Raw genomic sequence first — 72,089 nt, forward strand, 5'->3', positions numbered from 1 at the left:
GCTCATGTAGCTTCCTCAAGAAGCTTCATTAAGAGGCTTCCTCAAGAAACTTCCTCGTGGTTTCTTTGAGAAGCTTTCTCAAGAGGCTTCTTTGAGAAGCAAGATCCTTATCTACCCACACCCTCTATTAACTAAATTAACCTCCTTAAAAATAATTACGGATCAAATAACACAACAAATATAATCAAACATCAAACATAATTACTAATAATATATATATATATATATATATATATATATATATATATATCAGGGTGTTACAACTCTCCCACCCTTTTAGAAATTTCGTCCTCGAAATTTACCTTACTCAAACAAGGATGGGTGAGCTTCTCGCATCTGACTTTCAAATTCCCACGTGGCATCTTCTCTTGATGCACCTCCCCAGATCACCTTGACCAACGAAATCTCTTTCCCTTTTAGGTGTTTTGTTCGCCTATCCTCGATCGTCAAAGGCAATGTTTCATATGTCAAATTCTTCTTCATTTGTACATTATCCAATTCAATCACATGGGATGGTTCATGGATATACTTACGGAGTTGAGACACATGAAAGACATTGTGAAGATTAGAAAGAGACAGGGGTAATGCAATTTGGTATGCCACAGGGCCAACTCTCTTAAGAATTTGGAAAGGACCAATAAAGTGAGGTGTGAGTTTTTGGGATTTCAATGCTCGACCAACCCCAGTCCACGGAGTGACTCTCAAGAATACATGATCACCAACCTCGAATTCCAGATCTTTCCTCCTCTTATCATGATAACTTTTCTACCTACTCTGAGCAGTTCTCATCCTTTCCTGATTAACTTAACTTTCTCAGTGGTTTGTTGTACCACTTCTGGTCCTAAGGTGAGGCCTTCTCCGGGCTCTAACCAACATAGGGGTGTCCAACACCTTCTACCATACAAAGCTTCATAGGGAGCCATGCCAATGGTAGAGTGAAAACTGTTATTATAAGTGAACTCTATCAATGGAAGAAAACTCTCCCAGCTTCCCTTCTGCTCTAAGACACACGCTCTTAAAAGGTCCTCCAATGACTGAATGGTCCGTTCAGTTTGGCCATCAGTCTGAGGATGGTAGGCTGAACTCAGTCTAAGCTTGGTTTCCAATGCTCTGTTCAAGCTCTCCCAAAATCTAGAGGTAAATCTAGGATCTCTATCTGATACTATGTTAGATGGCACACCATGTAATCTAACAATCTCACTTATATACAAGGTGGTCAACTTCTCCAAGGAAAATATGATATTGATGGGAATGAAGTGAGCAGACTTAGTCAATCTGTCAACAATAACTCAGATAGAATCTAAACCTCTAGGGGTTCTAGGTAGTCTTACCACAAAATCCATGGAAATACTATCCCACTTCCACTGGGGTATCTCTAAAGGTTGTAACTTCCCTGAAGGTCTCTGATGTTCTATCTTAGCCTTCTGACAAACTAGGCACGCATAGACAAACTCACTAACCTCTCTCTTTATGTTGGGCCACCAAAACATCATCTTTAAATCCTGACACGTCTTGGTAGCACCAGGATGGATGCTCAAATTACTCCTATGTCCTTCCTCTAAGATCATCTTCCTAAGTTCAGGCACATTGGGAACACAAATCCTATCTTGAAGTCTCAAAACTCCATCTGATCCAACCTTGAAACTATTGTCCCTTCCTGACTCTATAGCCTCTAACTGAGTCCTTAGAAAAGGATCAATCTTCTGACCTTTCTTGATATCACCTAGTAATTCACTAGTGATCCTAAAAGTTCCTAACCTCACACTATTTGGAGTAACCTCACAAGCAAGACTAATATCTCTAAACTGTTCCAGGAGATCCATCTCTCTAACCATCAAGACAGACATGTGTAGAGATTTCCTTAAGAAACTCTAACCATCTCCTTTGTCTCATGTTCAACTCCTTCTAACTAAACAAATATTTAAGGCTCTTATGATCACTAAACACCTCGAACTTAGAGCCAAACAGATAATGCCTCCAAATTTTAAGGGCAAAAACTACAGCAGCCAACTCTAGATCATGGGTGGGATAATTCCTCTCATGAGTCTTAAGCTGTCTAGAAGCATAGGCCACTACTTGGCCATTCTGCATCAACACTCCGCCTAAACCCATCTTTGATGCATCACAATACACCTCAAATGGTTCTCTCGGGTTAGGCAAAACTAGCACTGGAGCGGTTGTCAATCTTTCCTTAAGGGTTTGGAAACTATGCTCACACTGGGTATCCCACACAAAAGCTTAACCTTTGCGAGTCAGTTTAGTCAAAGGTAGAGCCAACTTAGAGCAACCTTCTATGAATCTCCGATAGTATCCTACTAAGCTCAGAAAACTCTTAATCTCAAAAACAGACTTAGGACTCTCCCACTCAAGAACAACTTCTATCTTAGATGGATCTACAGCTATACCCCCTTGAGATATCACATGTCCTTGGAAACTAACTTTCTCTAACCAAAAATCACACTTGGACAACTTAGCAAAGAGTTGTCGGTCCTTAAGAGTATGCAACACAATCCTCAAATGTTCTTCATGTTCCTCTCTAGTCTTGGAGTATACCAAAATATCATCTATAAATACTACCACAAAACTATTAAGGTAAGGGTGAAAAACTCTATTCATGTAGTCCATAAACACTCCTAGAGCATTAGTCACACCAAAGGGCATGACCAGATACTCATAGTGACGATAACGGGTCCTAAAAGCAGTCTTTGGTATATCCTCAGACTTCACTCGGATCTGATGATAACCCGACCTATGGTCTATCTTGCTAAACACACAAGCTCCTACCAGCTGGTCCATAAGGTCATCTATTCTAGGCAAAGGATACTTATTCTTAATCGTTACCTAATTCAACTGGAGGTAATCCACACACAACCTCATGTTTCCATCTTTCTTCTTCACTAGCAATACTAGGGCTCCCCACGGAGATACACTAGGCCTAACAAACTGTTTATCCAACAACTCATCTAACTGTTTCTTAAGCTCAGTTAACTCTATAGGAGACATCCTATAAGGAGCTATGGATATGGGTCCAGCACTAGGTACTAAGTCTATAGAAAACTTTATCTCTCTCAGGTGGTAGACTGAATATATCCTCAAGAAACACTTCAGGAAACTCTCTGACAACAGGGAGGTCACACATAGAAACCTTTGTCTCTATTTCCAGGCTAGACAAGATCATGTATACTTAAGCATCTTCCTTTAAAGATGTCACAACTTGGTAGAGATAAACATCATATCCTTACTCACTCCAAAATCATCAAACACCACACTTTTATCAAAACAGTTCAACAAGACATGGTTGGAAGATAACCAGTCCATACCAAGAATAACATCAATCTGACTCAAAGGAAAACAAATCAAATCAATTAAGAATATTCTACCAGAAATCTCCACAGGACAATTCAAACACACATCAGAAGTTAACACAGAACCAATAGTAGGGGTCTCTACTACTAGATCTTTATTTAGAGAAGACACAGAAAGCTTAAGTTTTTCTACACACAAACAGGATATAAAGGAATGGATGGCACCAGAATCAAACAACACAAGCAAAGGAATTCCATTTATGAAACATCTACCTTGGATTAGATCTTTGGATTTCGAAGCTTCAGCACTGTGACACCCTGGAAATCTCTACTCGAAATTTTTGAAAACGATGTATTTTGAATGATTATATATATATGTATTATTCAGTGTAGAGGCATATATGTTCTTGGTAGAAGTAGGAATAGTGGGGGCAAGATACACGGGTTAGGCTAATTAAGGAAGAGAAAGCCATAACTGGGAGGTTATGGGTTAATTCTTAATTAATTAGTCTAAAAAAAATCATCGTTTTGCGTGCGACTTAGAATTTAACGAAACCAACCTCTGAACCACGCTCGGGGTTTTATTCTGAGCGTTTTGATATATATATTGCTTACTTTCAAAAACTGGCCCCGACGAACACAAAGAAATGCGAGGAACTGGAACCAGAGAAACGGCATGCAAACCGAGGCAGGATTTTAACGTTTCAAAGGTCAGATTTTTCTCACTTTTTGTGGCTGAGTATGGGTCACAATCAAAAGAGAAAGTGGGCCCTTTTTGCTCCCCTCAAATGGAGACATGTGGCATAGTTTATAATAAAATAATAAGAAAGGAGGAAAAAGCCATTTTAAAATTAAAAAGCAACCCTCTCTCTCCTCACTCAGCCCCACATTTTTCAGAAGCCTTTTCCTCTCTCCCTCACGTTGCCATTCTTTCCTCCTTCATTCTCCATTGAAGCTCCAAACAAAGCTCCAACCTTTGGCCATCATTTCTGCTCCAAATCGCGAAAGGAGGGCATTTTTGGAGCCGTGAAGCGCATCTCTACGTGTGGGACTTCAAAATTTCAGGTTTGGGTAGACTTATTTCTCTCTTGATTTTCATGGGTATGGGGTTTTGGGAGATATGATGGGTAGTTTTGCTAGTTTTCTGCTTCATGATGATTATTTGTGAAGGAATTTGTTGAAAGCATGTTGAACTTGCCATGTTTGGATGAGTTAAGCTTACCCATTCAGTTTTAGGGTTTTTATGATGATGCTTGTGATGTTTATGTGCTGAAATTGCTTATGGAAAATTGTTAGAGATGAAGGGTGGAGTTAACCTAGGGTTAGAAGGTGAGAATATGTTGTTACGAGTGGAAAAAGAGTGAGGCTTTGAGAGTTGGAAGGTTAAATCTGGATTCTGTGGTAAATGGAGGTTAAAATGAGTTAATCCTAGCTTGAAATGCCATTTAGGACTTATGAGAAAGTTTAGGCTGAGCTAGAGAGAAAAACAAATGACCAAGTGAACAAAGAGCCATTTCTAGGGTAAAATTTGGGTGTTGAGGAGTCAAATTTTGATTCGGTGAAATTTTAAGCGTAAATTCAGTTTGAACAAGTTTAAATTGATGTTATAGACTTGTGTGAGGTGAGAGTTTGCTTCAAATTTACCTCATTCTTAATTTCACTTTTCAAACCTAGAAAATCCATTAAATTGAGGGGTTTTGGACACCTAGATCTTGTGTTGCTGTGGTTTGAAGCTTGACTTTGGTTTAGACATGATTGATACATGATTTAGGACTTGTAGGATTTGATTTGGGCAAGATTGGATGAGAGGAAGTGTGGTTTTCGAAATCTGCACTTTATGCAGAATTTTGCTGTGAAATTGTGCAGCAGAATTTTGCATAAGTGCAGAAAAATGCTATGTTTTGCTGGTTGTGGAAAGAGTAGTGCAGAATGAGTTCTGGATGTTTGCTAGTAGATCCCAACGGTCAAAATGTAGGTTTATGTACTAGAGACTTCCAGTAAAATTTTCGAGTCGATCCAACGGTTAACGAATTGGAACGAAGGAAATGTTACTGGGGTCTTTAAGTGAGAAAAGCTGTGATTTTGGTTGGTGTTTTGGGCAGAGTTTTCTGCCTTTGCCCTGTTTTGCTTGGCTGTGATAGTTTGTGCTGTTTGAATGTTGTATTACTTGGATTTTGGGGGAAGCTTGGGAGGATTGATGGGGACTCGGGGTTGAGAGAAACGAGGATATGGGCTACGTGGGAGTACGTGAGCTCAGTTGGAGGTGGGCAACAGGGGATGGTGGGTTTATGCGTGATTTGTGGATGTGGAAAACTTGTTGTGCACCATCGCCCGACCGCCACCTAGTACCACATGTGATGGGTATCCCATAATCCTACAAGCTTGAGATGAGGAAGTGTAGAAGGGTGAAACTTCCTGCTTTTATTCATTGACCACAGAGTGGTACCTGGAGATATGTCGCGGGGGTCAGGAGACCTTGGGGACGTCAGGTGGGGTGCTATTGCCCAAAACCAAGCTTGACCAATCCCGACCCAACCCGGGCATAGTCAGTCAGTGAGAACCTGTGATGTACCTAAACAGGCGAGCTCCTGGCAGTCAACAGATAAAAGGAACAAAGACCACAAAGCAAGGAGGCTTGTGGTGGCTGGCCAGCTGTGAATCTTGTGTGATATATGGGTTATGGCCTCTGGTAATCGATTACCAAGGGTGGGTAATCGATTACAAGGCTTAAAAATGAAGACAGGAGGCTAAGATGGTCTCTGGTAATCGATTACCAAGGGGGTGTAATCGATTACCAGGCTTGAAAACGAGGTCAGGAAGCCATGAGGGCTTCTGGTAATCGATTACCAAGGGGGTGTAATCGATTACCAGGCTTAGAATTGAAGGCAGCAGGTTGTAGAGGCCTCTGGTAATCGATTACCAGTCCGTGTAATCGATTACACAGAGGAATGGGTCACTGGTAATCGATTACCAGGTATGTGTAATCGATTACACAGTGCCTTTTTCAGGTTTTTATGTCCTGAAGCTGTGTAATTCGAGTTTGGCCTCTGGTAATCGATTACCAAGGCTGTGTAATCGATTACCAGAGATGAAAAGCCTAAAGATACCCCTTTTTACTTGCATGTAGTGGTTATGAGACGCATTGTGCGGCGGCATAGTTAGATTCTTGTGAAAGAGTCTACCCCTTTCTTTTCTTTCTTATAGATCGTGATGGCGGCACAGCAAATCCATGATCGAGTAGAGATGGAGTGCCTAGAGGGAGCTTGGGAGACCCTCGAAGGCAACACGAGGTGCCGATTTCGAGGCACGATTCGATTCACGGCTACTTCTTTGGTGCATCCAGATGAACCCGTGCGCACACTTCAGCGTACTGTGGAGTGGATACTACCCACGCCTACACCATACCGTCTAGTGGAGCCAGTCCAAGTGATTGAGGTAACGTCGTCCGAGGAAGACCCTGAGGAGGATCTTGAGGAGCTACCCCTCGAGCCTGCTGGGGATGCTCTTGACTTTCTCCCGAGGAAGTCATGTCGGCATCTGAGGCAGACTCTACGGAGGATAGTGGCCCGAGAGAGATGGCGACCAGTGGAGGCTCTTCATCATAGTGGACAGTTCCATGGACTAGTTTTATATACTTTTTGAGGGTGGGTGTATCTAGGACTGACTGTTAGGTTTACTCTTTTGTTTTTGTATGGGTAGACCTGTTGTATAGGAATTTGATGATTGTATACATGTGGCTGAAGCCACCACTGTGGACACCTTTGTTCTGGATGACACTATGTATTTTGTAAAACTCCCATATTTTGGACAGCTTTAAATGATGAATGTATTTATGATCAATCTTGTTATTTGAAAAGAAAGCATTAGCAACTTTATTTGTAAAAGAGTTTATCGACCGTATTTTATTCTTTTATTTTCACGTGACGACCTAAAGTAATGACTGGTACATTCTTCCTTTTGAAACAGCAAAAGAGTTTAGAGATTATGAGCGGAAAGAAAGAAATGACTCCGAATAGAGTTTTGAACTGGCCATTCAGGACTCTATAGTGAGGATTTTCCTTCTAAACCTAGTTATGGTGAAAAGAGAAAGAAATGAAAAAGAAAAAGAAGAAAAAAAAATTACCATGGTTTTTGTTATTTAAATCATTACTATCAAAGCAGTCATTAATTTAGGGACGCCACAAGCACCATTAAGGGTAAAGACTCTTCCCGTGGTCTTTGGATGTCTAGTTTAGTCATTTGGGCCTCCACCATTTTGCTCTTTCTTGGGTCGTGAACAATCTCTTTGAGTGTGTCCCTTTTGTCCACAATTAAAACATGTTACGCCTATATCAGGACAATTCGAGGAGATGTGCCCTGGCTTACCACATCTGTAACAAATGACATGAGTGGAGAAAGTATTGGGTTTGCTACCGCTACCACCTGCAAATCCCCTAGCAACAGTCCTCTGATTGTCATGGCGGTTACCATATTGCTTAGGAGGAGTCGAATATGGTTTTCCTCGATGTTGAGGCCCATTCTTTTTGTTCCTCATTGGACCTATACTTCTATAATAGGCCGCCCTGTCTCGGGAGTCTTCATCCCAAATCCGACACATATTAACCAAAAGTGGGTATTGACGAACACCTTGGTAATTCACAGCTTGCTTCACTTCAGGTCGTAAGCCATTCAGAAACTTTACATACTTGGAACTCTCACCATCTCTCCCTTGATAATGGGGAAAGTACCTCACCAGCTCCTCAAACTGCATATTCAGCCACAGTCATACTTCCTTGCTTAAGCTCCAAGAACTCCATCTCCTTCTTGCTCCTAACATCCTCGGGAAAGTATTTCTCCAAAAACACTCTCTTGAAGACATCCCAGATCACATCTTGACCTTCAGCATCTAGGCATTGGTGAGTATTCTCCCACCAATACTCGGCCTCTTCCACTAGAGTATATGCACCAAAAGCAACCTTTTGCCCCTTCGGACATGCCATAAATCGGAAAATTTTCTCAATTTCTCTTATCCAGTTCTGAGCACCATCAGGGTTGTATCCTCCATTAAAAGAAGGAGGGTTGTTTCGTTGGAAGTGATCCAACCCCTGGTACTCAACAGCTCCACCAACTTCTCCTCTATTTGGATTCCCTATAGCTTGAGCTAAGGCTTGAAGGGCATCAGCTATCGCACGGTCATTCCGTCCAGCCATCACTCCCTATACACACCAGGGAGTTAGACTTGGAAGGAATACACACAAACAAAGAACCACACAACAATCATAACCATCACAAATTCCTACTCAGTTACTCTTGAGAGTTGATGCCTCGAGACATTAGCACTCTCTTTCCATCATTTGTATTTTCTGATCGCTTGCCATATCATTCCTTTTCCCTTCACAAATTATACAGGTGGCCAGTCTAATAATCTGTGGCCCGACATTGAAATTCATGGTATAGCAGACATCAGGAAAACAAATTCAATATGACTACAACAATCAAATCTCTATAGCTAGTAGGAACACAACTAGTGAGTAAGTGTTAATAACAAACAATGAACATCAAACATCAGCAAACAAACAACATCAAGCATTCAACAAAACAACCAGAGAATGCACAAAAAAACATAGCAGACTCACAACTCACTGGCCGAAAGGTTCAACCTGCTCTGATACCACTAAATGTAACGACCCGCCTCGTCGCTACGATATCCACACTCTAATATACGCTAATTTCAATTATTAACAAAAGAACTCCCTTAATTTTGCTTATGAAAACCAAAGTAATTTTGTTACAACATGCATTCATCCAACAACACGCCATTACTTAAACGAATATACATAATTATATAGAAATAGTAACTCAGTACACGTCATACACATAAACGAAAATTAAATTTGTTCATAAGTATAATTGAAATCCAAGTTTTACAGATCATGGACAGTTGTCTTGTGAAACTGCAGACCAAATTTGGAGAAGATCCAACGGTTAACGAAGGTTGGGCTGCATTTTTACCGAGGCAGCTCATGTAGCTTCCTCAAGAAGCTTCATTAAGAGGCTTCCTCAAGAAGCTTCCTCGTGGCTTCTTTGAGAAGCTAGATCCTTATCTACCCATACCCTCTATTAACTAAATTAACCTCCTTGAAAATAATTACGGATCAAATAACACAACAAATATAATCAAACATCAAACATAATTACTAATAATATATTGATATATATATATATATATATATATATATATATATATATATATATATATATATAAGGGTGTTACACCTCGCGCTTAGCCCAGGAATGTTGCGCTTAGCAGATGCTTACTAAGCCAGCAGATTGGCTTAGCGAGAAGGTGAAAACAACATTTTCCAAAGCTTACCCAATTAAACACACAAAATGGAAATACTAAGTATTTATTACCTATCCTTAACAGAAAATACTTATAACATTACAAAATAACCATAAATTGGGAAAATTTGATACAATTTATACAAGTTTTATACACAAAAGTTAGTCGTTTTCACCGACTAACATTAAAGTCTCATGATTGTCACGTGCTGGTGCAACAATTGTTAGCCGTGGCCATACGAGACATTTTGCCTAACAAAGTCAGGTTATCCATAACTCACCTATGCTTTTTTCTTCAATGCCATATGTAGCAAAGTCCTTGATCCTGTCAAGTTTGATGACCTAAAAAATGAGGTCGCAATTATACTGTGTTAGTTGGAGATGTATTTTCCTCCTGCTTTCTTTGACATCATGGTTCACTTAATTGTTCACCTGGTCAGAGAAATCAAATGTTGTGGTCCTGTTTATCTGCGCTGGATGTACCCGGTTGAGCGAGACATGAAGATCTTAAAAGCGTATACGAAGAATCTACATTGTCCAGAAGCATCTATTGTTGAAAGGTATATTGCAGAAGAAGCCATTGAATTTTTTTCAGACTACATTGAAAAGGCAAAACCTGTTGGCCTTCCTAAGTCTCGCCATGATGACAGAGTGGGCGGTAAGGGTTCAAGAGGACTGCATGTTATCATTACAAATGTAGGAGATTTGTTAGAAGCTCACTTGTATGTGTTGAACAACAATAATGAAGTTTTGCCATACATACTTTAGCATGAAACTTTAGTCAAACAAAGTAATCCAAAAATGTCAAAGAACTAGGTGTTGAAAAAGCATAACAAGACTTTCTCTGATTGGTTTAAAGATACAATCTTTGTCGATGAAAATTCTTCAGAAACATTAAGAAAGCTAGCAGATGGGCCTAAAAGAAATGTTATAACTTGGAAAGGATATGACATAAACAAGTATTCCTTTTACACAAAAGAACAAGATGACAAAAGTATAATGCAAAACAGCGGGGTCACCCTAAGGGCTGAATTTGAACACATTGCAAGTCTGCATGATGACAATCCCTATGTAGCTTTTATCCCTTACTTTGGGTTCATTGATGAAATCTGGGAGCTTAACTATGTCAAATTTACTGTATGTGCTTTCAAATGTAAATGGGTTGGCAGCGACACCGATGTATGGACCGATGATGTAGGATTTACGTTGGTAGACCTAAAAAAACTAGGTTACCACAATGACCTTTTCATCATGGCAGAACAATCTAAACAAGTATTTTATGTGCAAGACCCTTGTGATGAAAGGTGGTGCATGGTTCTACATGGGAAAATAATTGGTGTTAATGTATAAGATGATGATTCATACATGGACACTTATGTTAGTCCATTATCCACACAAATCACCCCAAACATCGTCCATTATCCACATAAATCAAGTTTTTCTCTTTACAAGACCATGACTAACATAAGTGTCTCCGTCCACCCAGAAGCGGACACGCAAAGCGACATAGCTGCGATCCTTGGCCACTAGACCACCTAGGGTAGAGAGACCAGTGGTCAATGTCGATCCTGCTACTGGCAAGGCCGATGGTCCCCACAAGAGGAAATTAAGAACATATTTAGGGATTGTCGCGCGTGATAAGGTTGACGTGACATACGAGACCTAGAAGGAAGTCCCTGCTGCTCAGAAGGAATTGATATGGGAGGATATTCAAGTATTTTAGTTTTCTTCTTACATTTTTTTAATAGCCAAAATTGATAGTTTACTTACAATAAAACCTAATTTTTTATTTTTCAGGCAGAATTTCAAATCCCTGAAGCTTCTGACAATAGGACAAAGATGAAAATTCTTTAGACTATCGGCGAGAGATGGCGGCAGTTTAAATAGGACTTGACTAGGAAGTGGGCCCTTGCAGCCGACCAGGATGGTGTGGACGACACTGTCTATGAAAAATACGACATTAGCAAGGAGAAATGGGCCCAGTTTTGTCAGACACGCAGCGACCCTTCTTGGGAGGTATGTACTTTGTCATTTTAGTTGTTTTCCACAAAAGATTCAGTTGTTATAATTCATTGTAGTAATTTGTACCATTAATGTTTGATTTTTTTCAGGATGTGCAGAAAAAGGCACAGGCCATCCAGAAGCAAAACACTGCCCCCCACGTGTTGTCTCATGGGGGTTATGAATATTTAGAACAAAAGCTAATAGCTGAGAAGACCAAAAAGAAACTGGAGGAAGCTACCCAGTCTGGAACCACTGACGGCGTCATTGACCCTCCATCTCCCATCAGGTGCCACGTGAAGTGGAAGATGGCTCGCACCAAGAAAACTGGGCAGATGACGTCTGAGGCAGCAAAGGAAATCGCTGAGAAGATCCTAAGTCATTTTCAATTAAGAATTCTGACTATGTTTGTTTATTCTGTGAATTCCTAAGACAAATATATTTGTTCTGTACAGGATTCTTTGGAGGAGCAGGCGTCACAGGGATCATTCATCCCTCACGGACGTCAGGATGTCCTGATTGCCGCCATTGTGCGACCAGACCACCCTGGCCATGTTCATGCTGTTGGAGCTGTCACCATCAAGCAATATTTCGGATTGGCTCCACGAATATCCCGTAGCTCTTCCTTCCTTCTTCCTGAAGACCTACAGCAGCTGACCCAACAAATCAAGGACCAGCTAGAGGAGTCGATCACAGAAAAAGTGACTCAGCAGCTGATGGCATCTTTCAGCCAGATGTAGTCCCAATTTCAATCCCAGATGCAATCTCAGAGACTTGCACTGCCTCCAGAGCCTATGATTGGTCCCTCAGGTCCTCGTGTCAGCACAAAGGAGAGTTATGTTGATCCCTCAGGGAACGATCCTGAGACGGGTGACTCAGACAAGTGCAGGTTATACATCGAAGCAAATCCTCCCCGCCCAGTTGCCCTGGGAAGAGTTTATGAGGGATCAACAGTTCACAACATTCCTTTGTTGTCTAGCCAAGTGAAGGTTGGTGTTGAGGAGGTTAGAGATGCACAGGCTCTCGTTCCTGTATCCACTGATGAGGTTACCTTAGTGGGGCAGGCACTTAACACCTTCCTTGCTTGGCTGACACATCTCGTGAAGCCTTTATCAGAACAGGTATTTTACTTTGATTATATGCTTTTTTTTCAATTAATTTATTCAACGTAATTATTTAACTATGTTTGATCAGTAGGCAGCAGTTTCTCTAGCAAAACCTCCACAAAGGCTGGATCCTGAGGTCGATGATCAACTATATCTGATGACATTGACCATCCCAGATCTTGAAGCCTTTCCAGGTTAACTGGGATGCTACCGTGTTCGGGGTGTTTAATCCAGACTTCCCGCTGTACATAAAGCACGAAGATCTCTCTGAAATCACACACGGTGGTCAATGTCTCAGCATATCTGTCTTACAGTTGTGGATTCTGTAAGTCAATTTAGCTTACTGTTAATTACCTAACTTATTGCTTTAAATTCATACATAATTAACTTTGTCTTAACAACAACAAGCATCTGACTGAAACAAGTATGTGAGCGGGGAATTCTAATGTGTATGGATTCCTCGAGCCACAGTCTATTCAGAGATCTGGGCAATCGCAGTTTGACACTGAAAGTTACATCAAGAGTTGGATGCAGAGTTCAAAACGCGATGTCTACCTTGAAGCCTACTTAAATGGGTAAGTCAAACAAAACAACTAAATTTAAATAATGTATACTACTACAATAACTCATATCCGTCTCCACTACAGTGAACATTGGCAATTTAGCTTACTGTTAATTACCTAACTTATTGCTTTAAATTCATACATAATTAACTTTGTCTTAACAACAACAAGCATTTGACTGAAACAAGTATGCGAGCGAGGAATTCTGATGTGTATGGATTCCTTGAGCCACAGTCTATTCAGAGATCTGGGCAATCGCAGTTTGACACTGAAAGTTACATCAAGAGTTGGATGCAGAGTTCAAAATGCGATGTCTACCTTGGAGCCTACTTAAATGGGTAAGTCAAACAAAACAACTAAATTTAAATAATGTATACTACTACAATAACCCATATTCGTCTCCACTGCAGTGAACATTGGCAAATGGTGGTCATTCTGCCCAAGGAAAACCTTGTTGTCTGGTTTTGTTCCTTGCATAACAGGCCAGACAACTACCTTAAGGGAATAATTAACAAGTCAATGTTGTTTTCAATACATTTGCATTGGCATTACTCAACATTAACATCAATTATTAAATGTTCCTCGTATTCAACAGTGCTTTGAAAAGACTTGGTGATACTCCATAGCCTAAATCCAAGGTTGCTGCTAGGTGGATTGTCGTTAAGGTACGTGATTTAAATAAAACTTCTACTTATATATATTGCTTATGTGTGTGTACACTAATTGTAGTTAATGTTTAATTAATATCCAAATTTCATTATGTATTTAGTGTAATAGACAAAAAGGAAGCACTAAGTGTGGCTATTATGTCATGCACTGGATGTCCACCATCATCTTAGGAAGTTTCAGGAATAACTGGCAAGCGGTAATTGTTTATTTCAAACAAAGTTGATTTTCTTATAATTGGTATTACATTATTAATTTATCTTTTATTTAATCATGCAGTATTTTAACGAGGCTAGACCATTGGAGCTAGAGAGATTAAAAGCGCTTTGCATTCAGTGGGCACAACATTATCTCCAACTTAGAGATCAAACTTAGAATGTTAGCAAAATTAGGATGTTAGGCAATTCATTTTAGCTTACTTAATTAGTTTACACTACTTGGTTTACATTTTTGCAATTTGGTATGTCAATTGAACATTGAATGTTATTTATTGATAGTTCTTAATAAATCTTTTATTCATATTTATCAATTCATAGTTTACTGTAGCTTTCTACTAAAAACTGCTTGAAAGCAGAATGCAAATGATGTTTGCTGTGAATTGTGGTTTGAAATTTCTTTTTACAGGTTAAATTTTGGGTTTTTTGTAAGAACGGAAAGTGTATATAAAAAAAACTTAAAAACAACATCGGTTATTTACAAAAACTGATGTTAATATACACAAACAACATCGGTTTTTGAAAAAAGAAATTGATGTTAAAGTACATCTTAACATCGGTTCTTCCTAAAACTGTATGAGTTAACATCGGTTTTTGTATAAAAACTGATGTCAACATTCACCATTTATACACTTATTTTGGTGGTCTTAATATATAACATGGTTATTTAGATAACTGATGTTGGTAGTTTTATGTTAACATCGATTTTTAAAACCGATGTTAACCATAATACTTTCAACATCGATTAAAAACTGATGTAGAAAATCATAAATAATCGATATAAAAAGCATATTTTCTAATAGTGCTAGTACACTTAGAGAGTGTTTTTATTAGCCTTTATTTCTATTTATTTATAAGACACACTAGTTCCCATTTTTGATTTCTCACTTTCTCCCATAGTTACCATATTTGAAGAAAAAAAAAACTAGAAAAAGCCACGTGACAATTAAACTAAACATGGTAAATTGCACATGAACATCAGGGACAACGAGAACCACCACGTCGCAGTCATCCCCTGAAACACTTTGAACCAGTCCAGACAACTTGAAGTCCTGTCTTTTGATTTTAATCTAGGTCAAGTTGTGGCTACATGGGAACAGGTAAGCAACTTAGTCTATGTTTTTGTGATTTTGATTAGTCAAAAGTCTATCATTTTAGATATTGCTATTAGACAGGATGCTTTTGATGCTACATGGGAAAGGATAAGTTTTGATAGGTAAGGAATAACGAATAATATTCATTGCTCTTGCTGCTTCTTTGCTTTTTCCATCTCCCCTATGTTCTTATTAAATTTTTTATAGTTTTGTTTTTGTAATATTCTAATTTACTTACTAATTAACAATATCATAGTGTGATTATAAGTAACATTCTAAGACGATTTTCTGAAAAATTGTCTTAAAAAATTATCATTCTAAGATGATTTTTAAACAATAACCGTTTTAGAAGAATGTCTTTTTCTAAGGCAATTTTTAATGGAACCGTCGTAGAAAGTGAAGACTTTCTACCCAATGTGGAAAAGCCTTTTTGGAGTTATGTGTGTCTGCATAGTATATATGAGATCATAGCCTACTTATATATATTGTGTTAACCTAACAAGGTTTTCATTATCTTCAAATGGGTCAATACTAACATTTGTTCATTTAAGCTCATATCACCTTATTTGGTAGTCTAATGAATTCATTTAATTAACCAGATAAAATAAAATAACTAATATAATTATCTTAAAACATTAGTCCATATTAATTATTGGAAAAAAATTCCAACACAAGGACCATAAACATCTATGCCCAAAACTTGGAGTCCTATTTCATCTCATCAAATGTTTCATACAAAGTCTTGATGACATAGGAAATCAACACACCAAGTATTGGAGACATAATACCATTTGCTATGGTAGCTACCCATCCAATTAGAAGAACCGGAATCTATGGCTTGTTGAGGGAAGCAAGACGGCTGAGTGGAACCTCCGGTGCTTGCTCTTTTGGTTATGAATTTTCATGTTCAGGATCAGCAACGTTAACTCCTGTGGGTAAATCATTCCCTGTAGATGACCCCCTACTGATAGATCTTTGAAGTGATCTCCTTTGAGTAGATTGCCTGAAGAATTCGACAAAAATTTCACTCTTGTTGTGATGATCAGCATTTTCTTGTGTCTCCTTGTTTACTTCTTGTTGGCGTATAAGTTGAGAGTAAGCTCCCTTAGGATCCTTGAATAATTTTGAGCGTGTTCCTGATTAACAAAAACACAAAGGTATAGTAAGATATATGCCTTTCCATTCTTTACGTCATGTTTATAAAGTAGAAAATAATCCTAACCAATGGAAAACATGTGCCCTCTAATGGGACTAGTACATCGAGGAATAGAATCTTCTAAAGCAGTTACATTTTTTAATTGGAAAATGGATAGGATAATAGTTATTTACGCATAATAACTAAACATAATCATTCATCCAAATATGAGAAGTCCTGTTATTTTAAGGCCAAGAAGTGGCGGCAAGCTGTGCTGGCGTTGATTTTTTAGGTTTAGTGTGCAACTAATGACATCGCTAGGGAATGACGGGAGACTGGATGCTAGGATCTAAGTTAAGAGAGATTTCGTGCGATTCAAAATTAGCAAAGGAAAATGGGTGATGCATGCTGGATTATTCACATATATACATACTGATAGAAAACTAAACAAATAGATTCACATCGGATATGTTGACGTCCTCTTTGGGACCAATATTTGAGTTAATGGAAATTCCTTTGTCCTCCATTCAGAGTGCAGTTCAAGATTAGAGATATTAATTAGAAGCTATAGGACTATACACAATACACGCAGCAATTATTAAGAAGCTAAGAGGGAGAGACAGAAACAAGAAGAGTTGCTCGTGGCGTGCAGTCCGCAGGGGACCACGCACGTATCTCCTGCACGGTGGAAAAAGCTAATAGGATGAACTCTAGGACCAAAATAAAATGGTCCAATGACTATATAGGATGAAGTTAAATATGCATTTTATAATTATAATTTTTATTTTACTTGTTTAGAATAATATGTTAAAATTTGGATAATTGTTATCCATTGATTATTGATATCACTTTGGACCATACAAATGTACTTATCTTTATCTATTAGAAAAAGTAATGAAATTTCAAGTGTTATGTTTATCTTCTTTACAACCCTCCCTAAGAATGACATCTACAGCCGATCGCGAAGCCTGTCCGGCAATGTCTCGCAAATGAGCGGCAAGTACCTTTGGTCTAATGGGTGCATGTACGAGGGTGAATGGAAGAAAGGCAAAGCGTGCGGTGGCAAGGGCCGGTTCTCATTGCCCTCCGGCGTCACCTACGAGGGTGAGTTCACCGTCGGGAGAATGCATTGCCACAGCACCTTTATTGGCATCGACGATGACATGTCTCCAATAGAAAGCGCGTATTGGGCGAGAAACGCTATGCCAACGGTGATGTATACGAAGGGTTTTGGATGTGCAGTTGCAGCTACAAAGGAGTCCTTGTGGTTCGGTTGATGGGGATGTTAAGGAATCGGGTCATACTGAACCAATGGAGCTAGCTGCCATTTGTGGAATAATACCAATGACAGTGGTGTTGAAAGACGACGCGGAAATGGTGAAAGAATTGAATGTAGTTAACATGGCTGGAGAGGGTGTACGTCACTCTTGGAGGCAATCTAGGCAGCACTTTGGTTTTATAATATCTTGGAGGGGATCACGTGGTGATTATCTTGGGAGGATACAGGTTTCTTATGGATAGATCCTTATTAGCTTAAGTGCCATTTGTGGGTTTCTTATGCAGGGGGGCATGGGATACACGTTACTGTATAATTGTGAATGGTAATGTGTTATGGGAACGGTTTGGTGCATATATATATGCACCCTTGTTTTTTTGTGTAACGTGCTACTAACCTGTACACTTCTTGTGTAACAGCTAGCTCTTAATAAAATTAATTTTGCCTATAAAAAAAGATTAATTAGAGATATTAATTATCATAGACACTGATTCAATTATTCTGATTAAGTCGATTCTATCGATCCTCTCTTGCGCAAAACAATGTTCATCATGTCCTTTCTCAAGGCACCATTTATCCAAACTGTTGAAATATCTTTATTCAAAACCTTTCCGTGAGGATTAATGAAGTGGTTAACAAAATACACTTGGGTATCTCATCATGATATATAGTCACATTTGTTTAACAGGTCTTGTTAAAAAAAAAAACAAGCTGCAACCTCAACGTGCTTGTTCTCCTTATGAGCTTTCATCAATATATTAGATTAATTGCATTACAACACTAAAAAGTAGTATCATTAAATTGATCAAAATCAATCAATCTGAAACTACAGCTTTATTTGCCAAAATCTTCAGACAAAACATAAGAAAAACAAAAATATAACAAGCTGTAAGAGGGTGGGTGCAATTTTCTCAAGGCCACTGCCAGAAGGGACGAATCATTGGCATCACAGCGAACTTCATGGTGCCGTTGTTGCAATGGAAGCCGTTTCGCTCACCACAGGCAAAGTAGTGAGGCTTCCACCTCTTCAACACAAACTTGAAGCCCTCTCCTGTACCTTGCATGGGATTTGCTAGCATTTTAGCCTTTTCAATGTCACACTTCAAGAAGCTCCCAAAACTTTTGAACATGTACACACTGTGTGGGAAACTGGTGGCATTTGGAGCATCATATTTGAAAACTGCATCACAAATTCAATCAATTCATGCCCCTGTGTTAGCATATATACTTCAAGGGCAACTAATCAACATGACATAGAACTCAATTAGCGTGACATACTTCAATGAAACTAATTATTGTTTTTATACTTAATTACAAAACATATTTACATGTATTTTCTTTTTATGGGGAGGAATTGAAGACAGATAACTTCTAAAAAATTTATAATGACTCATATCCTGTTCAACTAACTGATCTAAATATCTTGATATTTGCATACAATTTAAGTGTTTATGTAAATATAATGGATTCTTCCCAACTTAATTTTACAATACTAATTAACTATATATTATTGATATTGAAGGTATTATACTCATGTTTTACTGGAAAACTCACCTAGAGTATCATTGAGGTAAAATGGGGCACTCTTGAATGCCCAATCGGTGTAGTTGAATCCGTAGTGCCAATGCTCAGAACCACCCACGACAATTTGCTTGGGTTGTTGCTGTGTTTTGTTCTGAGGATGATTTCCGAATCTAGACCACCAATCAGTGTAGTTGAAACCAAAGGACCAATCCTTGTTGGCCATGCTCACTGAAAACATTGAAGCACTTATAATAACTAGTATCATCACGCCATGTCCTAACTTCAGAGCCATAGTAATGGTATATGTTCCTATATACTCTCACAGGTGTGTGGTTAAATAAGAGATGCGCAAATGTAAAGTATGATTTGGTTGTTGTTGTGTCGGTCCAATTGCTGGGGTTAATGGGTGTTTATATCGGGAGAGGGAAGAGGAAAAAAAGTGTCAAAATATTATATATGGATTTGACTACAATGTCATATGGTGGTGCAAAATGGCCAAATCAATTATTTTTATTGTTGGTTGCACTGTGACTTGGTATACAACAAATTGAAAATAGTTGGAATCTGAACAGTTGTATATACATGTGTGTTTTTCCCCAACTCTTTGTTTCGATCGTCAACTGTTCTTCCACACCTAGCCTCTTTCACCTAACCTGTGTTTGACCTGAATAAATAATTAATAGTATAATTTCTTTGATGGATAAAGGAAAATGCGCATTTAGCTAGCTGAGACCACGCAAAATCTAAATTAAATTTTGTTTAGAACATCTCTTGGCTCCTATAATATAATATCGAAATCAGATTCAGTGTATTTATTTTAACATAATCATTTTTCTTTTAACTGAGTAGCTTTTATTAATATAACTTACTCATCCTTTGCTGTTAAAAAAAAATATTCATCATTTATGTTTTTATTTAAAATATTTTTCTTTTAAAAAATAAAAATATATTTATATTCATATTTCTCACATATGACTTGATTTAATGACATAAATCGCACAAATGTAAATTCTCTAGGTTATGATCACTGGTGGATCCATAAAATTTTCTTAATGAAGGTAAAAAAAATTTATAATATGTTTAAAAAAAATATCACGAGCTTTTACAAAATATAATATTGATATAAAAGAAATCCAAAATACTTTAAATGAGGATGTATCATATGAGAATTATCATTTTTATGTGATTATAAGAATGACTAATTTCAACAATTAGATTAAAATGAAAGATCAAAATTAAAATATTTTAAATTTAAATTAAATATTCATTTATCAAACAAATTAAATATCTTAAAAGATTTAATTTATCATATCCTAAAATATCTCAAAACCTATCATTACCATGACCACTATTTTCTTTATAATTATTTCTATCACAACTATCGTGATTGTTATCACAACCATTATCATGATCGTCAACCATCATCACCATCATAATTGTTATTGTCATTACTATCACCATCACCATCACTATGATCTCTGGCATGACAATCATCATTTACGATAGTGGCGACGACAACACCAGTGATTATGTTGGTAACGACGGTGATCATGACGAAGATCACGATGATGATGGTAGTGATTATGGTGACGACGTAAATCAAATCTTTTATTTCGTTCCAATTTTAACTCACATTAATTAATTTATAATTAGAATTTTGAAGATAAAAATTTAATGAAGTTAAGAAAATATTAAATATAAAAAGATATAATTTAATATTAAATTCAACCATTTAGTTAATATAACATATAACTAACACTAAAAGACAATGATCTAACTTATAGGCCTTGCAGGTTTAATTAGTGTGAAAATTTTCAAATTATATTAGATAATATGACAATAATTAATTATTATATTAAGTAATTTATTTTCATACCTACATTCATTAAAAAAAACTCTTAAATATTTTTCATGTAAAATTTTCAATTTAAATAATCATAAAAGTTATACGACATACTTAGTTGAATATCATAAAAAATTAAATAGAATAAAAACATAACCAAATGATTTATTTATATTAAAGATATTTATAATTTATTGATATATTTTTTGTTCCTTTCTTCTTTATGAAGAATATATTAAATATTTTATTACGACATACTTAGGTAAAGTGTGATCAACGACATCAAAGTCAGTGTGTAATGATGATGATAATTTTATTACAATTGCAAAATTAACGGAAACTAGTGGAGTAGAAATGTGGAATTAAGTCCACAAATTGGTACTTGGTTTCATACGTACCAAGTGTAAATGAGATACATCGCAGCTTGAGCGATGCCATGATGACAGATTAATGGCGTATCATTACAACATATTATTTCAAAAATTAAAATGAAATTACAATTTTATTTTTATTTTAAGTGTGTATACCTAGTGTTTGATTTATCTAATATCTAATATTATATAATTTAATTTGGAAATTAGTTTTCTTTCGCTAAATTATGATTTCCATCCCCTTTAATTCCTGATCTATGATATTGATCCAACTTTTCTTTTGCAGTTTTAGTGTTTTAAATTTAAAAAAAATTTACATTTTTTTCTAATCGTGAATTTTACATATATATTATTTCCTTTGTTTTGTCGTAAGTGAAGCATAGATCTAATAAATTCATTTAAGGTGCCATCAAGAAATAATTTAACTAATTAAAAATGAAAATAAAGAAATAAACATATGTGAACTTAAAAATTAGTTTTATGATATTAAAATGTACATTAAAAATTAATAAAAATCCCTTATTAAAAATTAGCTTTATGATATATAATATACATAATTAGCCTTAATAATATTACTAGACATTTTAATATATATAATAAAAATCCCTTATTTATATATAATATCTAGTAATAATATTAAGGCTAACCATGTATATTATATATCATTGTTAATAAATAAATAAATAAATAATTTTTTTAAAAATTGTTTAGTTATATATTTATACTCAAGTTTATTATTTTTTTATTTTAAAATATGCTTTATGAATTATAATAATTAAAAATAATCCATTTGATGAATAATAATTAAAAAAAATAATTATATAGTTAAATTTAAATTAATTTTATAATAGTGACCTAAAATACTCATTGAAAATATAAACTAAGAGAAATACATTACGTTAATAAACATTTTATTTTTACATTCAAATAAGTTTTTTAAATTAATTTTTAAGTCTATTAATATATATATATATATATATATATATGTATGTATATATGTATATATATATATATATATATATTAAATTTTTTAATAACTATTTTTATTTAACAATATAATTTTAGTATTTAATAAACACTTAAAAAAATTAAAAGAGTTACTTAAATTAAATAAAAGGTTATATATGCGATCAACCTTGAGCCACCTTCCGCATGTAAAGAAAATGAACTAATTATATTTATTATTTAAAAATAAGAGTTTATCATATATAATTTTAATTATTGTAGTATTAAATATGATATATTTATTAAAATTCATGAAGAAAGTATATATTTATTAATGTGTGGCTTTTTTATAAATTTACATATATTGAAAACATATTATTAATTAAAAGTAACTATTACTAAATTTAATGCCTATATATAAATTTAATAAATATAGGCATTCAATATTATTAATGATAAATTATTTTTTAATTATTGGAAAAAATGTTAACTTTAACTGAAAACACCAAAGTCTCGGTAAACACCAAAAGACGAACTTCAAGTGCATTTCTACTTTTTAGACCTCCTACTTCCTGTATGTAATAAGGTAAACGGAAAGCAATGTGAGATCTTCCGGCTAATCTCTCTGCAGCACCTCTAGAGCAACTTCCTCAAGCATCAAATACATCTCACAACTTATAGCAGCGCATAATAGAAGCGCATGGCAACAATGTTTATCGATGAATCACATGCAGCAGCTACTTGTCACTCCCAAGTATTTGAGTAAGAATAATGTAGTTCAATGTAGAGTTTGTAGGCCTTGGATCTTCTTCATCAATAGAGTCTTTTACTTCTTGAAGATCAATGGCAGCAAAATGAAGAAGGAGAAAAGGTGATTAGAGATGTCACTTCAAGGAAAAGATGAGTCAAGAACAAGTTCACCACCATAAAAAGTCATGGGTAAGAGCTTAAAGGTAGGAGAAGGTGAGTGGAGGAAGAAGGAGAGAAGGGAATGACATTTTCAGAGAGAGAAGAGGGAGAATGAGATATGAACTTTAAAGTCTAATTTCTCAAATCATCAAAGTTACAAAATGCACACACAAAACCTTTATTTATAGTCTAAGTGTCACACAAAATTGGAGGGAAATTTGAATTTCTATTCAAATTTCACTTGAATTTGAATTTGAATTTGTGGAGCCAAATTTGGAGCCAAAATTTCACTAATTATGATTAGTGAATTTCAGCTATGGTTCAACCCACTAATCCAAGATCAAATCCAAGATTCTCCCCTAAGTGTGCTTAGGTGTCATGAGATATGTAAAGCATGAAGGACATGCACAAAGTGAAACTATATGATGTGACAATGGGATATAACAAGAAAATGCTCACCTCCCCCATAGTCTGGTCCAAAATTTAATTGGATTGGACTTCTCACAATTCAATTAAATTTCTCTCCCCACACATCAAATAGCGCACTTAATGCATGTGAAATTATAAAACTATCCTTAATACAAAAACTAGTTTACGTGTCCTAAATTACAAGGGCTGAAAAATCCTACATTACTATAGTATCCTCCATACACTATAGAGCCCTAAATACAAGGTCTAAAAATAATGAAGCCCTTATTTAATATGTACAAAAATAAGTGGGCTCATACTTAGCCCATAGGCCCAAAATCTATCATAAGGCTCATGAGAACCCTAGGGCCTTCTCTTGCATCTCTAGTCCAATCTTCTTGGAGTCTTCTATCCAACGCCCTTGGGGTGTAGGATTGCATCAAAGAGTTACTGAGTAAGTACCACATATTATTGTTAATAAAGATCTTACCATATAGTAATAATATATAAAAATCATGTTTAAAATAAGGCATAAGTGATAAGTCTATACAAAATAACAATATAAAAATAATAAAAAGATCCTACTGGTGTTAATAATAATTAGAATCATATATAAATTATGTTTATCAGGTCTAGGCATTCATAGTTTAAAACATCAAGTTTAAAAATAACAAGCATAAAAACAATTAAATGGTAACATGATATTCTTTCTTATATGATCTAATAATCAGAATCATCTGGAGAGTTTTGTTGTTGTTGTTGGTCTTGTTTTTGTTATTGTTGTTGATAATCTTGTTGTTGCTCCTAGTGGTCATTTTGTTGCTCCTGGTGGTTGTTTTGTTGCTGGTGTTGTTGAAATATGTTTTATGCATCATGTGGTAGAAATTGTAGGACAACATCAACAAATGATTGAAACTGACGACTCAACCACTCATTGTTCTTTCTCGTTCGTTGAATCACCTCCTCACTAGCAGACAATCATTGTCTTAGCTAGTTAATCTCATCTGAATAAAGTGAGCTACTACTGCATGTTTTCCTTTTATGCATAAGTTTGTTGTCCCCACCTTGATAACCATGAATGAGCTCTCCAACCCCATAAATTCATCCCATGTGCATGCCACAAGCATCCAAAGCAAGGTTAAGAGGGTTGTTCTTTGATTCAGCAACATATGATGCAACCTTAGACCTAACCTGAGAATGTCTAATCTAAAAATCATCCTATTATTCAAACAAAGGCCTTATTTCATTAAATAGTGAACATTAATAAAATGAAAAGAAAAAAAAAAACATTCAATAGACTCATGTGCTCTCCTATATCTTTCATTGACAAATTGACCAATATCCTTTCACATATGTCTATTGAAAGACCTCATCAATATATAATGACCGATCAAGCTCCTTTGCATACAAAAAATAGCATTAATTGAAAATAAATAAACATTTAATATAAAATTATTAAGTTTTAAACTAATACCAAAAAAGTATAATGTATACACCATGTACATGGCATGATCATGTGTCCTAATGGAGCCACCTGTGTGTAGGGTCCCACCCTTTTTGGAAGCCCGACTTTTAAAGGCTTATGCACACTTTGAGTGGTAAGAAGGTATTGACATAAATTGTTTCCCTTGAGCCACATCTACACCTTTGCTTGAAGCACCCATACAATTATCTTCAACATGTTCATGTGGCATATTTTTATCGTGATCATTCCAAATCCAATAATTAGGTTTGAACCCAACTTTATAAAGGTGAACCTTCACAATTTCATCCTTCAAATTATTTGTACAATCGCATTTAAGGCATGGACATCTAATTTCCCCATTAGGTATATAATATTTCACCACTAGAAAATTTACTTTTAACATCATTAGAATAATATCGGTTTTATAGAAAATCGATGTCAACGAAAACACGGTGACGTAATCGTAAATAACGTGACTTCGTTAACATTGGTTCTCTAAAAAATTGATGTTAACATGACCTTGTTAACATCGGTTTTTCAGAAACCAATGTTAATGTGAGTTGGTTAACATTGCTTTTTTAGAAAATGGATATTAACAAAGTCACGTTAATATCGGCTTTTGGAAAAAATCGACGTTATATTATCCTATTTAAATTATTTTTTCGTGCTTCTGGCACTTCAACTCTACTCTCACTCTTACTCGTTCGGCCTCGCGATGGTCCTCTCCCTCACAACTCTAACTCATTGCCATCCCCCGAGTTCTGCTGCAACGCCATCACCACCTCAACTCGCATTTTGATGCGATGCCATCGTTGTTTCATCTTCTTAATACCTCGTGACAAAGAAGTCGTATTTGGTTTCGTGGCCTGTTCCCTTGTGACTTCCTCCCCAGGTTAGCTCAATCTGAGCAACGCCTTTGCTTTTTTTCTGAAAATGTGCTCTTTGAACTTCATAATGGTGCAAAATGCTACCAAACCCTCGTGAGGTAAATTTGCGATTCTCTAATGAAGCTTTTGTTTGTAAGCTATGGTAGTGTTTTTGTTTTTTTTTTATTTTTATTTTTGCTTCGCTTATGGTTATGCACATAGAAGTTCAATTATACGTGTTTTTAAGCTATGGTAGTGCATCCTTTTGTATATAGTTGTGGTCTCGTGGGTTATGCATATGGTAGTAGCTTCATGTACACACTACTAGAAAATAAACTTTGGTGGCACAGTTCTATATTTGGTTCTGGTTCTAGTAAAATATCAGAGGAAATATGAGAGGAAATTTTGCATGGTTCTGGTTCCTCCATAACAAGAGCATTTAGCAATTTTTAGTGAAATCATTGTCTATTTTGTTTGTTTTGTAGATTTATTGGTGTTTTGGTTTTTTGCATGATTCTGGTTTTGGTTGTTTTCGACAATGTAGGCCTCGTTATGGTTTGTTTACATGGTTCTAGTTCCTAGATAAGCATGGTTTTGGTTCCTCATTATTGTTTGACAAAGTGTACTTAATGTCATGTTTATATTGTAAATGAAGTTTAGAAACGATGGATGAACATCAATAGAACTGGATGGAAATTACTAACGCAATGATAAAGATTAACAAAAAAGCAGAGGAAATGTTCAACATTGTTCATGTTATGGATCAGGTTAGAAATTTCAACACTATTCTCAAATAAAAATGACATGATATAACACTTTTGCTTATATTACTTTGTTTGTTAAATGTAGTCTTACGGTGAAGTCAGTAGGTCATTTTCTATAAGATAGAATGATGAACTAGAGCCTACTTGGCATCTGCTACACTCTAGTGGCAACATGCACTCTGTCACATATCACCAAGATCTGGTGAGCCTAGCTGTACTTGCTGGATGGACAAAACTTAGAGAATTCTATGGGCTCACTAAAATCATCAGGTGACCTTGACCCACTATGGACAGAGTGTTTTCCTCCTCATCATTTTCAAAAGCACCTTTGAACCAAAAGTTTACCCTAAATGACACTTCTTGTACCACCAAGTTCCTAATTCAAACCCTTTTAAAGTCCTCATGAATGAGTACAAAGTGACTTGCAACAGTTTGGTGAGCAACTAAGCACTCATCTTTATGTCAAATTTTCAAATCATATAGATATCTAATATGAATTTCATGTTAATTTTAGGATGTGTCGAGCACCATGTACTCATTTATGAAAGCTGCAAGATTCACCATCTGAACTTGGAAGGGACTACAGAGAGCAGGATAGTTTATAATCATCATAGAAAGACTACAAAAATTGAAAATGGATGGAGGAATTTTGTACAATCACAGAATTTTCTTTCTGGAACTCAAATATAACTTATAACTTTGTTTTATTTTGGCTTTGTTTGTAATTAAAGCACATTACTACTCTAATATTATCAATTTGTAAATTTTTGTTTATAAGTTATTTTGTGAGAAATATTGAAACATGTTGAACACACTTATGGTATATATATTTTTTTTATAAATGTTTATAACTACTCTTGGTGCATGATATATTGATATACTTTGTTTATAACTTTTGGTGCATGCATGGCTAATTTTATGTGTTTTTTATAACTTTGAATGATAAGATGTGATATGAATCAATTACAGATTGTTAATTAGAAAAACAAATAAGATATCAAAAAAATCATAAAACAACATCGGTTTTATGAAAAAATTGATGTTGTCACTAAACAGCAACCTCGATTTTATGAAAAGTCGATGTTGTCAGTAAATAATGACATCGATTTTTTGAAAACCCAACATTATTTTTTGCTAAAATAATATTTATTTTTAAACAACCGATGTTAACGTTGATACTTTAACGTCAATAGTTTTAATATCAATTAATAACCGATATTAAAAATCCTTAAAAACTGATATGAAAAACTTATTTTCTAATAGTATTAGGTCTGTCACCGATTGAGAATTTAAAATTCACTTGTAATCAGACATAAAAGATGAATTGTTCCTGTCATATATACAATTGAATAGAAATTAAAAAAAAATAGATGAGATGAAGAGTAAATTAAAGATTTTTCTTAAATGTATTTCTGATACTACTTATGTAACTAGTAATTAAAAATAAATCTCTCAACATATATATATATATATATATATATATATATATATATATATATATATATATATATATATATATGTATATGTATGTATGTAATCTTCTTAATCACTTGTATTTTTTTTCTTTATCTTTAAACAAGAAACGAAATTATCAATAATTAAAAATAAACTTATATTATAATTTAAACTATTCATCACAAATCTAAAATATAATTTATATATTTAAAAAATATTTATTCATTATGAATTAAATATATAAGAATAATCATTTATCATGTGCAATCTAGCGACTAAAATACTAGTGATCATGAAAAAGAGATGCATGTGTGAGATCTATATCATTAATCCAAGTCATGGACTAATTATGAATATTACTATATTTTGAAAAGAAAAATATTTTAAACAGAAAACTTAAGGGATAAATAAGTTAAATTAATACTAAAAAATAAAACGAGTTAAAAGAAAAATGATTAACTATATATCTTAAAACAAATTATACTGAATCTGATTCCCACATTTATTGTATAGAAGCCAAGACATATGTTATAAGCATAATTTAGTTTAGATGTTGATAATTACGTAGTTCCTCTCTTATGATCACCATTCAAAATACATGAAAAACATACACTAACACATCTCCATGCATTTTCCTTATATATTAACAAAAAACAATATTAGTTATTTATTCAGGTGAAATACATGTTCCATAAAAGAGACCAAGGGTGGAAGAAAAGTTGACGGCCAGGGGTCACACACACAACTATTCAGATTCCAACTATTTCCAATAGTACACCAATTGAAAGTGAACTTTCAACCAACAAAATATTAAAAGTTGATTTGGCCATTTTGCACCACCATATCACATTGGAGTCAAACCCATAATAATTCACGTGTCTCTCTTTTTCCCTTCACTCTCCCTATATAAACACCCATTAACCCCAGCAATTGGACCAACAACACCAACCAAATCTTACTTTACATTTTTCACATTAGTTTTCTTATTTTGTTTAGCCACACCTCTGAGACCATGGGTGCGAAGTTTGGACATGGAGTGATGATACTATTTGTTATAAGTGCTTCAATGTTTTCGATGAGCATGGCCAACAAGGACTGGTCCTTTGGTTTCAACTACACTGATTGGTGGTCTAGATTCGGGAATCATGCTCAGAACAAAACACAACAACCACCCAGGCAGATACTTGTGGGTGGTTCTGAGCATTGGCACTACGGTTTCAACTACACCGATTGGGCCTTCAAGAATGCACCATTTTACCTCAATGATACTCTAGGTGAGTTTTCTAGTAAAACATGAGTATACTACCTTCAATATCAATACTATTTAATTAGTATTGCAAAATTAAGTTGGGAAGAATTCATTATATTTACATATACATTTAGAGTGCATGTAAATACTAAGAATCCATTTGATTAGTTAGTCAAGCAAGATGTCTGAGTTGTTATAAATCCAACGATATTTGTTATAGATTCATACAAATAAAAAAAATACAAGTAAATATGCTTTGTCAGCTTAAAAAGAATAATTAGTTGCCATTAAAGTATGTCACGTTAATTAGTTGAGTTATATATGCCATGGTGATTAGTTGCCATTGAAGTATATATGCTAGCACATGGACATGAATTGATTGAATTTGTGATGTAGTTTTCAAATATGATGCTCCAAATGCCACCAGTTTCCCACACAGTGTGTACATGATCAAAAGTTTTGGGAGCTTCATGAAGTGTGACATTGAAAAGGCTAAAATGTTAGCAAATCCCACGCAAGGTACAGGAGAGAGCTTCAAGTTTGTGTTGAAGAGGTGGCAGCCTCACTACTTTGCCTGTGGTGAGCGAAACGGCTTCCATTGCAACAACGGCACCATGAAGTTCGCTGTGATGCCAATGCTTCGTCCCTTCTGGCGGTGGCCATGATAAAAAAAAATGCACCACCGCAATTAGTTATTATGTTTTTTTCCTTATATATTATGTATTCAGATTTTGGCAAATAAAAGTATAAAACTGTAGTTCTATACTGATTTTATTTTTTTTATCAATTTAATGATATTAGTTTTCAGTGTTGTATTGCAATTAATTCAATATATTATCAACAACGGTTGACACAAGTGATTGTTGCTTATGTTCGTTATCCAAATGGTTTAGGATTTGAATCCTCACCTTAGGTATGGAATTGGATTTGAATCCTGACGAATGTTAGTTAGTGCACTTTCGACCGGAGCTATTTCATACCAATTAGGATGGTTAGAAAAAAAATCCACTAAATTGATGAAAACTCAAGAGGAGAACAAGCAAGAAGGAGTTGCTTGTTTTTGCTTAGACCTTTTAAACAAATTAGATTAACATGAAATAGTTTTTATTGAAGCGACAGATATTCCCGTCGGTAACATATCCGTAGGTAAGCATGCACGTTAATCTGTATATAAGTTAACTTTTAATGTTAGACACAAAATAGTTGGCAACCACAAAGACTAAAATTCGTAGGTTTTCAATTCATACCTCTGTCGTCATTCGCTATTTTTCAGGTTCATATCTTCTTTTCTTCTGCCATCTCCACTTTCTTGTTCGACTCTTTTCTTCATTATATTATATCGTTGTTAATTAGGGTTTCCTTTTTTCTTTTTGGTTGTTGGTGTGAGTGAGCTTCATTTATGAGTTGGGGTGTTGTGTTGCGGCTTCGAGCGAGTCATTGTGCTGCTGTTAGTGTTTTTTTTCGTTTGCGAATAACAAAGCCCCATACACACTATTAGAAAATATGCTTTCTACATCGGTTATTTATGACTTTAAACATCGGTTTTTGAACCGATGTTAAAAGTACCGACGTTGATAGTATTATCGTTAACATCGGTATTTTAAAAACCGATGTTAACGTAAAATTACCAACATCGGTTATATAAATAACCGATGCTGCTAATATGAATTACACCCAAAAAAATGTATATTAATGTTGAAAGTTAACATCGATTTTTACAAAAAACCGATGTTAACGAATGTGTTACTATTGACAGTTAACATCGATTTTTTAAAAAACCGATGTTAACGAATTTGTTAATGTTGACAGTTAACATCGGTTGTTTGTAAAAAACCGATGTTAACGAATGTGTTATTATTGACATTTAACATCGGTTTTTTAAAAAACCGATGTTAACGAATTTGTTAATGTTGACAGTTAACATCGGTTGTTTGTAAAAAACCGATGTTAACGAATGTGTTACTATTGACAGTTAACATCGGTTTTTTGAAAAAACCGATGTTAAGAAATGTGCTACTATTGACAGTTAACATCGGTTTTTTGTTAACGAATGTGCTACTATTGACAATTAACATCGGTTTTTTTAAAAAACCGATGTTAACAGTTAACATCGATTTTCTGTAAAAAAAAAACCAATGTTAACGAATGTGTTATTATTGACAGTTAACATCGGTTTTCTATAAAAAAAACCGATGTTGTTTTCAGGAATTTTTTTTAAAATAATGTCTCTGTTTTTACAAAAAAACCAAAATTTAACCTGTAAATTGAAAATCAGACCACACAGCACACAACATATATCATTTGCATTCTATTTTCAAATAGGTTTTAGCAAAAAACTAGCTATCAACAAAGGTTATTCAATGTTAAGATGAAACAACAATTATAGAAAATGTAATGCAAAGTATGTAAACTAATTAAGTAACCTAAAGTTACATAGTTGTCTAACATCCTATGTTTGATTTCTAACTTTTAGATAATATTGTGCCCACTAGATGCGAAACGCCTTGAATCTCTCTGCTTCCAATGGTCTAACTTCATTAAAATACTGCATAATCAAATAAAAAAATACATTAATAATGTAATAACAATTATAAGAAAACCAACTTTGTTTGAAATAAACAATTACCGTCTCACAATTATTCCTGAAAGATCCTAAGATTATCGTGGACATCCAGTGCATCACGTAGTAGCCACATTCAGGGATTCCTTTTTGTCTATTACAGTAAATACATAATGAAATTTGGATATTAATTAAACGTTAACTACAATTAGTGTACACACACATAAAATATATATAAGTAGAACTTTTATTTAAATCACTTACCTTAACAACAATCCACCTAGCAGCAGCCTTGGATTTCGGTTGTGGAGTATCATCAAGTCCTTTCAAAGCACTAGTGTTGAATATGAGAAACATTAAAATATTGATGTTGTTGAGTTATGCCAATGAAAATGTATTGAAAACAATACTGACCTGTTAATTATTCCCTTAAGGTAGTTGTCTGGCCTGTTATGTAAAGAACAAAATTAGACAACTAGGTTTTCCTTAGGGAGAATGACAACCATTTGCTAGTGTCCATTGCAGTAGAGACGAATATGGGTTATTGTAGTAGTATAGATTATTTAAATTCAATTATTGTGTTTGACTTACCCATTCAGGTAATCTCCAAGGTAAACATCTCGTTTTGAACTCTGTATCCAACTCTTGATGTAACTTTCGGATTCAAATTATGATTGCCCAGATCTCTGAATGGACTGTGGCTCGAGGAATCCATACACATCAGAATTCCCCGCTCGCACACTTGTCTCAGTCAGATGATTGTGTTGTTAAGTGAAAGTTAATTCTGTATGAATTTAAAACAATTACTTTGGTAATTAATAGTAATCTAAAATGACTTACAAAATCCACAACTGTATAACAGATATGCTGACACATTGACCACCGTGTGCAATTTCAGAGAGATCTTCATGCTTTATATAAAACGGGAAGTTTTGATTAAACACCCCGAATATGGTAGCATCCCACATAACCTGGAGAGGCTTCAAAAACAGTTGTGGGATGGTGAATGTCATCAGGTACAAGGGATTATCGACCTCTTCATCCGGGCTTTCTGGAGGTTTTGTTGGAGACACAGCTGTCTGTTGATAAAACATAGTTAATTAGCAAGTTTTGATTACAGTGAACAAATTAATTGAAATAAATAAACATATAATCAGAGCAAAATACATGTTCTGATAAATGCTTCACAAGATGTGTTGGCCAAGCAAGGAAGGTGTTAAGTGTCTGCCCCACTAAGGTAACCTCGTCAGTGGGTACAGGAACGAGAGCCTCTGCATCTTTAACCTCCTCAACACCAACCTTGACTTGGCCATGCAACAAAGGGATGTTGTGAACTGTTGTGGATCCCTCATAAAGTCTTCCTAGGGCAACTAGGCGGGAAGGATTTTCTTCAATGTATAGCCCGCATTTGTCTGAGTCACCCGTTCCTGGATCGTTCCCTAAGGGAGCAACACAACTCTCCTTTGTGCTGGCACGAGGACCTGAGGGACCAACCTCTGGCTATGGAGGTAGTGCAAGCCCCTGTGATTGCATCTGAGACTGAAACTGAGACTGCATCTGGCTGAAGGATGCCATCATCTTTCGAGTCACTTTTTCTGTGATTGACTCCTCCAGTTGGTTAGCTGTTCTAGGTCTTCAGGAGGCATGGAGAAAGAACTGCGAGACGTTCGTGAAGCCGATCCAAAGTATTGTTTTATGGTGACACCGGCTCCAATAGCACGAACACGGCCAGGGTGCTCTGGTCGCCCAATGGCAGCAGTCAGGATATCCTGACGTCCATGGGGGACGAACGATCCCTATGACGCCTGCTCGTCCAAAGAATCCTGTACCGAACACATATTTGTCCAAGGAATTCACAGAATACACAAAGATAATTACAATTATTAATTAAAAATGACTTACAATCCTGTCATCTATTTCCTTTGTTGCCTCGGACGTCATCTATCCAGTTTTCTTCGTGCGAGCCATCTTCCATTTCACGTGGCGTCTGATGCGAGATGGAGGGTCAATGATGCCCTCAGTGCTTCCAGACTGGGCAGCTTCTTCTAGTCTTTTCTTTGTCTTCTCAGCCATGAGCCTTTCTTCTAAATATTCATAACCCCCACGAGACAATACATGGGGGGCAGTGTTTTGCTTCTGGGAGGCCTGTGCCTTTTTTCGCACATCCTGCAAAAGTTTAACATTAATGAAAATGATTATTACAATAAATTATAAGAAGTGATTTTGTTGTGGAAAACAACTAAAATGACAAAGTACATACCTCCCATGAGGGGTTTCTACGGGTCTGACAAAACTGGGTCTATTTCTCCTTGCTAATGCCATATTTTTCACAGACAATGTCGTCCACACCGTCCTTGTCAACTACAAGTGCCCATTTCCTAGTCAAGTCAGATTTAAACTACCTCTAGCGCTCGCCGACAATCTAAAGAATTTTCTTCTTTGTCCAACTGTCAGAAGCTTCAGGAATTTCAAATTCCGCCTAACAAACAATAAATTAGGTTTTATTGTAATTAAATAACAAATTTAGACTATTAAAGAAAATCAACGAAGAAAACTCAATTACCTGAATATCCTCCTATATCAAATCCTTCTGAGCAGTAAGGACTTCCTTCCAGGTGTCATATGTCACGTCGACCTTATCACGAGCGACAATCCCCAAATATGTTCTTAATTTCTTCTTGTGGGGACAGTCGGCCTTGCCGGTAGTAGGATCGACGTTGACCACAGGTCTTTCTGCCCCAGGTGGTCTAGTGGCCAATGATCATAGCCGTGTCGCCTTGCGTGTCCGCTTCAACGTAGATGGAGACGCTGATGCGTCTGCAGGAGGAGGAGGAAGAGGAGGAGGAGGCGAGGCCGGTGGAGTAGCCATGGTCCTTTAAAGAGAAAAAGTTGAGTTAGTTAATATCATCAAAAAACACTGTATGAGTTATGCAAATGAATGTACCGAAATGAAATACTATATTAGAAAATTACGTTAGACGATGTTATTTAATTCTCCTTCATCATGATCATTACGATTAGCATGAACGTCGTCAGCTTCTTCTTCTCCGACGCTGTTAGAAGTCATTTGTGTAGACAAAGGACTAACATAAGTGTCCATGTATGAATCATCATCTTCTACATTAACACCAATTGTTTTCCCGTGTAGAACCACAGACCACCTTTCTTCACAAGGGTCTTGCACATAAAATACTTGCTTAGCTTGTTCTGCCATGATGAAAGGGTCATTCTGGAAAGCTAGTTTCTTTAGGTCTACCAACATAAATCCTACATCATCAGGCCGCACACCGATGTTGTTGTCAACCCACTTACATTTGAAAACAGAAACAGTAAATTTGACATGGTTAAGCTCTTATATTTCATCAATGAATCCAAAGTAAGGGATTGAAGCTACACAGGGATTGTCATCATGTACAGTTGCAAAGTGTTGAGATTCAACCCTTAGGGTGACCCCGCTGTTTTGCATTGTACTTTTGTCGTCTTGTGCTTTTGTGTAAAAGGAATACTTGTTTATGTCGTATCCTTGCCAAGTTATAACATTTCTTTTAGGCCCATGAGCTAGCTTTCTTAATGTTTCAAAAGCATTTTCGTCAGCAAAGATTGTATCTTTAAACCAATCAGAGAAAGTCTTGTTATGATTTTTCAAGACCCAGTTCTTTGACATTTTTGGATTACTTTGTTTGACTAAACGTTCATGCTGAACTATGTATGGCAAAACTTCATTACTGTTGTTCAACACATACAAGTGAGCTTGTAATAAATCTTCTACACTTTGAGTGATAACATGCAGTCCTCTTGAACCCTTACCGCCTACTCTGTCGTCATGGAGAGACTCAGGAAGGCTAACAGGTTTAGCCTTTTCAATGTACTCTGAACAAAATTCAACGTCTTCTTCTGCGATGTACCTTTCAACAATAGATGCTTCTGGGCGATGTAGATTCTTGGTATACCCTTTTAAGATCTTCATGTAGCACTCAACCGGGTACATCCAGCACAGATAAACAGAACCATAACATTTGATTTCTCTGACCAGATGAACAATTAAGTGGACCATGATGTCAAAGAAAGCAGGAGAAAAATACATCTCCAACTGGCACAGTATAATTGCAGCCTCGTTTTCTAGGTCATTAAACTTGACCGGATCAAGGACTTTGCTGCATATGGCATTGAAAAAAAAGCATAGGCGAGTTATGGATAACCTGACTTTGTTAGGAAAAATGTCTCGTATGGCCACGGCTAACAATTGTTGCATCAACACATGACAATCATGAGACTTTAATCCCACCAGCTTAAGCTCCTTGAACTGCACAAGGCTTTTAATATTTGAATAGTATCCTTGTGGGACTTTAACCCGGCACAGACACTGGCACAAACTGATCTTCTCCTTTCTGGATAAAGTATGACAAGCTGGAGGCAAGTATATTTTTTTACCATCAGACCTTGGATGCAACTGTGATCGTATGCCCATGTCAGCTAGATCTTGACGGGTATTTAGACCATCTTTCGTCTTGCCCTGAATGTTAAGGAGTGTCCCAATCACACTGTCACATACATTTTTCTCTACATGCATAACATCAATACAATGTCTAACATCTAGATCAGACCAGTACGGAAGATCAAAGAAAATTGACCTCTTCTTCCATATGCAACTCTTACTTTTATCCTTCTTTTGGGTCTTTCCAAATACAGTATGTCATACCCTAATTTCGTCCGGGGACCTGTGCTTGGTGGCATGCAACTTGTGTTTGGTCATTTTGAGGTGCTTGGCACCCATCATTAGGCAATTTGTGAAATTCCGTGACGTGCCGGAAATCAAAAGAAAATATTGATGCACAATCCGTAAGGTTCCGTGACACACCGGAAATCAAAAGGAAGCATCGTTGCACAATTAGTGAGGTTCTGTAACATTCCGTAAGTCAAAAAGGGGATGATTATGTAATCCGCAAGGTTCCGTAACATTACGGAAAGAAAACAAGTATCGTTACGAAATTCGTAAGTTTCCGTAACTTTACGAAAAAAGAATCACCAAAAAAGGCAGGGGGTGTATTTAGTAAAAATGGGGGTGCAAATAGCAACCAGGCCCACTTGGGCCCTTCAGAAGATTCCTCCAGAAGGCTGTTGTTTCTGGAGGAAGCAACCTTGCTCGCCTAGGTGAGCTGAGCTCGCTTGGGCGAGCTGGGTGGCAAGCTTCTCCCCCAATTTTCTATAAATAGGGGGAGAAGTGAAGTAGAAAAGGGTTCAGCCCCTTAGGCACTTCTCTCTTTCTCGAAATAGCTGAGGAAAATTAGTTCCGTGAAGAAAATCCAAGCCGAGGCGCTTCCGTAACATTTCCGTAACGTTTTCGTGAGTAATTTACGCGAAGATTCTCGACCGTTCTTCAAGATTCATCGTTCGTTCTTCGCTTTCTTCAGTCTTCAACGGGTAAGTACCTCAAACCAAGATTTTCAATTCATTCTATGTACCCGTGGTGGTCCACATTTTGTTTCATGTATTTTTATTCTCGTTTACATCTACTTTCTGTACATCCTTTTGACGTGCTTAAGCCATTTATTTAAGTCATTTCTCGCTTAATCTAAAAATAAAATAAATTTCCACCGATCGTTTGAATTGTATCATCCGTTAAATTCAGTTAAAATGAATTTCGACCGTTCAGTCGTGCCGTAACCACATTGGAAATCAAAAAAAGAGGTAAAATAATAATAAAAAAAATGTACCTTTTAGTAAAATAAAGCGAAAAATCAATCGGACGTTTTCTCTTTGGGATTTCTCATTCTTAAATGAATTGACTAATAACTAAAGTGAAACTAAGGCTAAAATCAACTCGCCTAGTCAAGCTCGTCCACAAAAATAGGATTTTGAAAGTTTATCATTTCTGTTTCTTACTGAGTAAAATGGATCATTTTTAAGGTCCAACGCCTTAAAATGATCACCTTTCAAGTAAAAAAGAATCACTTGATTCACGCATAAGAAAGAACTACGTAGGTCTGATTTCCTCATCCCAAATTGAGGAATACGTAGGAGCAAAGGGAAACACCCTTGTCGACCACAAAAAGAGGAAAAATATAAAAAGGGTATAAAAGATATAAGAACGTAAAAGGGAACGTAAAAATCTAAGTCATGTTTGCACATTTGATTAAAGGCTGCCGTCTCTTATGACGGACGTGTGGGGTGCTAATACCTTCCCCGTGCGTAAATACAACTCCCGAGCCTTTCACTTAAAAGTTCGTAGATCGCGTCTTTTCCGGTTTTTCCGACGTTTTCCTCAAATAAACGTTGGTGGCGACTCCGCGTGTATTCCTTTTGTGGAACACGCATCCCGCGAGTCTCGCGTCGCCCTCCCGCCGAAGGGTAGGTTGCGACAGTTGGCGACTCCACTGGGGACGATTTTTAGAGAGTTAGGCCATTTAATCTTGTGCTATGTTTTATCATGACTTTCTCCTTTGTTGGTTTCCCTTTATTTGTCTTATGTTCTTGTGTATATAAACTCTTTGTTGCTTTTAGTGCGTTTTAAAATGTATGCATGAGGTAAATATTTATTCATTTAATGCACACAAACACCAACACTATTTGCACACACTGTGAGTTGAAAAAGGGCCCTATACCCGGGTTCGTGGGAACATAAGGAGTGGAGGTGAATCTGTGATCATGCTAGGTCTCCGACTTGCTTGATTACAGTGAACCCTCATCTAGAGTTTTTCTCTTTGAAAACATATTGTTGCTAGTAGTCCCTACTGCTGCAGTATGTTCTTCGAAGGGGATGATACCTCTAGAAACCATCAAGAGAGATATGTCTACCTTGGGGGTTATCACTAAAAGCCTAGTTAGCTCTCTCCCTTATAGGTCCCTTGAATAGGGGGACGGAGCGGACACGCTGCGTGCCATTTTTCACACTCCCATGCATAAGTGTCACGTACCCTTTTGCTTATATTTTGTGAATATTGTCATACTGTACATTCCCGTGTTGCGCCTTTCGCATATGCATCACGCACATTGGAAAACCAACGGACGGTCCGAGTCACCTTCTTTAATACATACGTCGGGCACTTTGCTACCCCAAGATGTTGTATCTAAGAAGGAGACAATTTCCCGGGCTCCTGTGTTAACAAATTGCATTTGTGTCATATTTCCTCATGCATTCATCCATTCCACCCATGATAGATGTTGGAGTTTTGATTCGAGCCGATTTTTGTTCACTTTAGTAAAACATGGGATCAAGTCAAATGCCTTCGCTTAAAAAGAGGTTCTATTAAGTTAAGGTCAAGAGCCTAGGGACCACCAGTCTAAAGGAGTTAGGGCAGTTAATGGGTCAGCTCCAGCGGCAAGTTTTTCGCAAAGATTACAGTAAAATCTGGGACTTAGCCATGGTAGAAGTCTCTACATATTGCCTCCCTTGCCTAGTATTATGATCAGCCGATGAGGTGCTTCACCTTTGGGAACTTCCAGCTATCACCCATGGTAGAAGAATTTGAAGAGATCCTAGGGTGTCCTCTAGGGGGGAGGAAACCATACCTCTTCACAAGGATCTATCCCTCATTAGCTAGAATTTCCAAGATAGTCCAAATCTCGGCGCAGGAATTAGACCACAGGAAGCAAGTCGAAAATGGGGTGGTTGGAATACCGAGAAAATATTTGGAGGCAAAAGCAAGAATCTTGGCAGGTAAAGGCGAGTGGGTCCCGTTCATAGATATTCTCGCACTGTTGATTTTCGGAGGAGTCCTCTTTCCGAATGTGGATGGGTTAGTGGACTTGGCAGCGATCGACGTTTTTCTCGCCTATCATAACCACAAGGAAAGCCCGGTTGTCGCTCTGCTAGCCGACCTATATGACACCTTCGACCGAAGATGTGAAGAGAGCAATGCAAGGATTGTTTGTTGTACTCCAGCTCTTTATGTAGGGTTAGTTTCACACCTTTTTCGCCAAGAGGTGAGGCATGCTTGCCCGCTAGAAAGTCACCGTTCATGCACAGAGAAAGGAGGGGCAAATTGGGACCAACTCTTAGCAAGCAAAGAAGGAGCATCTATCAACTGGTTCCCTCGATGGAAGGAAGGAAGAACCAGAGTTCTTATTTCATGCGGAGGATTTCCAAATGTTCCCTTGATGGGGACGAGGGGTTGCATCAGCTACAATCCCGTTCTTGCAATAAGACAACTTGGCTACCCTATGAGAGGGGCGCCACTAGAGGATGAGCTCGCGCCTGTCATTTCATGAGGCTTTAATAAGACCAACGTGGAGACACTTCAGAAGGTCCGCAAGGCATGGGGGGTGGTACAAAAGAAGGACAAAGAGCTCAGAGGCAGTGGGCCCATTGGTGGCTACCGTGAGTGGTTGAAAGCCCACGTGCAAGGTTTGGATTGGCTCCCAAGTTTGAGAACCGCTAAAAGGGAGGAAGTTGAGGCACCGGAGGAAGACGAAGAGGTGCAGGCTCTTAGGACAGAACTCGAGCAAGCTCAAACAGTCAAAGAAAGGTTCAAATCAGTAGCTCTTAAAATCCAAAAGGAGAATACCGAACTGAGAGATATAAATATAGCTACCACCAAGGCTTTGGAACAAGAGACCAAGAGGGCTCGTAGGGAAGAGCACGGCCGGAACAAGTTCCGAGGGGCTCTGTGGGGTAGTAACAACGAGCTTAAACTCTGGAGGGAGGAAAGGGACCAATCGCGGGTAGACAGGATGAGTTGAAGGCTTGCTCGAGGTCCAAGAGAAGTTTGTCTTAGCGTTTATGCGAGACAGAGACCAACATGTTAGCCATCATCACCAAGTACCAAGAGGAACTAAGTCTAGCCACGGCCCACGAGCATAGAGTGGCGGACGAGTATGCCCAAGTGTACGCGGAAAAGGAGGCTAGAGGAAGGGTGATCGACTCGTTACACCAAGAGGCAACCATGTGGATGGACCGATTTGCTTTTACCTAGGACGGGAGTCAAGAACTTCCTCGATTGCTAGCCAAGGCCAAAGCAATGGCGAACACCTACTTCGCTCCCGAGGAGATCCACAGACTTCTCAGCTATTGCCAGCATAGGATAGACTTAATGGCCCATATGATTAGAAACCGCCAGGAAGTTTGTATTGTCGCTCAAATCTTGACTAGTTATAAACTTTCTGAATAAAATGAGTTTATCGCGCGTTTTACTCCAAAGATCAGTGCGAATCAAATCACTCCCGCATTTTATCTCTAGCATGCATAAGCATCTCTTCATGGCATCATAATGAACATATTGTTCCTGCATTTGTCCGTTATCATATTCCAGCATCACATTTTGCATGAGTCATTGCATCATCATGCATATGCGTTCAACATACCTTTTGTTCTACAAACTGCATACCTTTTGTTTTCATGTTTGCTCATGCGTGAGCCTTGCATTTTCCTCTACAAAACAAAAACAAAAAAAGAAGCATGAAAATTCATGATGCATTCTTGGTTGCATATATTCGGTACCATGAGCCAACCATGTTGGGATCATAAACCCGTTTCACTTAAAAACAAAATGAGTGAACATGGTACCTAATGCATAGTTAACTAAGAAAAGTTGTTTCTTCGGGCATCTCAATTTGATAATTACATTCTCCATGCATAGTATGCGTATTCCCGAGTCTTTCATCCCTATGAAATGTTGTTGAAGTATTGGCGATCAAAATTGCCATTCCCTGGGTTATGGGGTTGAACCAAGCTCATGCTTTTTCGAAAAAAGTTCATCAAGTCAGGTTGAAGTATGGAAGTAACTATCTTGCAAAAATTGGGGCAAAAGATGAATCGAGTTACATCACTGCTTCATTTACTGCCAAACACATTTAGGACTGTTGATGTCCTTGTTACTTCCAGTTTCACCTTGATTCAACCCCATGTCCTGCGTAAAAATTCGCAATACTTCATCTGTGTATCATTCACATACATCCATGCTTTTCATTAGTTGCATTGCTCATTGCATTCTTTCCTTGAAAAAGAAAATATAAATAAATAAATAAATAAATAAAATAAAAATGAACTTAATCGTTATTATCAAAAAGAAAAAAAACACGCTTTACGGCACCCTTATCGAACCTGTGCTAGAGCTAGAGTAATGGATGAAATAGAGAAGGTGCAAGAGCAGATGAAGGCCGACCCGGAGGCCTTGAAAGAGAAAATGGCCACAATGGTAGAGGCCATGATAAGCATAAAGGAGATAGTGGAGGTCAGTGCGGCTTACCAAACCCGTGCTAGAGCTAAAATAATGGGTGAAGTAGAGAAGGTGCAAGAGCAGATGAAGGCCGACATGGAGGCCATGAAAGAGCAAATGATAGGCAAAGATTTGGGAAGTGCGGGCGGCCCCCCATTATGCGCAAATTCAAAACAAGCATGCCTTCCCACCATATGGCTGGCCTCCTAACTATACACCACCCAATGTGGCATACATTCCCAGTGAGGATGTCAATAACTCCGCTCCCATACTCATTGAAATGTCTCTCAACCCATGGGGGAGGCACATGAAATTCCCCACCACAATCTAGCCGACTTCGAGCCCTGCCTCGGATATGCCACTGAAGGGCAAGCAGTTGGTGGTATACCCATGCCAAACACTTTGGAGGGCCCTCAGTTTCGCCCACAACCATAACCCTTGCATTTTGCGGTGGGAAGAGCCCCTCCTGCTATGGCTGAAAAGGGAAAGGTGGATCATCTAAAGGAAAGGCTCAGGGCCATTAAAGCAGGCTGAGATTATGCCTTTGCTAACCTAGAAGAGTTGTTCCCAATACCCAATATCATCACCCCTCTCAAGTTCAAGGTGCTGGACTTTGACAAGTACAAGGGGATTACTTGCCCCAAGAACCATCTAAAGATGTATTGTCGGAAGATGGGGGCATACGCAAAAGATGAGGAATTGTTGATACATTCCTTCCAAGAAAGTCTTACTGGGGTAGTTGTTACCTGGTACACTAACTTGGAACCTTCCCGAGTCCATTCCTGGGAGGACCTAATGGTTGCCTTCGTTAGGCAGTGTCGGTATAATGGCTTCGGATAGGATGCAACTACAAAATATGTGCAAAAAAAGGGGCACGGATCTTTCAAAGAATACACCCAAAGGTGGAGAACCTGACAGCTCAAGTGGCACCTCAATGACGAAAAAACGATGACAATGATAGTAGACACATTACCAGTATTCTACTAGGGAAAATGGTGGGCTACGCACCTTCAAAGCTTTGCGGATTTGGTCTTTGCCAGTGAAAGGATCGATGTGGGTCTGAAAAAAGGCAAATTTAGTCATCCTGCTTGGACAAATGAGAAAACTGGGGCAAATGAAGAGGGTGAGAATGAGGGACAAGCCCATGCTGTGACTGCCATTCCTATACAGCCAAGTTTCCCACCAACCCAACAATGTCATTACTCAGCCAATAACAAACCTTCTCCTTACCCACCGCCCAGTTATCCACATAGGCAATCCCTAAATCAACCACAAAGTCTGTCTACCGCACAACCAATGCTAAACACCACCTTTAGCACAAACCAAAAACACCAACCAAGAAATGAATTTTGCAGCGAGAAAGCCTGTAGAATTCACCTCAATTCCAGTGTCCTATGCTGACTTGCTCCCATATCTACTTGATAATTCAATGGTAGCCATAACCCTAGCCAAGGTTCATCAACCTCCATTTCTCCAAGAATACGACTCGAACGCAACGTGTGCTTGTCACGGAGAAGCCCCAGGGCGTTCCATTGAGCATTGTAGGGCTCTGAAGCGTAAGGTGCAAGGTCTAATTGATGCGGGCTGGCTGAAATTTGGGGAGAATCGCGTGTAAATACTGACATTGACAAGAGATGCCACACATGGGGCAATTTTGAAGGGTGTTGTTAGGTGTCTCTAATGACTCATCAGGATTTCCAAGTTTATGCCATTATTGTAAACCACAGTTACAATGTTAAATGAAATGGATAAAGTTGATATCTTTGTCCCTCATCCTCTCACAAACGCATGTTTGCTTATTCAACTTTCACCGGAATGTGGGTGCAAGCCATTGGTCTGTTTGCTCAAGCGACCTGCGCTCCTGAGTGTTGACTTCCAAGACTGTTCAATCAAAGATTACTCGTCTTGCACGTTGGTGGGGGTGCCGTAAAACAACCAGTAAAGTTCAAAACAAATAAGTTTCAAAATAAAAAAATAAGTTTCAAAATAAAAAATAAAAAAAAGGCATTTGATTGACTGTGTTTTAAAGTAAAAATATAGGCGTTCATGTGACCTCATTTTGTCTTTTTAGAGAGAAGTGAGTTATCAAGAATAGGATGTTGGACAAATGGTCTCAGTTACCTTAAGAAAAATGGGGGTTGAATTAAGATACAAAGACTATTCCCCAATTAAACTTTCACTCTCTCTTTTCGGATTAACAATGCACCCTTAACATGAATTACTCAAAAGACAATTCAAAATAAACTTCTTTGAAGAAAAAGATAAATAGCAATAAATAAAAGAAGTTTAAGGGAAGAGATGAATGCAAACTTGATTTATACTGGTTCGGCCACTTCCCGTGCCTACGTCCAGTCCTCAAGCAACCCACTTGAGATTTTTCACTCTCTTTGTAAAACTCCTTTTACAAATTTTGAACCACACAGGGACAACCCTTCCCTTGTGTTCAAGAATCCTCTACAACAAGAGACTCTCAGTCTCTTAATCCCTTTTCAGAAGTAAGAAGAAGAGAAGAAGAAATCTCTCTTAAAAGGGATAGATTGTACAATGAAGACCAATCAAAATTCCTTATTGAATATGCAAGTGGTTGACCAAGGAATCTTTTTGAGAGGATAAGACAGTTCAGTTCAGAAAAACTCTTAATCTTTTGAGAGGATAAACTTTTTGGGCAATGAAAACTCTCTTTAAATTTGTGCTTCCAAGCCACCTTTGATGGCCATTCATAAACCATTTGAATAGATGTGACTCTTGGAAATTATTTTTCGAAAATCCCCTCTGGTAATCGGTTACAAGACTTGTGTAAACGATTACAGGTTTTGAAATTTGAATTAAAACGTTAAAAAAGCTGCGGGTAATCAATTACCATCCATGTGTAATCGATTACACATTATAAATTTTGAATTCAAATTTCTAGTGACTGTTATAAACATTTTCAGCTGCTGGTAATCGATTACCAGAGAGCAAATCTCAATTTGAAATGATAGAATTCTTTGGTCAAACCTTTTGTTTTTCAATTTGGAAACTTCTTCCTAAGATTCTAGAGATCAACTTGATCATATATCTTGATTTTCTTGGATTCTTGTCTCGAATAAAACTTAGAAGCACTTGATCCTTCGGCATCATCAAAACATCAAAACATCTTGCTTCTACATAGGAGTCATTTGACTTAATCCATCAATTGAAAAAAATTCTTCAACTATTTCTCGTCCTTGGAAAATTCTTTTTGCAAAAATCAACTGCTTCTTTCATTCTCCCTTGCTACAAGGTTGTGAAAACAAAACAACGATGGATACCTTAGAGCCCTACACTGGGGCAATGAAAGGCACTATGCATAAACCTCAAACGAACCTTGGGGCAGATTAGAAGTTCTCACCCAATAGGTTCCTTGCTACAAGGTCATGACGAAAGATAACAATTGGTACCTCAAAGCCTTACACTGGGGCAATGAGGGGCATCGTGTATGAGCCTCAAGTGAACCTAGGGGCAAATCAAAAGTTCTCACCCATCGATGTTTTTTTTTTTAAAAAAATAATAATAATAAAAAAAAGGGGGACAAACCCTGGAATTTCAATGGATTGGTTAAACATCAAATGGCTCCATTGCCATCACTCCAAAATGGTCAAGTGACTAAATCAAAAAGAACATACACTCTGAGGGAGTTCTCGGAGAGATTTGCAAAAAGATAGGATGAGGTTGCATGAATTATCACCTCTTTCAAAAGGACAGTCAATCTGTGTTTTCCAAAAAATTAAATCAAAATCAAAATCACAAAATAGGGAAAGAATGTCATGAACGTTGTACAACTTTCCATTACATTGCATTGTTTCATATGAAGTCTGCATTTACCGCATTTTAAGACAAAGGTTGCATGCATCTGCATCCCTAAAAATCATGTCAACTGCATAGATTTCCTACATCTAATATCCAGTCGTGTGGATTTGGGATGACCGACCCTCTCGATGAGTCGATCTCTTGCTTTCTCATAAGGGTGAACCCTTGGGTACTAGTACCCTCACCTCTAGAGGACTACATGTCCTCGCCTTCAGAGGACTACACGTCCTCGCCTTCAGAGGACTACACGTCCTCGCCTTCAGAGGACTACACATCCTCGCCTTCAGAGGACTACACGTCCTCGCCTTCAGAGGACTTCACGTCCTCACCTTTAGAGGACTACACGTCCTCACCTTCAGAGGACTACACGTCCTCACCTTCAAAGGGTCATGTACCTTCACCTTCATAGGACTACACGTCCTCGCCTTCAAAGGGTCATGTACCTTCAACTTTAGAGGACTACACGTCCTCGCCGTCAAAGGGTCATGTACCTTCACCTTTGTAGGGCTACACGCCCTCACCTTCAGAGGACTACACGTCCTCGCCTTTAGAGGGCTACACGCCCTCACCTTCAAAGGACTACACGTCCTCGCCTTTAGAGGACTACACGTCCTTGCCATCATAGGACTACACTCCCTCGCCTTCAAAAGGCGACACGTCCTGAACTTCAGAGGGCTACACGCCCTCGCCTTTAGAGGGCTACGCGTTCTCACTTTCAGTGGGCTCCATATCCACACCTTAAGATAATTTAAGGTCCTCTGCCCTTAAATGCTTAACCGAGACTCGCGCTCCCTGTTAAGGGGCCAGTAGCTTCCTTTTATCAGTTTCTGGGCCACCCCCTAATATTGGAGGGCGACCAACTGTGCAAGCACAACCAGAGAGGTAGGCCATCACGCAGCTACTATGCATACCAGGGCAAGATTTCACCCATGCTGCTGCAAAGAGACGAGTGTGGGTCATGCGCACCAACATGACCACTCTTACACAGATATAAATGACGTTGTTACTTAGCAACATTCTGCCCAGCGACCGTAATTCCGATCTTCCCCTGCAGAAGTATCAGTTGGTCTGTGCCATCCCGACATAGGTAGGTATGCATTATTTCCAACTAATTTCTAATGCCATCTACTATTTGCAGGGATCGCGCCCACAAGACACCCAGTGGACCCGGAAAAGTCCAACAGGGCCCTGGGGTTTCCAGCTCTGGTTACGGGCCTCTATCAGTCCTACAGGGTGCCCGTACCCCCCTAGCAAGGTCGTGCCATCCCGACATAGGTAAGTATGCATATGGTTCAAACTGATTTATGATGTCATCTATTGTTTGCAGGGATCGCGCCCGCAAGACATCCAGTGGACCCGAAGAAGTCCAACAGGGTCCTAGGGTTTCCAGCTCTAATTACGGGCCTCTGTCATTTCTACGGAGTTCTCGTCGACCCCAGCAAGTTCATCAGGCCCCTATTAATTGGGCTTTCATCAAGAAGTACTGTGCCCCCAGGCAGGCGCAGGGCGAAACACCACAGTAGCATTGGGATGGCCGGTAGCGGGCAATAGACGCACCGCCACCACCTCTAGAGTTCACCTCTGCTCATCCACAAAAAGGTTTGAGTATTGCCTACACCACATGGCCGACCAATAGGTGACCAAGTCCAAAGCCATAAGGCATCCAGCTCAAGACGTTAAAGAAGCGCTACTAGGAGGCAACCTAGTAACTTTTAAATTTTTGCTTGTTATTTGATCACCGTTTGTTTCTCAAGTCATAGTAGGACACACCTAGTTGCTCATGATCCTAGGAATTTAAATAAATCAAGCACAAGCTCGAAAGGTAGTCATACCTCACAAAATATATATATGTATGTTTAGGTAGAAAGATACCTTAGATATGCATGTATGTAAACAAAAAAGAAACACACTTCACAATATATATATATATATATATATATATATATATATATATATATATATATATATATATATATATATATGTATGTATGTTTAGATAGCAAGATACCTTGGATATGCATGTATATAGCAAAAATACATCACAAAAATATACACATGTTTAGGTAGCAAAATACCTCATGAAAAAAAAAAGAAAAAAAAACAAGAAAAAGAAATAAACAAATGATAAAAAAGGAAGAAAGAAAAAATAGAAAATAATTTATCTAGCTAAAAAACCAACATGCTTTTGAAAGAGATAACTTCCAACTTTTCTTTGAAAAAATTCACTGATCATAACTAGTTTTTTTTAAAAAAAATGTGTATACACCTGAAGGGTGAATGCTGTGAAAATTTTCCCAGACGCCCGAAATGGACTTGGATGAATGCACAAACGGATAAAAGAACATATTTTGGAAACATTGGGTTGACTAAAATAGAGGAAATGAATCCTGAGCCCTAGCATCACATGACCATAAAAATTTGACACTTGAGTGTCCACATAGGTGCATGCATGACCAGTTTTGCATAAAATTTCCAAATCATCATTTTTGCATTTGTGTCATGGAAATAATGTGGGGCATCCCTTTTATCCTTGAACCAAACCCAAACCCTGACATGTATCATGTCTAGTCATTCTACAAGCCTTGAGCCAAAATCCTAACTCACCATAAACCTTGACCCAGGGTGAGAATGTCAATCCTTACCCTCGGAAGCAAAAAAGAAAAAAAGAAGGAAAATTCCCAATCAAAGAGTGGGAGAAAGCAAAAAAGAAAAGAATGAAAATTCCCAATCGAAGAGTGGGAGAAAGCAAAAAAGGAAAAGAAGGAAAATTCCCAATCAAAGAGTGGGAGAAAGCAAAAAAAGAAGGAAAGCAAGCTCCCGATCAAGGATCGAAAGAAAACAGAAGAAATGTGCAGAAAGGTCGTTGGACCAGACAATATCTGAACAATACAGAATTGTCACCAAATAAACAAAAAAAAGGAAGGGAAACCACAACCTGAAGTGGTCTTCCCCCTTTGATCGCCAACCAAAATCCTGTGCGTCGATGACTTGCTCGCCTCGCGTCAAACAAAAACAGAAAAGGAAAAAGCCAAAAAAAAATCAAAAGCTGAAAAACCCACCAAAAGAACCCATTTCCAAGGGAAGTCCTATTGATCCATGATCACGCATGTAATCTTTGATTTGATAGGAAATGATTTGCAAAGTCAAGTCGTGACATATCTATGGTTCAGAATTAGGATGAAACACTTACCTGTGCGAGGTTGATACACTCTGAGTGATTTTCTTCTATTTTTTGTTGAACCCAGTGTTTCCTCTAAATAGTCATTTAGAAACGAAATGCTAACATCCAAAATCTCATTTATGGTTATGGGGGGGTTTCATCAGCAGACTCTCCTTCCCCGGTAGACGCATTGTTTTTCACTCAAAAAAGCATATGTTGCTCTAATTAGTTGGAATATTTGTCTCTTTACTAAAGCATGTTTGCATTTTAGTGGAGAAAACACCGAGACTTTTTCAAGTCTCACAAGTTATCCAGAACTACGTAGGTTTGAGTTCCTCATTTGAGGATACGTAGGAGCAAAAGCTTTGCTTTTGTCGACCACACCGCTTTTTGTTACCATGACCCAAGAGCTGGTAGCCCGCGGAGACACCTTACGGTTATCCGCACCACGTCATTCAGTGACCCCAAGTGTGATTGATGAGCAGAGGCCAATGTGGTCATCTGCGCCCTTTCCGGAGATGTCAGCATCTTCCGGTGGAGACTTTTTCTAGTCTCACAAGTTATCGAGAACTACGTAGGTCTGAGTTCCTCATTGGAGAATACGTAGGAGCAAGAGCCTCGCTTTTGTCGGCCACCCTCACAAGTTCTGTCATGCTGGCACTGGAGTCACGTGCCATGCGGAGATACCCAAGTGGTTGTCCGCACTTTCAAAACTTTTTTTTGCTGTCTGTAAGACGAAAAGCCTGATAGCATGCAGAGACTAACGTCGTCTTCTGCGCCCTTCGTCAATCGCGGCTGACAAGCCCGTTGACACGCGGAGATTTACGTCATCTTCTGCGCTCACAAGTTCTGTCATGCTGGCACTGGAGTCACGTGACATGCGGAGATACCCAAGTGGTTATCCGTATAAACATTCTTTTTTGCTGTCTGTAAGACGAAAAGCCTGATAGAACGCAGAGACTAACGTCGTCTTCTGCACCCTTCGTCAATCGCGGCCGACAAGCCCGTTGACACGCGGAGATTTACGTCATCTTCCACGCTCACAAGATTTGTCATACTGACATTTGAGTCACGCTGACGGGCGAAAATACCCGAGTGGTTATCCGTATAAACATTCTTTTTTGCTGTCTGTAAGACGAAAAGCCTGATAGCACGCAGAGACTAACGTCGTCTTCTGCGCCCTTCGTCAATCGCAGCCGACAAGCCCGTTGACACGCGGAGATTTACGTCATCTTCCGCGCTCACAAGATCTGTCATACTGACATTTGAGTCACGCTGACGGGCGGAGATACCCGAGTGGTTATCCGTATAAACATTCTTTTTTGCTGTCTGTAAGACGAAAAGCCTGATAGCACGCAGAGACTAACGTCGTCTTCTGCGCCCTTCGTCAATCGCAGCCGACAAGCCCGTTGACACGCGGAGATTTACGTCATCTTCCGCGCTCACAAGATCTGTCATACTGACATTTGAGTCACGCTGACGGGCGGAAATACCCGAGTGGTTATCCGTATAAACATTCTTCTTGCTATCTGTAAGACGAAAAGCCTGATAGCATGCGGAGACTGACATCGTCTTCTGCACCCTTTGTTCCCCCGGGAACAACAAGTCATTTGCATGCAGAGCTTTTATGGTCACCCGCGACTCTCGTCAACCGAGAGGAACAAAATTAGTGTCTTATCTTTACTTCCCTTTTATCTCCAATAAAAGACAAGTAAAGAGGGACAACTGTCATACCCTAATTTCGTCTGGGGACCTGTGCTTGGTGGCATGCAACTTGTGTTTGATCATTTTGAGGTGTTTGACACCCATCATTAGGCAATTTGTGAAATTCCGTGACATGCCGGAAATCAAAAGAAAATATTGATGCACAATCCGTAAGGTTCCGTGACATACCGGAAATCAAAAGGAGGCATCGTTGCACAATTAGTGAGGTTCCGTAACATTCCGTAAGTCAAAAAGGGGATGATTATGTAATCCGCAAGGTTCCGTAACATTACGGAAAGAAAACAAGTATCGTTACGAAATTCGTAAGTTTCCGTAACTTTACGAAAAAAGAATCACCAAAAAAGGCAAGGGGGTGTATTTAGTAAAAATGGGGGTGCAAATAGCAACCAGGCCCACTTGGGCCCTTCAAAAGATTCCTCCATAAGGTTGTTGCTTCTGGAGGAAGCAACCTTGCTCGCTTGGGCGAGCTGAGCTCGCCTGGGCGAGCTGGGTGGCAAGCTTCTCCCCCAATTTTCTATAAATAGGGGGAGAAGTGAAGTAGAAAAAGGTTCAGCCCCTTAGGCACTTCTCTCTCTCTCGAAATAGCTGAGGAAACTTAGTTCCGTGAAGAAAATCCAAGTCGAGGCGCTTCCGTAACGTTTCCGTGAGTAATTTACGCGAAGATTCTTAACCGTTCTTCAAGATTCATCGTTCGTTCTTCGCTTTCTTCAGTCTTCAACGGGTAAGTACCTCAAACCAAGTTTTTCAATTCATTCTATGTACCCGTGGTGGTCCACATTTTGTTTCATGTATTTTTATTCTCGTTTTCATCTACTTTCTGTACCCCCTTTTGACGTGCTTAAGCCATTTATTTAAGTCATTTCTCGCTTAATCTAAAAATAAAATAAATTTCCATCGATCGTTTGAATTGTATCATCCGTTAAATTCAGTTATAATGAATTCCGACCGTTCGGTCGTGCCGTAACCACATTGGAAATCAAAAAAAGAGGTAAAATAATAATAATAATAATAATAAAAATATACCTTTTAGTAAAATAAAGCGAAAAATCAATCGGACGTTTTCCCTTTGGGATTTCTCATTCTTAAATGAATTGACTAATAACTAAAGTGAAACTAAGGCTAAAATCAACTCGCCTAGTCAAGCTCGTCCACAAAAATAGAATTTTGAAAGTTTATCATTTTTGTTTCTTACTGAGTAAAATGGATCATTTTTAAGGTCCAACGCCTTAAAATGATCACCTTTCAAGTAAAAAAGAATCACTTGATTCACGCATAAGAAAGAACTACGTAGGTCTGATTTCCTCATCCCAAATTGAGGAATACGTAGGAGCAAAGGGAAACACCCTTGTTGACCACAAAAAGAGGAAAAATATAAAAAGGGTATAAAAGATATAAGAACGTAAAAGGGAACGTAAAAATCTAAGTCATGTTTGCACATTTGATTAAAGGCTGTCGTCTCTTATGACGGACGTGTGGGGTGCTAATACCTTCCCCGTGCGTAAATACAACTCCCGAGCCTTTCACTCAAAAGTTCGTAGATCGCGTCTTTTCCGGTTTTTCCGACGTTTTCCTCAAATAAATGTTGGTGGCGACTCCGCGCGTATTCCTTTCGTGGAACACGCATCCCGCGAGTCTCGCGTCGCCCTCCCGCCGAAGGGTAGGTTGCGACACAGTATTAAGGTGTTCAACCCGCTGGAAGACCTGCTCACTAGTTAATGGTATCCGCGCAGTTTCGTGCTCTTGACTTCCATTAAAAGCTTTTTTCAATCTTCTGTAAGGGTGATCAGCTTTTAGAAAACGACGATGTCTAGTGTACACTGTTTTTCTACCATGTTTCAGTTGTATGTAGCTTGTGTCTTCTTCACAGATGGGGCATGCATGATGACCCTTAACACTGTAACCGCTGAGATTCCCATATGCTGGAAAGTCATTAATGGTACAAAAAAACATTGCACGCATTTGAAAAGTCTCCTTGTGAAACCCATCAAACACTAAAACCCCCTCATCCCACAACTTTCTCAAGTCTTCAATCAACGGACTTAGATAAACATCAATGTCATTTCCTGGTTGTCTTGGGCCCGATATCATCATAAACAGCATCATGTATTTTTGCTTCATGCACAACCAAGGCGGAAAATTGTAAATTACTAGTAGAACTGGCCATGAACTATGTTGAGTGCTTAAATTGCCATATGGATTCATTCCATCACTGGCTAGTCCAAGTCTAAGATTTCTTGCCTCTTTGCCGAAATCCAGATACAAACTATCAATCTTCTTCCACTGGGAGCAATCAGCTGGATGACGGACTATTCCATCAGATTTTCTCTCATTTGCATGCCAGGTAAGATCTTTTGCATCGTCCTCATTAGCAAATAAACACTTAAACCTTGGAATAATGGGAAGATACCATAACACCTTCGCTGGAGGGCCCTTCTTTGAGTTTTCATCAAAACTGCAGTCCTCATCATCCTTCACCTTGTACCGTGACGCCCCACACCTAGGGCATTTCGACATTTCTTCAAATTCATGTCTGTACAGTATGCAATCATTAGGGCAAGCATGAATCTTCTGATACTTCATACCCATCAGACACAATATCTTCTTGGCCTGATAGTAGCTTTTAGGCAATGTGTTATCATGTGGAAGCAGATCGTGCACTATTTGAAGCAATGAAGTAAAGCTTTTGTCACTCCATCCATATCTGGCCTTGACATTAACCAGACTTAACATCGCCGACAATAGCGTCAAGGAATTGTTGCACTCCGGATACAAAGGCTTCTTTGAGTCACTTTGCAATCTTTCATACACAGAGGCATGTGCTTGCTGCAAAGACTCTTGTCCAAGGTCATGAATCATATCCTCCAAGCGATCTCCCATTTCTACATCAAATAGTTCGGATTGTTGCTCACTCTGCATGTTCGTCATTTCACCATGACATATCCACGTCGTATAATTTCTCTTAATTCCATCACACAACAAATGCTCTCGTATGTCATCCAGTATTTGTCGTCTTCCGTTCAAAAAATTGATGCAAGGACAATAATATTTTCCATCTTCATCTGGTTGACCTCTTTCTGAAGCAAATTGTAAGAATTGTTCGACGCCTTCCTCATATTCTGGGCTGATATGACTTTCATTCATCTAACTTCGATCCATCTAAGTAATAACTCGGTCATACTCTCAAAGTTATTTGATGCATGATCACTTTTTTATTAAAGGTGTGGCCCTATCCCATTCGGGAAGACCGTCTTTTATGGTAGCTTCATAAATCAGGGTTAATTCTATTTTGTTAAATTTGACAAAATTTTGACAGCATTTCACATTGGTCTCCAAGTACACGACATGAAATCGGTGAAATTAATTTCTCGATAATCAAGTATGCACTCAGAGAACAACTAGAAATGCATTACCGAAATTTCATCAAATTAAACAAAATAATTTTAACCTTAACACATGAATCTACCATAAAAATATCAGTCTCCCCAAACTGTCCAAACGGACAATTCAAGATTGAATACAATGATTAATGCAAACTGTCTGCAAGAATCATTGCATCCAATCTCAAACGGGAATCTAAGGTTCAGTCATCATGAACACAATTTGTATAACATATATCAATTGTCATTAATGGCAGTGAACACGTAATAAAAATATTCATTGGTAACAAACATTTGTACCTGTGATGATGAGCAGCACGGTCCAAAATGAAAGCAAGAATCAAAGAAATAACTTAATGAACACCTACATCAATCATCATTCCGAAAAACAAATATCAATATGAATGCTACACTCAGAAGCAAAACTCTATAGTATCGACTCATGTAATTGCTACTCAAAGTTAGTTTAATTGCCACTCAGAAAAAAATTCCCTCTCTATTTGAGTAGAAAGTGCTCCATCCAAATTGCCAATTATGGCCACATTGAATGATGGAGATCCTATGCTATGAAGTATCATCAAAAAGTCACATTTGGTTGTATCACAATAATGCCACCTCCTGCAATCTCCCCATCCCCATCCAGGCTATTATTTCCAAATTCAAATGCCACTAACTTCACATGGAAAATCAATTAATATCTCCATAAATGGTCTTCTAGTTGTCTGTTTGCGATGACAATGCCATGACTACAAGACTTATCCTTCATGCATGTATTTGGTTCGTGCCATATGTTTTAGAAAGGTAAAAAAAAAATCCAATCCAATTGGATATTAAATTAACACCTAACATGTGACACACATATATCTAATATCGTTAATATCATTAAATGAGAGAGATCAAAGGATAAAATAACTAAAACTTAAGGTTTAAAAAAAATTACTATTAATTTTTATAAAACAAAAAAGATTACATAAACTAACAAAAATGACTAACATAATTTTTTTTTAAAATGTCTTAAAAATTACTTTAGACTTCAATAACCATTGAGTCACCTTTGTGCTAAACCATAAACCTTAAATACTGTACCTGAATATACGAAGGAGTTGTCGCAGCTTGGAATCACCTAGAAAGAGTGGTTGTTTGGTGACAAGTTCAGCTACAATTGAGATGCAATTAGTATTATTAGAAAAGCCTCTACAACTCTTCCTAATATACAAACCAGAAGATCCTTGAATCCTCATGTTCTTACCAAATATGCAGCCAACGGACCACTTGTTGACTGTTGAGTAATGGGTAGCTCCCAAGAGGACTTCAGGAGCTCTATACCACAGGGTTAGTATCAGAAAATAGATACATATATTGGCATACAAAGGTTTAATATTAACCAAGGTAGAGAAAAATAGACACAAAAAAAAATTCTCTTTTTACCTCGTGTATATTAATTGCTTGATTGGCACTGCTTAATGACATTGACCTCCATATTTGTATCTAAAAAATTATTATACATTTATTAAAGTTTTTAAGAAAGAGTTACTAAAAGAAAATAAAAAGCTTTTGAGGGAGGGGGCTAAAGCCCTGCTTGTCCTCTTTATCCATCCCTGTCGGTGCTATGAATTTGTCAAGAAGCTATAAATTGCCTTAGGTTATATATAGGAAGGGAAGGTTTAAAATTATCCACTAATACAAATAGAAATTGAGTGCAATAAAAAAAACAAATAGAAAGTGAGTGTTACATTTGAAAAAAAAAAGACAAGACATATTAAGTGAGTAAAGATAAATTTGCATTCCATGTCCTACAATATACGGATGAGGCTTAGCAATAAAATACATTATCTTAAGAATAGGGTACTGAACTTTCATGCCCTTTCATACGCTTTCATCAAATTTTCAAATCAGCCTATTAAATTTATCAAAAGAAAAAAAACTCATTTATAATACATTGTCGAAAAAAAATCAGCCTATTGAATAGGTGCTCCCACCCAAATTAAACCAAAGCCTAACCAGAAAAAAGTATATACAAAATTATATACAAAATCAGCCTATCGATGACGCTAGTAATTAAATTGACTAATGTACAGCAAAGTCAAGGAATAAATTGATTGATGCACAGTTGCACAATAAATTTAAGAACCCAAAATAACTAATAGTAGTTGTTAAAGCCTATGATTAAAATGATTTAGAAACTAAAATAAATAATAATTTAAGGATTAATTTCTTTATTTTTACAATTTTTAGGATTAAAAATTATTTTTTATTATAATTTCAAGGATTGGTATAATGGTTTACTCAATAATAAAGACAAACTTATTTTGTTCAGAATTTTAAACATGATAAATAGTTTAAGGAGCTGTACTCATTACAAGATTCACGAAAATGTTGAGTCCATTACAAGCTACATAGAGAAGAGAAGGGATGTGAATCATATGATGCTACTATATGTCTAACTTGAGGCATTTTTTTCACGGAGTGACTATTTGCTCTGTAGTGTAGATGGGAGCTCCACTAGTGATATGTATGTGATGTAAAGATGGCATAGGATGATAATGCGTTGAAAGAAAAATGAAAAGCATTGGCACACCTGGCTATGGAAATAGTAAGGAAGTCAAGGGAGAATTTACAAGTGTTAGTGATGATTGATGGTAGAGTCGGTAGACAGTAGTAGACACTGGATTCTGACAGAGATGAGACTTACATATATGGAGCACACACAGGGACAGAGGACTAGAACGCTATAGAATCACACATTCCAATACCAAACTTTAATAAATTAAATTGAATGTTTATTATTGTTTTTAATGTTATATATATATATATATATATATATATATATATATATATATATATATATATATATATATATATATATATATATATATATATATTCATAAGAGTGAGTTGAAAATTACATGGAGTGAAATTCAACCAGCTCAGAAAAGATAAGTACATAATACAGGGACAAAATCAGTATTCAATGTCAAGAAAACGGAATATATAAACAAAAATTTGTCTAAACATATATATATACATAAATTTTTATATAAAATCTTGATAATATAATGTTTCAAAACATTAATTACACAAATTATCTATCAAAATATGAGACGTCTTTTTTTCTCAGCATAAATTTAATGTTCAATCACAAAAATTAGGCAATTAAATTATTAATTATTAAATTAAAATAAATTTACTTCAAAGTAGTTTAATAATTTATCTAATTCTCAGTAAAAAAAGTTACATTTTTATTTTTATCATTTTAATCATTAATGTAACTTTTTGCTTATTGGGTGACATGGGTACCTCTTGTTTATAGTTTTCATCTCAATTTTTTTAAGGAGATTTTCATATGAATTTAAAAACAGGGCTGGTAGTAGCTGTCAATTAGAAAATGAAAGAGCAATATGAGGCAACAATGAGACCTTATCCATGAAAGTGGTGTGCCGTGAGACACATGTCAAGAGGGGGAAATGGTAGAGGAATAACAAATATAATTTTCTTTACATAAAAAAAGGCAGTGAGTCAGAGTGCACACTGAAAAATTCAAACACAACAGACAGAGATAACACTGAGGAAAAGGGATAGGGATTTTCAAGTTGTTGAATGGATTAAGCTGAAGTCTTTTACACTTTGCACTCCGTTTCTTACGTTTCCATTTTTTTTTCTCCAATTATTTATTTATTTATTTTTCTTCTAATAATTAATCACAAGGTTTTCGTTCTTTTTTCATTTTCCATCTTGGAACTAGGATAATTTGCCGAGTAGCACGCACTGCTTTTTGAAGGAAAGCTAAAAAAAAGAAGAATGAATATTATTGAAATTTTTGAATGTCCACTCTTGATACATGAAAGTGGATATCGAAACCTCCACCACAATGGAAGAGGTGGTTGCCATGCCAACATTGCTTAGGCATGGAATGAAAATACTGCTTTATTACTATATCTATATATACTTGCAACGTGAATCTGGGAGCTATTTTTAACTAATTGATATACAAGGAACAAAAGTTGTCAATTTCCTAATGCTTGTGTGTGTGCCTTGTGGTTACATTTCTATGGTGTTACATTTCTATGGTGTGCATGTCAAGGTGCTTCCCATCCAATTAAGTTATTTCGGGGTCAAATCAATGAACTGGCTTGCATAACTTTGACATTGGTTTACCTGTATATGGATATTGACCCAAATTACGGCAAATTTCTCAAACTAGGTTACTTTTAGAAACTAATTCCTAAAAGGGGGCTGTTTTGAAATTTTTTTCAGGGGGGGTCTGTTTTTGAAGGGGACTCGCCAGTGGGGTTGGCGAGTTGGACACGTGGCGGCGCCTGGTGGACTTGCCAGTGGAGTTGGCGAGTTGCTGTCCACGTGGCGGGTCCCGCCACTCGTACGGACGAAATGCTTTTTACGGAAAAAAAAATTAACTTCAAACGCGTATAACTTTTGATAGGAATGTCCGTTTGAGGCCCATAATATGTCAAAATGCTCGAAATTGAATGAAGAATCTCTTGGAAAATGCCCGATGGGAATTTGGTCAACTCATTTTCCCAAAAAATGCCTCTAAGTAGCTCAAAAATAGGATTTAAGATTAAAAAAATGGGTGGTTGAATCTTAAATCCATTTTTTGGGAAAATGAGTTGACCAAATCCCCTTCGGGAATTTGCCAAGAGATTTGGACCCGATGGGAATGTCCGTTTGGATGTCTCATGAAATGTTGTTTCTAGTTATGATGTTAAAGAAATATGAATTTGGACCCTTTTTCAAAGGAAAAAAAAGAGGAAAGATTTAAAATAATTTTATATCTCTTTATCTTTATAAAAATAAAAATTATCTCATCTTATTTTAAGAAATTGCCTGATATAAAACAAAGATAATTCACAATTAGTCACATGACTAATTACGATAATTAATCACATTCCTAATATGTAACAATAGAATATTATTCTTATTTTATGGACGACTTTCATATTTATAAAATAATACTCCCTTTTTTATATTAATTATATTATTGGTGTTAGTGAAAAATATAATAATATTTCACTAAAATATTTATTTGATTAAATTTAATTGTCAAATATTTTTTTTGCAAAGATTGAAACACTCGTTTGTATGTTACCTCGTAGGTTCAATAGTAAATCAATAATAAATTAATTGTAATTAATTTACTAACAAGGTAAGTATTTAGTAACACTACTTAACGTCAGCCGGATAGCATAAAATAACATCATTTACCTTCAAGAACCACCAATAGAAGAATAATGTAATATTTTTTTTCATCATTTGTAGTTCAAGGTTAACTCTAGAGTATAATATTATTGTCAAATTCTAATAAACTAACACATTTAATCGACGAATGACAAACTCTTTTCTTCTTTCATTCAACTGCCATGTCCAAGGTCTTAATTCTATTAGAGAGCTCAAAGTCATTTACCTAGAGTTGATAGATTCCTTATTGATTAATCATTAATTCTACAAGTATTTAATTATATTCAATATTCATTCAATTAATGTCCTAAGATATTACGTGTCTAAAATTAAAATATAGCAAATAACTTGTTAATTACAAATAATCTGAAGTCAAATAAACTATTATATTTCTTCTTGAGAACTTCTTATCGACATATCTAGGTAATAACTATTAGAAATTTTCAATTAAGTTAGTTTAATGATGGCATCCACATATATCATCTATACATGTAATTTAATAAATGAGATCTATTAATCTTTATCTAATATAGATCATTACATATATATTGATTTATTTGAATTATTGATATTCTATTCACAAAAATCCTACGATAAAAAACAATTTAAATTAAAATTATAAAGCACTTGTTTCTCATTATCATAATGATAACAATCCTCTAATTCTAATCAAGGACTTATCAAATTAATAATTTAATAAAATAATAAATATGATAATAAAATAAAAAATAATTTTTTATTAAAATTAATAATATAATGAATTGAATCTTGGACATACATATTTATCCCCAATAGTGTGGGCCTAACCAAGCGATTTCACCAAAAGGTCACTCTTCATTTTCTTCCCATTTCCTATCTTCCCTTTCTTTGTTCTTTTTCTATTTTAATTTTGTTTCTACTTATTTTTTTTTATATTTTTTTTTTTTGGTTTTTGTTGCAAGTTTTGTATATAAGACAAAGAACTGCTCTGAGATTGAAGGGATCTATCTGCATCTTGGTACCCAAGATTTTCTTTCTCTCTTCATCTGTACATACTGCCTGTATGCATTTTATTTTATTTTTTTCTTGTTCTCCTAATTTTCTCTATTTTTATCTTTCACAATCACAACTCAATTAACTTTTTCCCATGTCTTTGATGATTCTTATAAACCACCACCATTTACTCTACTCAACTGAACACAACCCTATAAATAATTGTTGAGTTCTAACTAGAACAGACCATATATCCAAGTGAATAATAAGTTTGTGAAGAAAGTTTGTAAGCATTATTAATTGCCAATAAGCTTTTAAATATCAAATTTTCGCAATTTTTTTTTACTTTTAACAAAACTGATTAAAAAGTTCTTTAACTATTTCCTTAAAGCAATTATTAACAAAACTGAAATACTTTTTTTCCAATTATTCATTTCCAAATTAAGCACAACGAGCTGTATTTACAAATTTATTATTTTTTTATAAAATTAGTAAATATTAAGTTATGATAGTAGATCTAAATTTTTTTGGATAAATAGTCATTTTTGTCTCTTAATAGGTATAGTGCAGACAAATTCGTTTACAAAAACTGAAAGGTCAAATTTTAGTCCCTGAAAGTGTAATAGTGTAACAAATGTATTCATCCGTTACCATTAATGAAAGAGTCTACGTGACATATTTAGGGACAAATTTGTCAACGCTCTATACATTCAAGGATGAAAATGACTATTTACCAAAAATATAATTTAATCTTCATCTTCTCCCTTTTTTTAATCATTGTAAGCATAACATTACAATAAACACTTAAAAAAAACAAGCCTAAGTTAGAACAAACATAATAATAAGAATAATATTGATTAATGAGCATAATCTATTTATTGCTCTGAAATTTCTAATGTCACAGTAGCTTATCCAAAAAATGAGACTCAAACAAAAAAATACACAATCATTAAGTTAATCCTTAAAAAAAATGAGATTCAACTTAATTTTGCCACTACCTAATGTTGTCACAATAGAAATTTCAGAGTAACTGACAAATTATGCTTATTAATCAATATTATACTTATTATTATGTTTATTATAATTTATGCTTGCTTTCTTTTTTTATGCGTTTATTGTAATGTTAAGCTTGTAACGATTAAAAAAGGAAGAAAGATGAAGATTAAATTATATTGTGGGTAAATAGTCATTTTCATCATTGAATGTGTAAGGCACTGACAAATTCATTCTTGAAAGTGTCACGTAAGTTCTTTCATTAACGGACGAGAGTTAACGGATAAATGAATTTGTCACACTTTTTTCACTTTCGGAAACTAAAATTTGAATTTTCATCTTTGAGAAACAAATTCCCAAATTCTTGTTGAGTGAACTAGCAGACATCGTGATTGGCAGAGGATGGCTATTTAATCGGACCATGTATGCATGTAACAGAAAAATGGATTAAATTTTGAGTTCATTCTTTTAATAGATATTAAATAGGTCTACTTATTAGTTAATGTTCTCCATGTTGATATATCTGAACTATTTTTTTTCTTGGTTCTAGACTTCCAATTTGGCAACTAGCCATTTTTTAATATTATTATTCTACTTTTTTTATGCGATTTTAACCTTTTTCACATTCACTCATGACAACATTCTTTATAATGAAGTAGTCCACTTTGTTTGAAAACTTCATTATCTGTCCTATGTGACCAATTTTTAATTTTGATGCTCTTTGTGGAATTCCATTGGCAATATTTTGCCAAGTGAATTGGCATGTGACGATGTTCGGGATGTAGCTTTGTGGATTAATATGTATATGTCTAAATGGTTTTAATTATACATTTTAGATTTTGCCTATATTAACAGCCCCTCTGATTACCCCCTTATTGCTGAAGACGTACAATTACTAATTAACCTCGGCCTATCCAGTTATTCCATTTAATCAGTCAAACTCACATTGACTCAAACATGCACTACTTTTGTTTGCATTTGTTCAAAGGAAGCACTACCTTACCTCAACAACAAACTATTCTGAGTTTGAATCCAACCATCTGAGTGTGTGATTGGTAAGTTAAAATAATGTGTTCAATTCATTAATCAAATACTTGTTAATTAATTGAAATAAATCAAATAATGTGGTTGATTCAATAACATGGATTCATGTGTCTCTAAAATTTCTTTTGCATTTCCATGAAGTGAAGTAGAGAGGTTTTTGTCATATTGACGTTCATGAATATATTTAATACATGCCGTATTTTATTCATTCAATCTGTTTCAATATTGAGTGTTTTGGATCAGTATTTGCCTTGGTAGTTTCTTTTATACTTTTTTTTCCACATACAATAGCTTACAAGGACCTAATATAACTATATAATGTTTACACAAGCATTTGGTATCTTCTGGTTATTCTTTCTTTGAGTATCTAATGTGGTTTTGTTGTTGCATCAACTGTTGTACCTTTGGAGACAAAAAAATCACTTCTTGTAAAGATTGCTTGTCCACCAGAGTCTAGAGTCAGTTGATTCTTCAAAAAACAAAAAACTAGTTAGTCAATTATTTTTGTTGATTTTTATATTCACACATGCATCAGTACGGGTGGGTAAGCGGGCCGACCCGTCCCGCGTAAGGCCCGCCTGTATTGACAGCGGATCGGGCCAGTCCATCCCGCTTCTTACACAGACCAAATAAATTGGTCTGCCCCCGCCCCGCGGACCTCACGGGTCAAACGGGCCGGTCTGCGGGCCTAGTTTTAAAAGAATTTCAGTTTTAATAAAAATACAATACAATCAAATTAAGTTCAATACAGATGTAAATAAAATCTCAATAATTAGTCAATTACATCAATAAAATAAATAATGTCTTAACAAAAGAAAATCCAAGCAATAAATCTAAAATATGAAATTTAAACATCTCCAACAACAAATGATTCCATATTTGAAGTAGCTTGAGTCTTCTTCATCTTCACATTTAAGAGTACAACAACAATGAATCAGTCCCAACAAAAATAGGATAAAAACAAATTCTAGATAGAGAAGAGATGTATTTTGCGTGGTGGCGCGGTGGTGGGTCGAGGTTGTGCCGCTGTGGTGTGTCGCGTGACTGTGTGAATGTGAGTCGCGTTTTGTTTTCCTTGTAAGGGAAAGAGTCGTATGACTTGCGCGCGTGTGTGACTGCGTGGTGGAGAAAGATCGTGAGGAGAAAAAGTATTCTTAGCCTACTACAATGATAACTGCTAAATATAATGTGAGCTATTTTTTATAATAAAAATATATTGAAATATCTTTAAAAATATTTATTTAACAATTATTTTTAGCTTAAATGATAAGAATTGATATTTTTATTATTTATGGTTTGCAGATATAAAAAGGATATATTAAAAGAAAATAAAGATCGAGAAAATATCAAAAAGGAAGATTTTTAACATGTTATTACTTATTTTTTTATCTTAATCTTTTATTTCTATTATCTTTTATTTTTCCTATCTTATCCTTTTTTTATCTTTATCATCTTTTAATTTAAATATTTTATTTTTATCTTTAAATTTTTATCTTATCTAATATATTTCTTTATCTGTTATTTTAAAAGAAAAGTTTAAAGTGAAAAAGAGAAAAAACAAACCTAATATAATTGGGTCAGGGTCACACAAATCAAACATAACACGGGCTGCGGGTAACCCGCGGACCCCACGGGCCAAACCCGCATAGTCCGCGGGTTAAGCGAGACGGGCCCAAAAATATGACATAACCATGGATCGTTTAAAAAAATTGGTCCGTATCCCGCGCGGACAACGGGTCCCACAGGCCAGTCCATGGACCTGGACCCATTTACCACCCCTATGCATCAATACATATATATGCTTGACCTCTATATGTTTTTCAGTCTGTTTGCGTGTTCTAAAAATGGTGGACCTTTATTTTATTTTTCTATCAAAAATTAATTTGAAAACTGGACTAATATTTATTTTATATTAAAAATATAAAATAAAACTTTAAATCTTAATTGCAAAAATAAAATAAAAATTACGAAAGCAAAAGATTTACAAAAACCAAAAACAAATCTTTTTTATTCTATTTTTTCATTATTTGTTATAACAAAAAAAATTACTCGAGTGAGTAATCATTGGTTGCCGCATTATATTAATAAATTATCCATTTAATGTATGACCATCAAAATAAAAATAGAAGATTCATTCGAATAATATCGAGTGAATAGGCAATTTAGTCCCTGAGATTGTAACCAGTTTGCATATTAGTCTCTGACTTAAATTTTAATTCATAATAGTCCCTAACTTTACCTCCGTTATGCAAATAAGTCCCTGTTGTTAAAATCTAATTTCCTCCGTTAGTCAAATGTCTATTTGACAAACCTCAGTCCACATAAGCATCCCAATGTGGCAAGTTTGAATCCAAGTCAGCAATCCTATGTGGCAAGGTAAGGACTGAATTGAAAAATTAGGTTAAAAAGAAATCAAAAATGAAGTAAACCCATTTTCTCTTTCACTGTCTTACTGCTTGTAGGGTTTTTTAACTGTTTGCGGTTTGGTTTGCTCTTCCCTCCCCTGCATTCTCGTGATTGTGAGGGTTCGCGCTCTTTGTCAGGTTGGTGCTGGTGAGCATGTTGGTGCTGGAGAGCAGAGAGATGCTGGTGAGCAGGGGGATGCTGATGCTGGTGAGCAAAGAGATGGTGGTGAGCAGAGGGATACTGATGCTGCTGGTGAGCAAAGAGATGGTAGTGAGCAGAGGGATGTTGATGCTGGTGAGCAGAGAGATGCTGGTGGTGAAGAGAGAGATGTTGCTGATAGTGAGGAGGAAAAGGAAGTTGACAGTGATGAGTGGTTTATAAATTTCTCTTGTATGATGAATGAAGTTGAAGCTGAAGTTGAGACAGATGGTTATCATTAAGAGGAGCTTAATATCCCCATTAGTAGTGATGATGAAGATGAGGATGTTGAAGTTTATCCTCAATATAGTCAAAGTAGAGGAGTTGGTGAACAAAAGTTGGAATTAGAGATGGAGTTTGATACTCTAGATGAATTTAAATCTGCCTTGAGGGAGTATAGCATATTGATGGGCAGGGAGTTCAAGTGGAAGAAGAATGATAAACAGAGGGCTAGAGCAAAATGCAAGAAGGCATTTTGTGATTGGGAAATCTACTGTGCAAAGAATGAAGTTAGAAACTCTTTTAAGATAAAGACATTTAAGCATAACCATAATTGCTGTAGAGAAGTGAACAACAAACAAGCAAATAGACAGTGGGTGGTCAGTAAACTTGAGGGCAAACTCAGAATGCAGCCAACCCTTAAATGTGTTGAAGCTTTGGAATATTTCAAGCAAGAGTTTGGAGTGCACATTGAAGTTACAAAGATGTGGAGAGCTATGAAAGAAGCAAAGCAACTAGTGGAAGGGAATGAGAGGAAACAATATGCCAAAGTATTTGATTATGCACATGAATTATTAAGGAGCAATCCTGGATCAACAGTTAAGATCAACACAGTGCCAAGTCCAGAAGGTCCACCACAATTGCAGAGGCTATATATTTGTCTTGCTGGCTGTAAGAAGGGGTTTGTTGCTGGATGTAGACCATTCATAGGTCTAGATGGATGTTTTCTAAAGAGTGCATTTGGAGGAAACTTTCTCTCTGATGTTGGGCTTGATGGAAATAACCACATCTTTGTTATTGCTTATGTTGTTGTGGACATTGAGAACAAAGACAATTGGAAATGGTTTTTAACTTTGTTGCATGAAGATCTTGAGGATTACATACAGAATGGGTGAAATTCATGTCAGACATGCAAAAGGTATGACATGGTGTGATTTGCAATTGTTATCATAAGTTAGGTATTTAATTGAAGTTAATGACATAAGTTAGGGACTAGTCCAGAAGTATTTACTACTTTGCTGCAAGTTTTCAGGGACTTATTCCAGCTTTACAGGAAGTCATGCCTGGTGCACCTCATAGATTCTGTGTCTTGCATCTTTGGAAAAATTTTACAAAGCAATGAAAAAGAAAGGAACTTAAAGGAATTGTGTAGCAATGTGCAAAATCCACTACTGTTGCTAAGTTTGAAGGCCATATGGCCCATTTGAAGACAATCAACTGCCAGGCTTGGGAGTATTTGAATAAATGGCCCAAACAAGCATGGACAAAAGCCCACTTCAGTACAATACCCAAGGTGGACAATATATGCAACAACACTTGTGAGGTATTCAATTCCAGAATTCTGCAGTATAGATGCAAGCCTATTATCACAATGCTTGAAGAAATTAGATGTTATATCATGAGAACCATGGCTGCCCGCAAGGTTAAACTTTCTGGAAAGCCTGGACCATTATGTCCAGTGCAGTATAAAAGACTAGAAAAAGAATTTCATTTTGCTAATCAATGGACTCCCATTTGGTGTGGTGATAACATGGGCTTGAGATATGAGGTCCACATGTGGGGGAATAAGGTTGAGGTCAATTTAGCTGAATGGACATGCACTTGTGGAGTATGGCAACTAACAGGTTGTGTTCTTTATAGTTTTTTTTTTCATTCCTAACCTACATGTGTGCTGATTTTACAACTTTGATATAGGGATGCCATGCCGACATGCCATTGCAACAATAACTCACAAAGGAGGGAAGCCTGAGGACATGTGTCATGAGTGGCTGTCAATAGAAGCTTATAATAAGACATACCAGCATTTTATTGAACCAGTCCAAGGACCACAATATTGGGCCCAGACACTGTATACACACCCTGTTCCACCATATAAAAGGGTCCAAAGAGGAAGGCCAAAGAAAAATAGAAGGAGATCTGTAGACGAGGACAATGTCACAGGACATAAGCTAAAGAGGAAATTGGCTGAGTTTACATGTGGAAGGTGTGGCCAAACCAATCATAACATTAGAAGCTGTAAAAATATTGGAGTTCCTGTTAGGCCAAAGAAATATGTTGCACCATAAACTTCAAATGAGGATGACCACCTATTATCTCAAGATGAACAAGCTTTGAATGAGGCTGAAGAAGCTGCTGCTCATGTTCAACAAGATCTGGTGGAGATTAATTTATCTCAGCCTCATTTGTCACAAGATAGTGACATGGAGTTGATGGTAAATATTCGTCACAACAAAGTAATTTTATCTCAACCTAATTTGTTGCAGCACTCCATTTTTATATATTACAATTATTCATGTTTGGCATTTGCATGTAGGTCCCTGCAACTATTGTTCCACCAATAGCAAGGAATAAGCTAACCATAACAAGAGCCAAACAAAGGAAGGCTGCTGATAAAGATGATGCAGTATAAAGAAAACTGAAGACCCATTTTTTGTTGCATTTTGAAGGTTGCTGATGAAGAAAACTGAAGAAGAATTTTTTGTTGCATTTTGATATTAGGATGTGTAGTTGTATATTTTGAAGGTCATATAATCGGGCCCATACTCTTTAGCAATTCTTGCTCTCTTACCTCTTCGAGGCTTTATATCTGATTCTGGTTGTGCAAGATTTTCACTACTAATAGCAAGAAGATAACTGGATGAAGTACCCCCACTATTCCTTAATTTAAAAGAAAATCAGAAATCAGATTCTTTCTCATCTCTGGAGTATGCATCACATCTTTGAGAATCAAAGTTTTTCCAGAGGTAAACTTCAGTTCAACATCTCCAGTTCTAGTAACCGTAGAGGTTTGGGAATCACCCAACAACACTTTCTTATTCGTGTATGTTTTAAACATAGCACGATCATAGCAGACATAGCGGGAGGCGCCAGTGTCTACCCACCATCCATCTGATCCTCCAATCATATTGATCTCAGTTATCACAGCTATGTATGACTCTTGAGCAATTTTCTGTATCTCATGGGATTGAGACTCTACTGATTTATCATCAGTCATTTGATACTTGAGGTAGCGGCTAACAACATACTTTTTAGTCCCAGCTTCCTCAGTATCATACTTCTCTTCCAGAGTCAGCCAAACTAATTTGACAGACTTATATGGGCTATAATCATAGAGATCATCAGCTAACCCATTCAGAATGAAATTCTTGCATAGGTAATCATTTTCATTCAAAATAGCTAAGTCCATAGTCATTTTATCCTTCACTTCCTTCTCAGCATCTTTAGGCATCACTGGAATATCAGTGTTCAAAACATAGGCAACTTTTCTCATAGTTAAAGAAAACATCATCTTTTGTTGCCAAAGTTTGAAATGATACCCTTCAAACCTAAAAGGTTTGTTGAGGTCATTGTTGTTCGAGCCAGTAATATCTACGGTAGCCATAGCAGAGCCGAAACCGTCTTAAAATTGTTGTAATAATAGTTTATGGCAAACCGAAAAAATTACTGGCTGAGTCGCGGACAATGTCGCTTTCTTTAAGACGTTTCGTGACACTGCCAAAAAATGTGCAAGCAGATTATCAACCACGAAGTCCCCAGGATAAAACAGCCCAGATCACTGTATAAGATTCCCACTGCACTGAGGGAACCTTTTTCTAGAATTACACCCTCTTGTATGACTTGAAAAGTCACTCTAAAGCCACCCAAAAATATGATTTGAAAAGTCACTCTAACAGCCAACCGAAAATATGACTTGAAAAGTCACTCTAATAGCCAAAAGAAAAGTATGACTTGAAAAGTCACTATTATAGTCAATCGAAAATATGACTTAAAAAGTCACTCTTATAGCCAACCGAAATTATGACTTAAAAAGTCACTCTTATAGAATAACCTTCATGGGTTCCTCCTTGTTCTTGCAGTTCGAATAGCTGCACGTCTTCCATGGTGGCATTGCCGAATGAAACTACCAGAAAATGCATAACAACTGTCACTTGCAGACATGGAGAAATCAAGTGAACAAGTAGCAGCGACTGAGCCTCAGAGTAGAAGAAGAAGAAGCGACTCAGCGTGGGAAACCAACAGCTTCGTAAACCCTAATTTATTTGGAGAAGAAGAAGAAGCAACCTTGCGTGAGAGAGAATTTATAGATGCATACCTCAATGCCACGTTGGACAGTCTACGTGGCACTGAATTGCCACCTATACACCTCACTAACGCCGTCACCTGAGAATTTAACGACAGGGACTATTTTGCAAAACTTATGTAAAGTTAGGGACTATTATGAATTAAAATTTAAGTCAGGGACTAATATGCAAACTGGTTACAATCTCAGGGACTAAATTGCCTATTCGCTCAAATAATATCTATATCAGAGAATGTGAATATACATCCAAATTAAAATGTTCTAAATAGAGATAAAATATATCCAAATCAATTATAATTAATAAATACGTTATAATATTCTTTTATCATGTGATGTTAATTTACCATTTTAATTACTTATGTGATAACCTAAACTGAGCATATAAAATTATGATTTATTTTAATTTTAAAGTATATAAAAAGATATAATAATAATAATAATAATAATAATAATAATAATAATAATAATAATAAATAATGTAATTATATCAGCTGGACACACATAATTAACATAAATTGAACATAAAATAATGTTAGATTTCATTTGTCACGTGAGTAATCATGTTATAGTAAATTTATTGGAATGATTAATATTTTTTATAATTATAATTTTTTTATGTATAAAGACTTTTAAATATTTATATTTAAATTTAATTTATACAAATGAATGATGTTTATTTTTTTTATATTCAAACACCCTTCTTTTATTAATTTAAAAGTATAAAATTACATTTTTAAATTATTATATATTCTATTTATGTTGTGTAAATCCATATTTATATCTATTTGTTGTAGGATAACCATATTAGGAAAAATATATTTGAGTACTTTTTTATATAATTGTTGAGTTTTTTCTTTATGTCAAGGGACACTTAATTATTTATATTTAAATGTAGTGTATACAAATTATTTTATGAATAATGTTTATATTTATTTTTATATGAAAGCATCCTTAATTTTTTAATAGAAAATATAAAACTTTATATTTTTTTAAAAAACTATATATTTTTTTTATATTGCGCTAATTTATGTTTATATTCATCTATCACTAGATAACATATAGAAAAAAGTCTATTGGGACGCTTAATTTTTTTAATGTCAATAACCTCGTGGATATTTATATTTAAATTTAATTTATATAAGATTTATATTAATGGTGTTTAATTTTTTTTATATTCAAATATCCTTAGATCCTTTTTTAATTTAAAAGTACAAATTATATTTTTAAACTATTACAAATTTTATTTATATTGCATTAATCTATATTTATATCTATCTATCACTAGGGGGAATTCATTGAGATGATTAATTTTTGTTTACAATCATTGTTTTTTTTTTATGTTAATAGACTTTTAGATATTTATATTTAAATTTAATGTATTCAACTTTATATGAATGATGCTTAATTTTTTTTATATCAAAATATTATTCCTTTGTTTATTTTAAAAGTATAAAAATTATATATTTTAAAATATTTTATGTTATATTTATATTGCGGTAACTCATATTTATATTCACCTATCGTAACTAAGATAAATTTATTTTGGAAATTTTTTTGTTAGTATTTATTTTTTATGTCAAAAGATTCTTAGATATTGATATTTTAATTGATATATTCAACTTTATATGAATTACATAAATATCTCTTTTTATATTAAAATATTCTTTATTTTTTTAATTTGAAAGTATAAAAATTATATATTTTAAAAAATTATGTATTTTATTTATTTTGCTTTAATTCATATTTATATTCATTTGTCATGAAGAGGTGATCATACTAGGGCGAATACTTTTAAATGATTTTCTTTTTATAATTATTGACTTATTTATGCTAAGAGACTCATAGATATTAATATTTAAATTTAATACATACAACTTTTGTATATGAATGATCGATGTTTATATTTTTTATATTAAAATATCTTTCATATATTTTTTAATTTGAAACTATAAAAATTATATTTTTTTTTCAATAGTTAAAATTCATATTTATATTCACATGTCATATATGGATGATTATACTAGGACAAATCCTTTGAAATTATTTTTTTATAATTGTTGGTTTTTTTATGTCAAAATACTCTTAGATATTAATATTTAGAATTAATATATACAGTTTTTTTATGAATGATGTTTAAAAAAATTTATATCAAAATATCCTTATTTTTTAATTTTAAGGTATAAAAAATTATTTTGTAAGCTATTTTATATTTTATTTATGTTGCACTAATCTATATTTATATCATTCTATTATACGAGTAATCATACAAGGGAAAATCCATTGAGATGATTAATATTTTTTTTCTAACCAAAGTTTTTTTAATGTTAAGAGATTTTTAGATATTTATATTTAAATTTAATGTATAAAAATTTATGCGAATGGTGTTAAAATTTCTTTTATATCAAAATAGCATTCATTTGTTTATTTTGAAAGTATAAAAATTATATTTTTAAAACTATTATATGTTCTATTTATATTAATTTGTCGCACTATATATTATTCACATTAGGATAAATTTATTTTGGTGATTTTTCTTATAATTATTAGTTTTTTATGTAGAGAATTTCTTAGATATTTATATTTAAGTATACAATTTTTATATGAATGATGTCTATATTTCTTTTTTTAAAATCAAAATATATTCTATTTTTTGTTAATGCATATTAATATTAATCCGTATCACGAGTATTTATATTAG

The 72,089-nt window shown here is 36.1% G+C and overlaps 4 protein-coding genes across 4 annotated transcripts; 2 read left to right on the top strand and 2 right to left on the bottom strand.

Annotated features, from left to right (window-relative positions):
• Positions 1-8,044: 8,044 nt before the first annotated feature.
• On the bottom strand, positions 8,045-8,494 carry LOC102661638 (uncharacterized). Its single transcript, XM_006584320.1, has one exon. It carries the CDS (start codon positions 8,492-8,494, stop codon positions 8,045-8,047), a length of 450 nt encoding a protein of 149 aa, XP_006584383.1.
• Positions 8,495-18,481: 9,987 nt separating this feature from the next.
• On the bottom strand, positions 18,482-19,586 carry LOC100527575 (cupredoxin domain-containing protein). The gene is made up of 2 exons (NM_001251191.2): positions 19,237-19,586; positions 18,482-18,862 (listed from the first exon to the last, which is right to left on the bottom strand). The coding sequence occupies exons 1-2, from the start codon at positions 19,496-19,498 to the stop codon at positions 18,594-18,596; spliced, it is 531 nt and encodes a 176-aa protein (NP_001238120.2). The 5' UTR covers positions 19,499-19,586; the 3' UTR covers positions 18,482-18,593.
• Positions 19,587-29,169: 9,583 nt separating this feature from the next.
• LOC100784808 (uncharacterized) lies at positions 29,170-30,351 on the top strand. Its single transcript, XM_003529197.4, has 2 exons — positions 29,170-29,506; positions 29,878-30,351. Exons 1-2 carry the CDS (start codon positions 29,245-29,247, stop codon positions 30,144-30,146), a joined length of 531 nt encoding a protein of 176 aa, XP_003529245.1. The 5' UTR covers positions 29,170-29,244; the 3' UTR covers positions 30,147-30,351.
• Positions 30,352-65,441: 35,090 nt separating this feature from the next.
• On the top strand, positions 65,442-66,206 carry LOC106799307 (uncharacterized). Its single transcript, XM_014777505.1, has one exon. The coding sequence runs from the start codon at positions 65,442-65,444 to the stop codon at positions 66,204-66,206; it is 765 nt and encodes a 254-aa protein (XP_014632991.1).
• The last annotated feature ends 5,883 nt before the right edge of the window (positions 66,207-72,089 follow it).

This window comes from Glycine max, chromosome 7 (genome assembly GCF_000004515.6).
Source record: "Glycine max cultivar Williams 82 chromosome 7, Glycine_max_v4.0, whole genome shotgun sequence".
NCBI lineage: Eukaryota > Viridiplantae > Streptophyta > Magnoliopsida > Fabales > Fabaceae > Glycine > Glycine max.

Coding starts and splice junctions, on each gene's coding strand:
- LOC102661638 (XM_006584320.1), bottom strand. CDS start 8,494: ATGGCTGGACGGAATGACCGTGCGATAGCTGATGCCCTTCAAGCCTTA.
- LOC100527575 (NM_001251191.2), bottom strand. CDS start 19,498: ATGGCTCTGAAGTTAGGACATGGCGTGATGATACTAGTTATTATAAGT. Junction 18,863..19,236: donor TTACCTCAATGATACTCTAG/GTGAGTTTTCCA, acceptor TTTGTGATGCAG/TTTTCAAATATGATGCTCCA.
- LOC100784808 (XM_003529197.4), top strand. CDS start 29,245: ATGGGTGCGAAGTTTGGACATGGAGTGATGATACTATTTGTTATAAGT. Junction 29,507..29,877: donor TTACCTCAATGATACTCTAG/GTGAGTTTTCTA, acceptor TTTGTGATGTAG/TTTTCAAATATGATGCTCCA.
- LOC106799307 (XM_014777505.1), top strand. CDS start 65,442: ATGGAGTTTGATACTCTAGATGAATTTAAATCTGCCTTGAGGGAGTAT.